This window comes from Pinus tabuliformis, chromosome 9, assembly GCF_031772625.1.
Source record: "Pinus tabuliformis cultivar Carrire ecotype Pingquan chromosome 9, CPIR1, whole genome shotgun sequence".
In the NCBI taxonomy this organism is placed as follows: domain Eukaryota; kingdom Viridiplantae; phylum Streptophyta; class Pinopsida; order Pinales; family Pinaceae; genus Pinus; species Pinus tabuliformis.
In genome coordinates, this window is record NC_142307.1 from 1,981,598,643 (window position 1) to 1,981,670,731 (window position 72,089).

Consider the following 72,089-nt stretch of genomic DNA (forward strand, 5'->3'; position numbering starts at 1 on the left):
TCTCTCCACCTCTATCTCTCTATGTCTTTGTTCTTTTCTCCATCTCTCTCTCTCTCTCTCCTCTAGCTTTGTTGCTATCTCCCTCCCTCTCTCTCTTGCCTCCTGTCCCCGCCCCCCTCCCCCTCTTAACTTTCATCCCGTTGTATCGTGTTTAGGAAAGTATCTATATTAAAAATACTCAATTGGTTGTAAAATACTAAACCTATATTTTAGATCAATCATGTCAAAAGAAAATGCTATAATGAAAAACTTAAAAGAAACATGCACTATATTTCCTCTATTATTGTTAGTCACTTTGCTTGCTCTCATTGCTTGAGTCCTTAATTAAGATTGATCTATATTGGTTCTTAATAATATTATTTATATTATATAAATTTCACATCTTTATATATAAAAGTATTCTAATTTTTAATTTTATTAAAACCTATTTAATTTTTATGGGAATATTTTTAGTAGTCGCGAGGATTTTGATTGTGACATAAGTTACTGTTTTTGGGCATGTGGTATTGATACGCTATGGTATTGCCCCATGGAATTGTAACAAAACCTATTTACAATTTAAAAAGATCCATGATAAAGTGGGGGTGAACATGATGGCACATGGTTGAGAATCTTGTCATATTGTTATAAAATATTTTAATTGTGAAATAAGTTACGATTTTTGGGCACGTTATGGTATCTGCCCATGGTATTGTAACAAAGCCTATTCACAAGTTCATAATATCAATGATAAAGTGGGGTGAATATCCATAGATAAGAATCTTGTCATATTGTTATAAAATATTTTTATTGTGAAATAAGTTATGTTTTTTGGGCATGTGGTATTGATAAACCATGACATTGGCCCATGATATTCTAACAAATCCTATTTACAAGTTAATAATATCTATGGTAAAGTGGGGGTGAATAACTATGGTTAAGGATCTTGTCATATTGTTATATATTTTTTTGATTGTGAAATAAGTTATGGGTTTTGGACATGTGCTACTGATAATACGGTATTGTAACAGAGCTTATTCACAAGTTAATAACAAAATCAAAATATAACAAATTGAATTTTATTATTTTTATTACTTTAACTTTTTATTATTAATTGAGCTAACATTTAAATGCTTACATTTATCTTCTTTATCACTTATAGCTTTATTTGTTATTGAGCTATTATTTAAAATTGTTCACATACTTATATTACACCTACACATCAACCCTATCGTAATTTCTTTATATTTATAATATATTAAAATAATAATTAAAAAATATTCAAAAAATAAATAAAATCACATTAAAATAAATTAATATTAGAACAAAATAAAATTAAAATATTATTATAATTTTATTTTTTGATAATTAAAATGAATGTTATTAATTATTATTAGTTAAAGTCAATTTATCATTATTATTTAAAAAACATCATCTAAAATTATTTATATAGATTTCCATTCTCACTGTATATTTTTGATTTTGAGTTTCATTCTTACTATATATTTTTGATTTTGAGTTTAATTTCCCCCTTTAAATAAGTTAGATTCCACATGAATACCATGGGTCAATACTATGGGCCATTTTTTCATAGAGTTATTTTTTACTTTCTTATTTTTATTTTATTTTATTTTGACCATGTTAAAATGTTTACATTTGGTTATATTAATCTTTTTATTTAATTTTAATTTTTATGTAATTTGACTTAGGAACATTATATTACAACATCTCTCCCATTACATTACAACATTTTATTTTAAAAGCCAGGCCTTCAAAGATAACATGAAAAGTTTTGCAAATAATCTATTTAGCTAGGGGTTGGTAAGAAGATGGGAGTGTTTATTGTGAGGCTTCATAGGAAAATGGGCGAATCCATCAACCAAATGAAGAAACAATCTCTATCATAGGCTATATTGAGAGGTTTATCGAGAAGATGGAGTGTTTATTGTGCGACTTCATAGGAAAATGACCCAATACATCAACCATATGAAAAATCAATCTTTCTCATAGACTATCTTGAGGGGTTTGTTGAGAAGATGGAGCGTTTATTTTGCGACTTCACAGGAAAATGGCCGAATACATCAACCAGATGAAGAAACAATCTTTCCCATAGACTATCTTGAGGGGTTTGTCGAGAAGATGGGAGCGTTTATTGTGAAACTTCACAAGAAAATGGTTGAATACATCAACTAGATGAAGAAGCAATTTGTCCCATAAACTATTTTTAGCCTTGTGGATGTTAAAATAATTTTCTTTCTTTCTTTCTAAATATAATTATTAATTTTATGTTTTTTATTTTATTTTTATTTTTAGTTTTATGTAGTTTGACCAAGTCAATATGTTTCCGGTACATTATAATATCTCCCTCATACTTTTTTCTTTTAGATTTAACTTAAAAAATGTTATAAAATAAAATTAAAATACAATATTTTGATTTTGAAATGAGTATTGATGATAAACCATGATATTTACCCATTGTATCGTAACAAAGTCTATTTATAAGTTAATACTATCCATGATAAAATGGGGTGAATATCCATGATTATAAATCTTCTTATGTCACAAGTTTATTGTAAGTATTAAGTTTTTATGTGTTTATTAATTAGATTTAAATATGTTTACATAATCATTATTTTACACATCTCCCCTATACCTTTTTGCTTTTACATTAAATTTAAAAAATGTTAAAAAATAAAATTAAAATAAAATATTTAAAAAATGTTGACATATAATCTTTCTTACATTACATCCAATTCTTACAAATCTCCCCCATATTGGTTTGAGTGTAGACTAATTCTTAAATTGTTACATCTAATAAAGATGTGTTCTTAGATTATTGGAAAGAAAGAAAATTATTTTAACATCCACGAGGCTAAAGATAGCCTATGGGAAATATTGATTCTTCATCTCGTTGATGTATTCGACCCTTTTCCTGTGAAGCCTCACAATAAATGTTCCTAGCTTCTCGACCAACCCCTCACTAAATAGATTATCCCAAGAGCCAGTTGCCAGAATATCTGCATATCTGCATATCTACATACTCTTTCCTCCCACACTTTTTTGGCCTTTTCCAGCACCCTGTTTCACAACGAAGTTGATGAGAACTAGTCCTTAACTTGGCAATAACAATTTTGGCTCTCCAATAAATATTGGACTCTATGTAGGCTTTTTGTTGATGGTTATGAGTGGGATTAAATACTTCAATATAGTACTTTTTCTTTCTCCCTATCTCCTTATCACAAGTATGCTTGTGGAACTTATCCATAACAAAATCTTTTATCTCTTTATTGTTTATGGGACACGTGTTCAAGCAAATAACCCATTTACTAAATCATTTGTTATTTTGATGCATCCAAGTCTTTTTTCTTTTGCACAATATGTCATTAAAGACAACCTCAGACCATCTGCCCTCTTCCATTTGCTCAATTTCTTTTAAATACCTTATGACTCGCACCATAGCAATTGCTTCAATAAGAGCAACCAATGTTTCACTTAACAAGATAGCATAAGGAACTATACTTTTAATTTGAATTTGTTTGTTATCAAACGCTTCTGAATTTTCTCAATTTGTTTCTACTGCATGTTGGATGTACTACTGGCCCAAAGTTCACAGTCATAGAGAATCACTAGAATCACTAGAAGCACAAAAAGAGTTTGAGTGGTTTTTCAGTCCCATAAATCTGCCTCTCTACACCTATTTTGAAAAACATAAAATGCTTTCCAACCACCCAAAGTTCTTTTCTTTCTACAACCATCCAAACTTAGATTTTGTTGAAGTCAATTTTGAGGTATTTGTAATCCGTAACTTCTTCCAAAATGTTGCCTTCAAAGTAGAACTTATGTTGGTCATGTTTTCTTTTTTTAGAGAAAACCACTATTTTCGTTTTGCTAATATTGACTTGCATCCCCACCCTTCTACAAAAATGCTCAAGGGATAGTAAGCGCTCTTGCAAACCAATAGTAGATTTAACAATCAGAATAAGGTTGTCTGCATACAAAAGAAGCCTTATAACAAACTTACCCAAATATATACCATCACCCCCTTGCGAACTTAACCACTCCTCAAGCTTGTCGATATATAAACAAAAAAGGGTAAGAGACAATGGACAACCTTGCTTGACCCCAATATCGCTTCTAAAACTTTTAGAAATGCCTGCTGAAGTTATAATTTTGACTTTCACCTCTTCATACATCCTATGCACAACTGCTCTCAAATGTTTAGGAACCCCAAGTTCCTCCATTATGTGCCAAAGCTTATCCCTAGGAACCGTGCGAACGCTTTTGTAAAATCAACAAAGCAACAAAATACTTCTTTCTTTTTCTCCCAAACTTTTTCAATGATGTGCCTTAAAGTTATACAATGATCAACTGTGGAATGTTTAGGTCTAAAACCTGCTTGCCTTTTAGCACGCCTATCTCTTTTTTCTGCCCACTTGCTGATTTCATTTTCTAGCATGCTTCCAAATAATTTTCCAAACAAAAAGTTTATCATTATGGTCCTATAATTGGATGGATTATTGACGTCAACACTCTTGAAAAGAGATATTACCAAATTAATTGTCCAAACTAAAATTAAAAATAAACACTTAAATAAAATAATAATAATTTAAAATTTCAATTTTAAAATATTTTTCAATTAAAATAATATCTAGAAAATCAATATCCTTTTTCATTATGAATATTTAATAATTAAATTACATTTTACTATTAAAATAAATATTAAATTTATATTATAATTATACAACAACATAAGTAAGCTTATTTACAAATCAAATTTATATTATAATTATATGAGTAAAAATACTTACAAATAGTTTCCCGAATATCATATAATTGAGAATATATAGTTGAGATTAGTGGTGCAATTGCTTTCATATTTATATGCATCTTCCTGCCCATTAAAAAGTATTAAGCCTAAAACTAAATAGCAAAGAAAATATGTTTAACAATTTATGTTAAAAAAGAAAAGAAAGAACATTTTGCTTTATCAAAAGTTAGAGACCAGAATCATGTGGCAAGCAAATGAACAGTTTTAGAAAAACAACTAAACATGAACAGTGTAGACATACAGTCCACGTCCAACAAATTCCATAAGCGCACAATCTATTCACTGAATCTCTCCATGGTTGGTATATTGTCGAGGTAAATCCACATGCACGCAGAGTCTACTTCAACGGAACGTATTCTCGCAGCTTCTTCTGCTTTCAAACTTTGCATCGAACCACTGAAAGCTGGTGTTCATTCGGCCCTGTTTGACACACCAAAGCTGTCTGTTTGGTCAGCATAACCCTGGTATGTATGTATTTCCAATTGACGGTATGCTAGTTGTATGATTCGATCATTGTATTCCATTCCCCAGAAAAACAGAGAAGATCTTATTTAAATTTTGATAGCCAACGAAATGCCTATTCATTTGTTATGCAATAATGCACATACATGAGGGTGCAATAAACGAGAGGTAAAGGCGCTTAAAACTTCGTTTAAGAGAAGCATTTTGTACTCTATTCATAGTGACCTGTTCAGGCCCTTCATATGACAAGTGGGTTTTCGTAGATTTTCTTAGGTTTTTATTGAATGCTAGGTTTGTCACGTGGGTTTGGTAGGGTTTAATTTTGGAATGTAGAGGGTTGGTGTTCGTTTGAGAACACATGGTTTGCCATAGTTGCTCACATGGCCGAGGAGATTGAGCAGTTTCAGTCACATGATGATGGGTATGTCATTGCAACCGTAGAACTTGCTACTGGTTAATTGGAATGCAGCTACGGCTAGGGACACAATTCAAACCCCGGGCTTTAGCCAATTGGGTTATTGTTGTTCAGTGAGGAAGGCAGTAGCATCTTAGGCCAACTGCTAAGGTTTAATTCCCCGGCTACACAAATAAAGCTATTGGGGCTAAGTGAAAGTCCTCGGTGATTTTGATGAAATAGTACTCCCCTGTTCGCGAAGCTTAGCTGATCGAAAATGCCCGCGATTCGTCATCAATTCTTCAATGGTGTCTCACATGTGAGAATGGGCCGCTTCTGGTGCATGACATATTTGGACTAACTGTAATGCTTCTGGAGTTTGAAGAAAGCACTTCCAAAGAAAAATTTAAGGCTTGATCGGTTTGACATTTGTGATTTCACAACAGGAATGTCTATGCATAGTTATATAAGACTTAAGTGATTGATCTGTCATTTTCCCTAATGGCATCAGTAGGTGCATTGATTCTTTATCTTGGTTTCTGCATGTTAAAATCTCAGGGATTCACAGTCAAGTAAAGCTATTCAATTATCACTCATAAGTGAGATTGGAACCGATAGGCTTTTCCTATTTTTGCTAATTGCTTGCATTTTTATTTGTTTTAAGTTTTTAACTGATGGGCTAGCTGCCGTGATATGACAATGGTATTAATTAATTAAAAACCACGTTTGCTATGGAAATATGATGTATATACGCACAAATGGAACTTAGTTGTCTTCACAACTTGCAATCTTATTCAATCGGCCTCTTTAGGTACTTTTATATTACAGATAACCCTTTTGTTTCATGTAAGAATGTTCAATGTTAAAGGATCGCAGATCTACGTGGATGCAGCATACTGTGCGGTACTTGAAATGGAAATTAGTGCATTAAACATCTTCCTATTGCCGGTGATACTGTCTATAGCAATTTCTAATTGTTGAAAGAACACCCAGAAACGAAGGTACCGGGGAAGCTTTTGTTAACATTTTTTGAAATGTGGTGTTGAAGATTAGAATGTGAAAGAACCAAAAAAATGTTGGTTTAACCACAATTTGAAATCAGGGTTCACTTCAGAACATTTAGCTAAATATTAAGCCTTCAAACAACACGCAAGCATGCCATAGGAAAGGAACACATGCGAAACAGTGTTGTCGCCATCTGGTTGGTTAAACTCTAGAGAAAATGTGTTAAAAGAAAATGTATCAAAAAATAAATTTTACCGTTAAAGTGTCTGAAGTAATGGAAACTCTTAACTCACAATCCATGCCCAACACCATATGTAGAATGCAAACTAATTTATTTTTTGGGATTAATTCAAAATAGGTCATTTGTGTAAGTGCGCAACACATCTGGAATTTAGAACATGGATGTTTGAATTAGTCAGGAAACAGGCTCACTATTAAATACGTGCAACATAAATGAGGCCAACCTACAGCTTAATCTAGAAATTTTAGGAGCAAGTAGATATTTGCATATTTTTAGTGTGTATTTGAAGGAGGCAATGTGTGGTGTGAGGAGTGATTTTCTTGTGAAATCGGTCCAAATTTTTTAAATCTATTTTTGGGTAAAGTAAGATAAATAGATTGCAAACAAAACATGGATAGTAGAAGCACAATGCAGATGGGAGCTACCAATCCAAACAATTGGAGTCATTATTTCAAGAACAATGAAAGATGCTTTTGTTCAAAGAGATGGCCAACCAATGGCCCCAAAATTCTGAAGCTACATTGAGTTAAAGTGTTATAGAAAAGCCTCTTTACTGCTAAAAGATTAAAAATATCATCCTTTGTCCCAGAACAACTAATCTCCCTTGTGAGGTCAGGAACCAAATAAGAATATAACTATCTTGTCTGAGCCAAGCCTTGTCAGTTGTATAACCACCTACCTTCTTGGATTTTCACTGCAGATAGATTATTCTGTTTAAGGAGTCCCCTGTTTTTTGTATATGAAAACCTGAAAGGGAAGTTCTATATTAATGTAGAGGTAAAAAATACAGCATGATTACAGATTCATCCACTGGGCCTTGTTGAATTTCATTGAAATTCTGCAACTTCTATGATGAACAATCTGAAACTAATTCTTTTGACCAAGACACAGAATTTCTCAACACTAAAAAACATCGGAATTAAACACAGAGATAAAGACACAATTACACAAGAGACACAATAATTTTCTTGGGAAACCCAACTGGGAAAACCCTCTCCTTGATGTGATATTTATTGACTGAGCAAATAGATCAAATACAAAGAACTCTGTCTCTTGAGAACAGATATGTTCTCCTGCTGATCTAGCCTAGTCTTGCTCTGGAAAAAAACTTGATCACAGCTCCTAAATCCTAGCACACTTGTGATCTCCTATTACTTAGGACACAATCTCTTTGCGCTCTCCGCAAACAAGGCTCTCTCACAACATGTGAGCTCTGTCTTGACTCTTGTCACACAAACCTTTGTGCATAAAACTTGTCTTATCCTTGTGCCTTCGTCCTTCTTTTATAGATTCGATCCATGCTAAATTAGGCTAGTTCAAATATAGAACTCGAGCTCTGATAGCGAGTTAATTGAGAGTGTTGCTCTCCTTCCAATCATCACTGGAGTTGTTATCTTGTGCCCTCTCCAATCAACACTGGAGATCTAACTCGCTCTTCCTTCAATCAAGAATGAAGACTAACTCGCTCTAACTGAACTGCTAATTGCCACCTTGTTTTGTAGTCAAACGGATGAAGACTCCACTTAACTAAAGCTCCAACACTACGCATGCTAACTTGATGATTACTCCAGTAAACTGGAAATAACTCATCATAACTGAAGTCTATCTCCTGAGGACAACTTGAGGTCTTCATTGGCTAAGGCACAAGCTAGAAGACCTTGCTCGCTACATTTCCAACACTTCCTCTTAGTGAGGAAGGTACTTCTAGAAGAACCTCTTCCGCTTGGATCTGTTTCCAACACTACCACGCTCTCCGCTGCTGCAACTGCTCCCTCTGAACTAGAAGGCTTCCCTGCTTCCTATTGTGGAATTTGATCTTAAGACCTATTCTTACCAATCATACTCCTATTCTCTGAGTCTATCACCTTAGTCATAAACGTCATGTACCCCGTGTACCTTTGTGGTTGCTTTCTCTGACTAAAGGTGTTACTGGAGATCCAAGTCTCTTATGATCCTCCCTAAAGAAATCGTTTGTCCACTTGGCTCGAACTCTCCCTATACTGGGAGCAATGTTTTAAAAACCGGCCGTTTCGAAACCGAAACGGCCGAGTTGAACCGAGTTGATGCTTGGAGGACTGACCCGGCCAAGGAAACGGTCCGGTAGACCGAGTCACACATGACTCAGCCGAGTCATGTGTGACTCGGTCTACCCGGCCGGTTCCGATATGACTCGGCCGAGTCACAAAGGAACGGCCAGGCATGCGTTAAACACATAAAAATAAACATTTTTTTGGTATTTTTTAATTGTTTAATGAAGTTTATGGATCCCAAACTGTTATAATAATATGCTAAATGTTTTTGGGGTCCATTTCCCCCTCCCAAACCCTATTTAAGACACCCAAGTGCTCTCATTCACTCACAACAGTCTTATGCATTTGAGTGAGAGTCTTCTTTGAGAATTAGTGAGCAGTTCTTGAGCTTGTTTTGGAGCAGCAGTGAGGAGTCTTGGAGGAGCATTGTAGCTGGAGTGAGGAGCTTCTTGGGCAGCCATTTGGAGCAGCATTGAGGAGCTGATTCTTGGAGCAAGCTTGAGGAGGCAGTTTGTGCCTGGAGGTATTTTTTTCCACCTCTATAAATTTGTTTTTGCTTAGTAAATTTTAGGTGCATATCAAGAAAGCTTAGAGAGTGTTTTTTGTCAAATAAATGAACATTGAATCATTGTTTTTTTTTTTTTTTTTTCATTTTCAGATTGTTTTCCTAGTCAAAAAATGGCACCTAGAGCAAGAGATCCTACTTGGGCATATGTTGAAATGGTTGATAGTCAAATGCATTGCAAATTTTGCCATAGGAAAATTAAGGAAGGTCCTGGGGGCATTAATAGGCTGAAACAACACTTGGCAGGGATTAGAGGCCAAATTACCCCATGTACCTCACCAGAAATTGGGGAGATTAGAAAGAATTTGTTGGCCAGCTTTGAGAAATTTAAAGAAGATAAGGCTAGGCATAAAGAGATACAGGCTGAAATTGGGAGGAAGAGGGAGATACAAAAAATGATGGCTACCAACCCCCACTATGATTTTGAGGGTTCTTCCTCTATCTCTCAAACTGAGGCATCCAACCCTTTCCGTTATGTTCCTCCCTCTTTTGGTTCTGTTCAAGATAAGGGAAAGGATAGAATGAATTTGAAAAAGGGTGATGTGACTATCAAAAGTTATTTCACTCCCTCCTCTCCATCAGATGCACATGGTCCTGAAGTTAGTAAAGGTCAAATTCAGCCCACTTTAGATGACCATTGGAAGAAAGAATTGAGGGAGACTGCTTGTGAGTACATAGCTAGATGGTGGTATGATGCTGATATCCCCTTTAATGCTGCTCGTTCACCATATTATGAGCCTATGTTTGATGCCATACATGCTGCTGGAAAAGGCTTCAAAGGCCCTACTATGCATGAGCTAAGGGGGTTTCATTTGCAGAAAGAAATTCAATCCATTAATGAGTATTTGCAAGAGTTCAGGGACTCATGGGCAAGAACAGGGTGTACCATCATGTCAGATGGATGGACTGATCAAAGAAACCGTACCATCATAAACTTTCTTGTCTTCTGCCCACAGGGAACCATGTTTTTAAAATCAGTTGATGCATCTGATAAGGTAAAAGATGGCCACTTGTTGTTTCAGCTATTGGATTAGGTTGTTCAGGAGGTGGGGGTGGCTAATGTTGTTCAAATCATCACAGATAATGCCTCTAACTATGTTCTTGCTGGTAAACTGTTAGAGGAGAAACACAAGACCATCTTTTGGACCCCATGCGCTGCACATTGCATAGACCTCATGCTTGAGGATATTGGAAAATTAGATTGGGTCAAAAACACTATAGATCATGCCAAAAGCATAACAAAATTTATCTACAATCATACACTGGTTTTGAGTCTCATGAGGAAACACACTGGAGGCAAGGATATTATTAGGCCTGCCATCACTAGATTTGCTACACATTTTTTGACATTGCAATCTATGCTTTCCCAACATAGAAACTTGCAAAAGATGTTTTCCAGTGATGAATGGAATCAAAGCAATTGGTCTAATAAACCAGAAGGCAAAGAATTGAAAAGGAAAGTCCATGAAGAAACTTTTTGGAGAAAGGCAACAGAGATTTTGAAGTTTGCTGAGCCACTAGTTAAGGTGTTGCGGTTGGTGGATGGGGAAAGGTTGGCTATGGGCTTCATTTATGAGGCTATGGATCAAGCAAAGGAGCAAATAAAGACAGCATACAAGGATAGAGTGGCAAAGTATGGGCCCATTTGGGCAATCATTGATGAAAGATGGAACAATCAACTCCATCGCCCTATACATGCAGCTGGGTATTTTTTGAACCCACGGTATCATTATAAAGCTAAGGAGTCAGGAGCTTTGAGGGGGGAGGTTAGAGATGGACTGGTTGATTGCATTGAACGCATGATCCCATCGGAGTCTGATCAGCTGGAGATACATCGACAGGTCACATCCTTCAGCAATGCATCAGGTACCTTTGGGAAGAACCTAGCAAAGATTGCAAGAGAAGCAGATGAGCCAGGTAAACAAAAATTTCAATTTTCAATTTCTTAATGGTTTTACTTTTTTTATTAAAGTTTGTTAAATCATTTATAATTTGAAAGTTAGATATAATTTGTAATTTTGTTGAGCTTCAACCTTCATCTAACTCATAATTCATTACACTCCTATGTTTTTTGCAGCACAATGGTGGGAGGCCTTTGGTGGCCAGTGCCCTGAATTGCAAAGGTTTGCAATTCGTATTTTGAGTCAAACTTGCAGTGCATCTGGGTGTGAGCGCAATTGGTCTGTCTTTGAGAGGATTCACACAAAGAAGAGAAACCGTTTGGATCAAAAACGGTTGAATGATCTAGTTTATGTCCAATACAACCTTCGGCTCAGACGAAACCAATTGCTGAACAAAAGACCTGATTCAGATCCCATTGTGTTGGAAGACATTGATCCAACATCAGATTGGGTAGTGGAGAGTCGTCCACCAGAGTTTGATCCTGATGAGGATCTTGATGTAGATATAGATATGGAGACATCAGTTGAACTTGAACATGTTGTTCAACTTCAGCCTATTCAGTTGAATGCAGATCCCAATCCACCAACCTCAGTCTCACAGCCAGCAAGGACTCCAGTTGTAGGTGCTTCCTCTGCTCAGCCACGACAGAAGCGCAGCCGCATATCTACTCTATCTCAGCTTGCATCTGCTGCACAGCCTGCTAGTGGTACTGGTACCACTTCTACAGTTGCAGTTGGAGACGATGATGATGAGGAGGAGCCATGGGGCCCCTTGTCTGACTCTGATGATGATGATCCAGAGATTGGTCGAGATGATCTTGGCTCCTCTGGCAGTAGCTACTAGCCAGTAGTACTAGTATTGCAGTCTGGTCACCATCACAGTTTACTTTTGTTGTAGAGGCCATTTCTAGCCTCCTTGGTTATTTGTATTTTGTTTTGAGTCTTTGATCATGTATGACAGTTGACTATGTATTGCCATTGGGTACCATTTTGATATAGTGGATTGGTTCATGAGCCTACTTTGATCATATGTTGTCTTCCATCTATATTATAATGCTGTGCGTTTGGAAACATGAATGAAAATCTTTAAACTTATGTTTAAAATCTTTAAAATTATGTTTTTTTTATAAAAAAAATAAATATTTAATGTATTTTTTACAACGACCGAGTCATTGAAATCGAGCCGGCCGAGTCATTACCGTTTCGGAGTCGGAGTTTTAAAACATTGACTGGGAGTCACTGACTGAGTGGCTGCCTCCACTTGCCTTGGGCTCTACTCCTTATCATCCTGTTGGTCGGCAGCTATGGCCACTGGCTACCACCCCTGGCTTCCTTCGGTCACGTGCCCTGCCCACGGTCCCTGCAACACCACCGATTGACTATCTCACACAACTCTTCCTTGCACAACTACTCTCATGCATCCACCCAACTGGCGGATATCAATGGTAGTTCTGCTGAGACCAATGTTATTAGAACCGGCCAGTCCGACCGGTTTGGGGGCAAAATTGGTCTGAACTGGAAAAGACTGGTAGGCCTACAGCCGCGCCGCCTGGGCATTAAAAAAAGCGTTTTTATCTTTATTTTTAATTTTTAATTTTTTATTATTTTTCCTAATTTTTGACGCTACTCTAGCCCCCTTAAAGCTATTTAAACACCCCCACCCCCTCTATTTCACTCACACTATTCATTTGAGTCTTGCAATTCTTGAACTGAGTTCGGTGAGGACAATTCAGAGAGTTTTTTGCAGGGTTATTTTGAGGGAGATTTTTTGCAGATTTGAAGCACTCATTGGAGTCTTGGAGAGTTGTTGGAGAGTGTGTTTGAGCGTATCCACTCTAAGAAGAAGAATCGTTTGGAGCAAAAACGGTTAGATGACATGGTTTTTGTTCAGTACAACCTTAGGTTGAGGCACAACCAATTGCATAATAAAACCCCTAAATCAAGCAACAATGTCTTGGGTGACTTTGTTCCAACACCAGAATGGGTTGTGGAGAGTCAAGCATCAACATTCGACAATGAAGACCTTTCTTGGTTGGACTTGGACCCAACTCCAGAGGATGTAGAGGTAGATATATTAGAAGCACCAATGGCAGCTTCAGGGCCAGGGGAATCAAGCCATAATCCCATTGCAGACTTGGATGCTACTCATTCTTCAAATGAGTATGAGGAGGATTATTAGGAATCAAATGATGATTGATGATTTGATCATTGATTTGTTGTAGTTGTAGCTTGTAGTATAATACTATGATCTATCATGTTATTTTGGACTATAAAGGCCTTTTAGAGCCTGCTTCTTGATGTTTGTAACATTTTTGGTTCATCAATGTTTTGCACTAAGTGCTATTTTGGTTATATGCACTATTACTTGCTATATAAATGAGAGATTTTGCATATTTGTGTATAAATGGTTTGGATTCATATGGATGCACATGAATATATATGTTTTTTCTTTAAAATATGAATATTTTATGTGTTTTTTTTTGTTTTTGTTGTTGTTGTTTTTTTTGGTTGTTCCTTTGTTTTTTCTATTTCTTTAATTGTTGTTTTTGTTTTTATTTTTATTTTATTTATTTTTATTCGGTTCCTGGTCCACAAGGTTTTCCGGTTTGATGAACAATTCGGTCTGATAACATTGGCTGAGATGATGTCTGTTGGTAGTTGTTGACGACCCTCACGGTCTTTCCTCAACCCGTGGCCCAACTGTTTCCCATGTTGGTTGAACTCTGCAATCTACTCAACGCTGGCTTCACCCTCCACTATCGTCGCATGGTCTCCATGGGCTCGGCTTGTCTCAGTGTTGACCATGATCATAGAGTCTCGACCATGTGCTACTGTTGTTGTCTGACAACCCACGGTCGTTGCCCATGACCCGGCCTAGCCCCTTTGCGGCCTATTCTCACACCTCAATCCACCGATCATGGAACTTCTACAGCTCTACACCTGGTGTTATCCAGTGTCTCTTGATCGCTGCTATCTGCTGTTGCAACCTTCACATAGGCTGCGCAAATCTTCCTCAATGGCTTTGTTGTTTGATTTACTCAACCCGTGGCTTGCGTTTATGACCGCTGCCTTTTTGTAACGACTGGCGGGCGACCCTTCTCGGCCGTGACAACCTTTTGCAGTCCACTCACGCCTCTGCTCCTTCATGATTGATTGACTTTGGTTGTCGATTGTTGTTGGACACGTAATCCACTAAGGGTTGGGTGGAGGAATGTGAAGAGTCATTGGAGCCCAAGAGACCACTTGGTATATGAAGACTGTTACCCACCATTTTGTGGGTAATATCCCTAGGAGAATTTTTTTCTCTAAGATGGTCCTCCGTTGGCAGCCAGCAGCCCCTTGCAGCGATCAACTAGCTCATTGTGCCATTTCTTTGCCACCTTCGCCAGCCATGTGCTCCCTCGCCCACCTGCCATGATCGTATGTTTGAAGGCGTGCCTCTTGAATCTAAAGGTATGGCTTGTCATTTTGAAATTGAGTTTTCTAGTTTGCTTATCATGGACACTTTTGGGCATGGATTAATGGGGGATTTGGCGGAAAGAATTGGCTAGGTCTGTGCTTCGGTCCCCTAGATCCCTTTAGGAATTAACCTTGGATTCTAGTCTTGTGGGATCTCTTTTAATGACCATTTTGTTTTAGGGACCACGGAAAACCTCGATTTTGGTTGTGTGCTCCTGCTCCCTTATCCGCTTATATTACCCTCTTTCCACTCGTGATTACCCCATCCATCATTTCTTCCACCTGGGTCGACATACCTCCATCCGGTCCACATAGGGTCAGCTCGCCCCTTCCCCTTGTCCACACCTTGGGTCATGGCTTGGAATGAAGCTCAGAGGTTGATGTAGCTAAAAGGAAAGTTAAAAGCATATATGGCCACATTCAACAGGAAAAGTACCACAAAATGCAAAATATGGTCGGGACAAAAACATTTAGCATGTGGACAAAAGACAATACATGAGCTCTACCCCATCATCATGGCCATCACCCTTGTTCCAATAGGTTCTATGAGCCTTCCTCATCATAAAGGAACCCATGATTGTCCCAACCCTTGGTGGGCGATGAACCACCCACCTTGAAGGGGGGAAATCACTTCTATATCGTATACATCATGCTCTAACCCATTGAGCCCCGAGCAGTTAATCAGAGAAAATCATAAAAAGGCAAAAGACATATAAAGAAGGGTGGAAAAATCAAGGCTGGGGCACCTCATGTACCACGATTGCTCTCTCCTACACATTATAAACCGAATTGTGGGCTTCCCTCTTATTAGCTACCCTTGTACCCCAATGTGTGGCCCAGGGCTACCCCTTCTCATTCCCTACTTCATTCACCTATCTGCCCCATGCCACCACGTTTTGATAGATGTACCTTGACTATATTATCCACTTTAGAAACAAAAACCACCTAATAAGGCACTTGGTTAACCCCATTAGGAGTTTAGCAGACATTGGCACATCTCGAAGCCCATCATGAAAGGGCAGGCCATTATGAAGTCATTGCCTGTGGTCCATGATTAGGTAAGCTCATTTACTCGATCTCTTTAATGACTTGTTGTACTAGAAGCCTAGGGGACGCATTGGATCTTATGCAGGATTGCAGATGGTTTCCATTTGGGGTTTGGGGTCCAAATCCTCCAGAGGGCTACAATGGCACATATAGGGTGTGCGTTGAGAGCCATGGGCCTCCACAGCAGCAGATTGCACTTCATGGATCCCCACAACCATTCAGAGATTGCTCGTGGTTCACTTATTGGACGAGGAGGATGCACTTGATCCATCATGCTCAGTTGGCCCCAGATCTACACCATACACTTGGCAGATGATCCAGGACTTCTACGATGATGTGGCATCTCCTACATTATCATCCTAACCCTTGAGGGCAACCTATAGGCATCTTCGATTTGTTTGGAGACCCATGAGGACACTTGTGTGCCCCCACAGTCATTTGGAGCACCACAGGTTATTATAAGGGGCCAACCCCTTGTCCACTGCTTTTGAGGGTCTTATTCTTCATTGTGGCACCCATGGACCTCATTAGGCCTCTTAGAGGGCCCTACGACATTTATAGATTATTATTTGACCTCTCGAGAAACTTACTTCTTCATTTGTGAGCTAGTTTGGTGGGCTTGTCACCAAAATGTTGTATTATTAACACATTATTTTGTTTTTGGGGCTTATGTAGGCCAAGGAGGCTAATTCAAACTTCTTAGATGTGTATAAATAGAAGTGAGGTGAGATCATTTCTCATCATTACTTTGGATTGGATCTCTCTTTTCTTTAGAAAATTTCGCACTTTTTACTGGAGGATGAATTGGAGCATTTATGGATGAATTTTGATGTATGGTTATTGGTCTATCTTCTCTTGGAGCTTCTTTATTATCATTTGTGAATGGTTGGATATACGCTACTACATGTAAGTACGAAATTTTGATACTATTCTTGTTACTTTTGTCATATATGCTGGATGGGATTTTCATTGTTCTAAGGCTAATTGTTGCATGCAAATTATTGCTTAATATTGTGGCATTGTCTCTATTATAATGTTCTCTCCATGTATTGGCCCATGTAGTATGAGCGAAATCTCCTAGAGGTAAAATTTGACCTTGACAAGCCATTCCTCTTGTGCATTTGAAATATAAAAGCTGCAAGATTGCTTTCACTTGACCTAGAGGGATTGTGAGGTAATTTTGAGGCCTCCTTGATTGGGAACCAAGAAATCTTACACATAATCAACATAGAATCCATTCTCCCAAGTATTAAGGCACTGATCTAGCAAGGGTGGTCACCAAAACTCCTATTCTTTCGTCTTCTCCCAAGTCTAGCCACATTGGGGAGCCTAGGGTATCAATTTCCTGCCAAGCTAACCACAAATAAATTTCGATCTCCTAGGGTCTCCTGCGCTAGCCTTTCTTCTAGGCCTCCTCCAAATTTGAAGACATTCCGATGATGGAATTGGGAGAAAAGCCAAGCCCTAGCTTCGAGACCAAACTTTGCCCTGCCATCCCCAAGGTTAGCACTTCTCAAGGTCAAAGCAACATCTTTGAGTAATTATATTTTCTTTGACTCTCTCTCCACCTTGCCTAGGGTAAGAATATCATTGGTTGCTACATTCCTTCCTCATACCCTAGACTAGGTCCACTTGGCCCCGTGTGGTCCCACTCCTTTGAAAGATCATTTTTCAAGAACCATTCGTGATACTAATTTTCACAAGGATTTTAGGGATTGGGAAACTCCTTCGCAAGTTTTATCCCATAAACCTAGCCCCCAAAATCCTCTTCCTTTCCTTAGAAGCACAGAGTACCTTGCTTAGAAAGCAAGCAAGCTCCATCCTTCAAAACCTTCTCAGAAAGGGTCTAGGACGTAGGTCACTCATATCCATTGACTTATCATTCATTGGTGACTCCATACATATCGGGTCTCCTCCCATTGGTGAAAGTCTGTAAATAGAAGGGAGCCTTAGTTGAGGTGACAGTGGGCTAAGACTCCATTTGTTTCCCTTGGCCTAACATTTGCCCTTTAGGTCCCCTGCTAGTTTGAGCGGTAACAAAGACCAAGGGTCACAAGGAAATGCATAAATATGTAAATCTTTGTGAATAAATGCAGTCTCACAATTTATCTTATTTGTGTCTATCATTTCTGTGAGTTTAACATGGTATGAGAGCGGGCTAACTCTGGCCCTGCTCATGTTTGAGACACTCGTTTCTGTGGTCTCTCTGTGCATGTCAGTTTTGCCAGTCAATTGTGCCTCCCTGGACTCTGCACCTAAGCACTTTGCCATGCTGCACGTTACCGTTGCCTCACAAATTATTCTGACATGTTAGTGTTTTTTGTTTCTCTGCTTAGTTATGTCCTCTTCTCTCCATAGTTGTAGTTAGATGGCCACACATGGTTTTTTGATTATGGCCCATGCTTCTCCTGTCACTTCATTAAGCTTGTATTGTTCTCTATACAAAAATGATCTCTGCCATTGCAAAAGTGCGGTTTTGCCACTCTCGCCACTACTCTGCGCTCTCATAAATGTCTCTACCATTCGTAGTCAGTTACACCTACCTCGTTGCCAATTTGAGGTTCACTCCCAAGCAATGTTTTAAAAACCGGCCGTTTCGAAACCAAAACGGCCGAGTTGAACCGAGTTGATGCTTGGAGGACTGACCCGACCAAGGAAACGGTCCGGTAGACCGAGTCATTCAATGACTCGGCCGAGTCATGTGTGACTCGGTCTACCCGGCCAGTTCCGATATGACTCGACCGAGTCACAAAGGAATGGCTAGGCACGCGTTAAACACATAAAAATAAACATTTTTTGGTATTTTTTAATTGTTTAATGAAGTTTATGGATCCCAAACTGTTATAATAATATGCTAAATGTTTTTGGGGTCCATTTCCCCCTCCCAAACCCTATTTAAGACACCCAAATGCTCTCATTCACTCACAACAGTCTTATGCGTTTGAGTGAGAGTCTTCTTTGAGAATTAGTGAGCAGTTCTTGAGCTTGTTTTGGAGCAGCAGTGAGGAGTCTTGGAGGAGCATTGTAGCTGGAGTGAGGAGCTTCTTGGGCAGCCATTTGGAGCAGCATTGAGGAGCTGATTCTTGGAGCAAGCTTGAGGAGGCAGTTTGTGCCTGGAGGTATTTTTTTCCACCTCTATAAATTTGTTTTTGCTTAGTAAATTTTAGGTGCATATCAAGAAAGCTTAGAGAGTGTTTTTTGTCAAATAAATGAACATTGAATCAATGTTTTTTTTTTTTTCATTTTCAGATTGTTTTCCTAGTAAAAAAATGGCACCTAGAGCAAGAGATCCTACTTGGGCATATGTTGAAATGGTTGATAGTCAAATGCATTGCAAATTTTGCCATAGGAAAATTAAGGAAGGTCCTGGGGGCATTAATAGGCTGAAACAACACTTGGCAGGGATTAGAGGCCAAATTACCCCATGTACCTCACCAGAAATTGGGGAGATTAGAAAGAATTTGTTGGTCAGCTTTGAGAAATTTAAAGAAGATAAGGCTAGGCAAAAAGAGATATAGGCTGAAATTGGGAGGAAGAGGGAGATACAAAAAATGATGGCTACCAACCCCCACTATGATTTTGAGGGTTCTTCCTCTATCCCTCAAACTGAGGCATCCAACCCTTTCCGTTATGTTCCTCCCTCTTTTGGTTCTGTTCAAGATAAGGGAAAGGGTAGAATGAATTTGAAAAAGGGTGATGTGACTATCAAAAGTTATTTCACTCCCTCCTCTCCATCAGATGCACATGGTCCTGAAGTTAGTAAAGGTCAAATTCAGCTCACTTTAGATGACCATTGGAAGAAAGAATTGAGGGAGACTGCTTGTGAGTACATAGCTAGATGGTGGTATGATGCTGATATCCCCTTTAATGCTGCTCGTTCACCATATTATGAGCCTATGTTTGATGCCATACATGCTGCTGGAAAAGGATTCAAAGGCCCTACTATGCATGAGCTAAGGGGGTTTCGTTTGCAGAAAGAAATTCAATCCATTAATGAGTATTTGCAAGAGTTCAGGGACTCATGGGCAAGAACAGGGTGTACCATCATGTCAGATGGATGGACTGATCAAAGAAACCGTACCATCATAAACTTTCTTGTCTTCTGCCCACAGGGAACCATGTTTTTAAAATCAGTTGATGCATCTGATAAGGTAAAAGATGGCCACTTGTTGTTTCAGCTATTGGATCAGGTTGTTCAGGAGGTGGGGGTGGCTAATGTTGTTTAAATCATCACAGATAATGCCTCTAGCTATGTTCTTGCTGGTAAACTGTTAGAGGAGAAACACAAGACCATCTTTTGGACCCCATGCGCTGCACATTGCATAGACCTCATGCTTGAGGATATTGGATACATTGGGTCAAAAACACTATAGATCATGCCAAAAGCATAACAAAATTTATCTACAATCATACACTGGTTTTGAGTCTCATGAGGAAACACACTGGAGGCAAGGATATTATTAGGCCTGCCATCACTAGATTTGCTACACATTTTTTGACATTGCAATCTATGCTTTCCCAACATAGAAACTTGCAAAAGATGTTTTCCAGTGATGAATGGAATCAAAGCAATTGGTCTAATAAACCAGAAGGCAAAGAATTGAAAAGGAAAGTCCATGAAGAAACTTTTTGGAGAAAGGCAGCAGAGATTGTGAAGCTTGCTGAGCCACTAGTTAAGGTGTTGCGGTTGGTGGATGGGGAAAGGTTGGCTATGGGCTTCATTTATGAGGCTATGGATCAAGCAAAGGAGCAAATAAAGACAGCATACAAGGATAGAGTGGCAAAGTATGGGCCCATTTGGGCAATCATTGATGAAAGATGGAACAATCAACTCCATCGCCCTATACATGCAGCTGGGTATTTTTTGAACCCACGGTATCATTATAAAGCTAAGGAGTCAGGAGCTTTGAGGGGGGAGGTCAGAGATGGACTGGTTGATTGCATTAAACGCATGATCCCATCGGATTCTGATCAACTGGAGATACATCGATAGGTCACATCCTTCAGCAATGCATCAGGTACCTTTGGGAAGAACCTAGCAAAGATTGCAAGAGAAGCAGATGAGCCAGGTAAACAAAAATTTCAATTTTCAATTCCTTAATGGTTTTACTTTTTTTATTAAAGTTTGTTAAATCATTTATAATTTGAAAGTTAGATATAATTTGTAATTTTGTTGAGCTTCAGCCTTCATCTAACTCATAATTCATTACACTCCTATGTTTTTTGCAGCACAATGGTGGGAGGCCTTTGGTGGCCAGTGCCCTGAATTGCAAAGGTTTGCAATTCGTATTTTGAGTCAAACTTGCAGTGCATCTGGGTGTGAGCGCAATTGGTCTGTCTTTGAGAGGATTCACACAAAGAAGAGAAACCGTTTGGATCAAAAACGGTTGAATGATCTAGTTTATGTCCAATACAACCTTCGGCTCAGACGAAACCAATTGCTGAACAAAAGACCTGATTCAGATCCCATTGTGTTGGAAGACATTGATCCAACATCAGATTGGGTAGTGGAGAGTCGTCCACCAGAGTTTGATCCTGATGAGGATCTTGATGTAGATATAGATATGGAGACATTAGTTTAACTTGAACATGTTGTTCAACTTCAGCCTGTTCAGTTGAATGCAGATCCCAATCCACCAGCCTCAGTCTCACAGCCAGCAAGGACTCCAGTTGTAGGTGCTTCCTCTGCTCAGCCACGACAGAAGCGCAGCTGCATATCTACTCTATCTCAGCTTGCATCTGCTGCACAGCTTGCTAGTGGTACTGGTACCACTTCTACAGTTGCAGTTGGAGACGATGATGATGAGGAGGAGCCATGGGGCCCCTTGTCTGACTCTGATGATGATGATCCAGAGATTGGTCGAGATGATCTTGGCTCCTCTGGCAGTAGCTACTAGCCAGTAGTACTAGTATTGCAGTCTGGTCACCATCACAGTTTACTTTTGTTGTAGAGGCCATTTCCAGCCTCCTTGGTTATTTGTATTTTGTTTTGAGTCTTTGATCATGTATGACAGTTGACTATGTATTGCCATTGGGTACCATTTTGATATAGTGGATTGGTTCATGAGCCTACTTTGATCATATGTTGTCTTCCATCTATATTATAATGCTGTGTGTTTGGAAACATGAATGGAAATCTTTAAAATTATGTTTAAAATCTTTAAAATTATGTTTTTTTATAAAAAAAATAAATATTTAATGTATTTTTTACAATGACCGAGTCATTGAAATCGAGCCGGCCGAGTCATTACCGTTTTGGAGTCGGAGTCGGAGTCGATCCTTCGCCGAGTCGGAGTCGGAGTCGATCCTTCGCCGAGTCGGAGTCGGAGTTTTAAAACATTGCTCCCAAGCAATCGTGTCTCAAACATTTGGCATATGAACTATGTCTTTGTCCATTGTAACCATGCGAATGCTCTTGTAGCGTTTGGCAGAACTACACTCCACGACTTGGAGTCACTGTCATTGTGTTGTATACGACGTACGTCGAAGGATGCGTTGTAACGCTGCATTGGATGTTTGAGCCATTGGTTTCGCTATCTTACACGAGAATACGTTGCTTGAACATTTAAGTGGACAACTATTTGATCCATAAACCTGTGCTTTTTATGGCGGAGTTGCATCGTTGGCACAAGTGAGCCACCTCGTACAATCCACTTTAAAGAAGATAAATGCAGGATGCACTTTCAATGGCTCTGATCTGAAATAAAATCGAGGGAAGATGAAAAGTTTCAAGATATTTCTGTTGAAGATGATATAGGTTCGAACTTCAATAAATTAGAAATATAGAATGACGCTCGTGTATGACCTACTTTCATGTCTTTAATTGCTCTAATGACCAAGGACTTAATGGAAATGGAAGGATTATGTATGCTCTCGTTTTGTTAGGTGTTTCATCCAAAGAAATTGCTGACTTTCTAAAGTCTGGGGCTTTGGTTGAACTTAAAAGCATTTCCTATGTTGTTTGTTGTTGTCGTATTCCAACTGTTCAACACAAATAATTCAACATTTGAATCTTATGAGCTTAATGCACTGGTTACAAAAACAGAAAAGAAAAGATCAGAGGATGTGATTTCGTCACTACGCAAAGCTCAATGACATTCTCAATACAACTATAACAATGTCAAGCAATGTAGCAATGGATGGAACGGTACCCTAATAAACATCACCAGGTTGAAGATATATGAATATTTCAAGTAACTATGTTATGCTTGCACTTTTTTATAAAGCACAAATAAAAGACTAGATAATAAACACGTGATTGCTTCTAAATTGAGGACCTTGGTTTGAAGCCTCTTTTGTTGTGACCTTGAAGAACAAGATACCAATTCTGTTTTTTTTTTTGTGGTTCAACCTTAGAGTGGACTTTATGTTGTTGGTAACAGTAATGGGATTGTTCTTCTCTTGAGTGGATTTCCCTCTTATCATTGGGCAAATTTAATTTTGAAGAATATTGTATTGCTAGCTATCTCTATTTACAAGTACATTTTTGGTAATTTGCTGATTTGAGTTGCTTAAATAATGGCGAAAATTCATGGATTACTAGAGTTAGTAAGCACTTTAGTGTTATCTATTATTGAAGACATAGTTAAACTCAGCAGAGACACTCTCTGTGACATTCAGACTTGTCTGCAAAATACGCAAGAAAACATTGAATTTTTGCATCTTGAGTCACAATTACAGCGAGATGAGCTACAACAAGCGTAAGCAACATTTTGAACTTGTTTTTGTTTAGAACAATCCTCTCTTTGAGATTGAGACGAAATCCAATAAGCTACCAGAAACTAATCAAGTCATTCAAAGAGCAGAGTTGCATGTAGATGCAGAAATCTAGCCTACACTTACCAAGCCCATCATCAGACCTTAGGAAGAGCTTGTTGACAACAAACATAAAACAGGTCTTGGATATGACAAGGAGGTGTTCTTTCATACTCCAGATTATTCAAAACCCATCAAATTTTAAAGTGCTGGATTTCTTCATGACAGTTCTTCTTCACCTGTTCCTGCTCTTCCTCCACAACAACTTATTGTTAAATGCCAACAATGTAATTGAGTTGTCCATGTGAAAGATCATTGTTTTGATTTTCTTCTGTGTGAGCATTGTGGTCAGCATACTCGTCACTCAAACAAATGCTTTAGAATCAAGTCTCCCACAAGAATGAAGTTTCACCTTGGATGGATCGATTCTTGGCAATGGGCTTCAACAACCAAGAAGGTATTTTGGTTATATGGCATAACTTCTTCTAGATTATTAAAAAGTCTTGCAGTTGAGTTTTCTTCATCTCACCTTGCATTTGATAGGGGGGAATTGATGGTCTTCTACAAGCTTCAAAGAGAAATCAAGCGAGCCTGAGCCACAACTTGAACCTGCTTCTTGAGCCTACATCCAGAGACAACCATACCCAGATTCAGATTGTAGCCAGAGACAGAGAAGTCCCTAAACATGCCTTTGGTTGGTGGTCTTCCTTAAACCACTGTAGGTTGAGATCTTCCTTTTCAAGTTGAGGTTCTCCCTTTTTCTGTAGGTTGAGACCTCCCTTTCCAGGTTGATGGTCTCCCTTTTCAAAGCATTAGGGACACTTCCTCTAGCAAAAGACTTCAACATCTTTCCAGATTTGGAAGAATTCCGGGAATCACACTAAGTGTTCTAGGTTGAGACCCAAATGGTCTCCCTTTCTAAGACAATAGGGAGCACTTCCTCTAGCAGAAGACTTGAACTTCTTGCCCGATTTGGAAGAGTTCCAGTAACTGCACTAAGAGTTCTAGTGTTGGTGGTCATCCCTAAACCACCGTCGGTTGAGACCTCGAGTTCTCCCACCTTATACCATCATCTTAGAGACACATTTAGCCTATTGTTGTCACTCATTGTTGTGTTTTTTTATTAGAGTTTTGTTCTTGGACCCGTATATACCCCTCTCGTTCAAGGAGGGAAATGTTGGACATGTAATCTGCTAAGGGTTGGGTGGAGGAATGTGAAGAGTCATTGGAGTCCAAGAGACCACTTGGTATATGAAGACCAAGGGTCACAAGGAAATGCATAAATATGTAAATCTTTGTGAATAAATGCAATCTCACGATTTATCTTATTGGTGTCTATCACTTCTGTGAGTTTAACATGGTATCAGAGTGGGCAAATTCTGGTCCTGCTCAAGTTTGAGCCACTGGTTTTTGTGGTCTCTTTGTGCATGTCAATTCTGACAGTTAATTGTGCCTCCTCAGACTCTGCACCTAAGCACTTTGCCATGCTGCACGTTACTGTTGCCTCACAAATTATTCTGCCCTATTAGTGTTTTTTGTTTCTCTACTTAGTTATGTTCTTTGCTCCCCATAGTCGTAATTAGATGGTCACACATGGTTATTTGATTATGGGCCCTGCTTCTCCTATCACATCATTCAACTTGTAACATTCTCTGTACAGAAACGATCTCTGCCATTGCAAAAGTGCAGTTCTACCACTCTGGGCACTACTCTGCCCTCTCATAAACGTCTTTTCCATTCGTAGTCAATTACACCTACCTCCTTGCCAATTTGAGCTCCGCTCCCAAGCAATTGTGTCTCAAACATTTGGCCTATGAACTATGTTTTTGTCCATTGTAACCATGTGAACACTCTTGTAGCGTTTGGCAGAACTCGACTCCATGGCTTGGAGTTACTGTCATTGTGTTGTATACGTGGAAGGATGCATTGTAAGGCTATGTTGGATGTTTGAGCCATTGATTTCATTGTCTTGCATGAGAATACACTACCTGAACCAAGTGGGCAACTATTTGATCCATAAACCTGTGCTTTTTGATGGCAGAGTTGCATTGTTGGCACAAGTGAGCCACCTCATACAATCCACTTTAAAGAAGATAAATGCAGGATGCACTTTCAATGGCTCTGATCTGAAATAAAATCGAGGGAAGATGAAAAATTTCAAGATTCTTTTGTTGAAGATGATACAGGTTCGAACTTCAATAAATTGGAAATATAGAATGATGCTTGTGTATGACCTACTTTCATGTCTTTAATTGCTCTAATGACTAAGGACTTAATGGAAATGGAAGGATTATGTATGATCTCATTTTGTTAGAGATTTCATCCAAAGAAATTGCCGGCTTTCTGAAGTCTGGGGCTCTGGTTGAACTTAAAAGTGTTTCCTATGTTGTTTGTTGTTGTCGTATTCCAACTGTTCAACACAAATAATTCAACATTTGAATCTTATGAGCTTAATACATTGGTTACAAAAACAAAAAAGAAAAGATCAAAGGATGTGATTTTGTCACTGCGCAGAGCTCAACGACATTCTCAATACAAGTATAACAATGTCAAGCAATGTAGCAATGAATGGAACGGTACCCTAAAAAACGTCACCAGGTTGAAGATTTATGAATATTTCAAGTAATTATGTTTTGCTTGCAATTTTTGATAAATAAATTGAAGTACCAAGCACAAATAAAAGGCTATACAACAAGCACGTGATTGCTTCTAATTTGAGGACCTTGATTCGAAGCCACTTTTGTTGTGACCTTGAAGGACATGATACTAATTATGTTTTTTTTTGTGGTTCAACCTTAGAGTGAACTTTATGTTGTTGGTAACATTGTTTCCTGCTCTTTGAATTCGAGTGGAGTCTTCAAACAATGATGGGATTGTCCTTCTCTTAAGTGGATTTCGCTCTTATCATTGGGCAAATTTAATTTTGAAGAATACTGTATTGCTAGCTATCCGTCTTTACAAGTACATTTTTGGTCATTTGTTGATTTGAGTTGCTTAAATAATGGCGAAAATTCATGGACTATTAGAGTTAGTAAGCACTTTAATGCTATCTATTGTTGAAGACATAGTCAAACTTAGAAATGACACTCTCTGTGACATTTAGACTTGTCTGCAAAATGCACAAGAAAACATTGAATTTTTGCAGCTCGAGTCACAATTATAGCGAGATGAGCTACAACAACATAAGCAACATTCTGAACTTGTTTTTGTTCAGAACAATCCTCTCTTTGAGATTGAGACAAAATCCCATCAGCTGCCAAAAACTAATCAAGTCATTGAAAGAGCAGATTTGCATGTAGATGCAGAAATTCAACCTACACTTCCCAAGCCCATCATCAGACCTTGGGAAGAGCTTGTCGACAACAAGCATAAAACAGGTCTTGGATATGACAAGGAGGTGTCCTTTCATACTCCAGATTATTCAAAACCCATCAAATTTTAGAGTGCTAGATTTCTTCATGACAATTCATCTTCATCTATTCCTGCTCTTCCTCCACAACAATTGATTGTTAAATGCCAACACTATAATCGAGTTGGCCATGTGAAAGATCATTGTTTTGATCTTCATCCGTGTGAGCATTGTGGTCAGCATACTCATCACTAAAACGGATGCTTCAGAATCAAGCCTCCTACAGGAATGAAGATTCACCTTGGATGGATCGCTTCTTGGCAATGGGCTTCAACAACCAAGAAGATATTTTGGTCATATGGCAGAATTTCTTCTAGAGTATTAAAAAGTCTTGCAGTTCAATTTTCTTTATCTTCTCACCTTGTATCTGACAGGGGCGAATTCATGGTCTTCTACAAGCTTCAAAGAGAAATCAAGCGAGCTTGAGCCCCAACCTAAACTTGCTTCCTGAGCCTACAACCAGAGATAGCCACACCCAGATTCAGAGTTGTAGCCAGAGAGAGAGAAGCCCCTAAGCATGCCTTTGGTTGGTGGCCTTTCTTAAACCACCGCAAGTTGAGATCTCCCTTTTCAGGTTGAGTTTCTCCCTTTTTCTGCAAGTTGAGACCTCCCTTTCTAGGTTGAGGTTCTCCCTTTTTCTGCAGGTTGAGACCTCCCTTTCCAGGTTGATGGTCTCCTTTTTCAAAGCATTAGGGACACTTCCTCTAGTAGAAGACTTTAACTTCTTGCCAGATTTGGAAGAGTTCCGAGAATGGCATTAAGCATTCCAGGTTGAGACCCAAATGATCTCCCTTTCCAAGACAGTAGGGAGCACTTCCTCTGGCAGAAGACTTCAACTTCTTGCCAGATTTGGAAGAGTTCCAGGCATTGCACTAAGCGTTCCAGTGTTGGTGGTCATCATTAAACCATCACCAATTAAGACCTCGAGTTCTCCCACATTATACCATCAACTCAGAGAGCACATTTAGCCTATTTGTGTCATGCATTGTTGTATTTTTATATTAGAGCTCTCTTCTTGGACTCATATATACCCCTTCAGATTAACGGGGGAAATGTTGGACACATAATTGCTAAGGGTTGGGTGGAGGAATGTGAAGAGTCATTGGAGTCCAAGAGACCACTTGGTATACGAAGACCAAGGGTCACAAGGAAATGCATAAATATGTCAATCTTTGTGAATAAATGCAATCTCATGATTTATCTTATTTGTGTCTATCATTTGTGTTGTTTTAATAGTTGTTATTACCTTGCACTTGATTGACAACCTGCTCTCAACTATCTCACTTTGCACCTTTGATCCTATACTTGTGGCCTTGGCTGATCTGTGTTCACAACGTTGATTTGTCAACCTTGGCTAGCACGAAATCTCAGTTACCCTTTAGACTAGCTGCTGAATCTCCTTGTTGGATCACATCCATGACTGGTGGCTCTTTGCTATCTAGCAACTGGGTTGGCGGATAGCGGATTGACTGTGACCTCTGTTTCCTTGGCCCGCTATGTCGGCCACTTCATCGAGAACACTTGACCTTTTACCTATTGTTTCGAGCCACGACCTTCAACCTTGCAGAATTGAACGAACCCACAAACATCCCACGGTGGTGTCCCATGTAGCTAGTTGGTCCACTATTTCCTCCTTTGCAGCACCGAGCCGAGCTAGTTGTTTTTCTTGTCGGCCGTCGGTTGTAGCTTCTGGTGGCTAGTGGGTCGTCAGGCCTATCAACCACCACCATGGCCCCCACACTTTTTTTATTTTTTCTTTATAAAAAACAACCCTTTTTCTTTACGTTTTTTTCCTGATCCTTTCCTTTTTTCTTTTCATGAAAAAGAAGTGTTTGTAAAAATTTCTTCTCAGCCCAAAAAAACTTCACTTCAAAACTCTAGCACAAGCGTTACTAACTGATTTGCGCTCTTTAGTAACTAGTCAATATTGTTGGAAAATGTAACTAGGTTCGGTCTTCATTATTGTACTTGAGTCAAATGTAATATATTTGTCAAAAGAAAAGCAAAATGAATTTTTATTATTTTTGAATTGACTTATTAAAGCATGGGTTTCATGCTTTGGTCAAATGCATAGGTCAAGCCTCCATTGTAGGCTTTAGGTTGTTGTCTAAGTCAAGCTGAAGACTCCTCCATCAAGTCAGTCTCCTTATTGTTGAAAGAATTCTCTTCTAGTCGGCCTCAAAATCATATATCAGCATGTCGGCTCAATTCAGTGACGTTGCTCTTCGAAAGTGTCATGTCGGCCCATTAATGATGGACGAATCACTATATATACCCAGCTGAGCTTTTCGCATTTCATCATCTGAGTAGCTCGCACTTTCAGAGTAAGTTTCGGTGGTATCTGTGGAACAGTTCGATGATCTAAGGACAGAAGTTCGGACAACAATTTCAGAGAAAACATTTTCGGTGATGAAACAGGAGCTCAGATTTCACAAGAGAATTGCGTTGATATCAGAGATGATGTTTGGTAACACTACATGGAAGAGCTTTGATATTTTCGGTGTTTACACAGCTCCCACAGTTCGGTTCTTTGTTACCACAGTTAGACTCCACAGAAATCTCCATTTCAGTGACTCGGTGCTACTTACAGTCTCACAGTTTGGGTATTACTACAGTTCAGTCCCACTACAGTGATTAAGTTTCGTTGACATCACAGTGAGAAGGTTCCACAATAAGAAGACCTCAGTGGTTCTGCAGTAATGATGTTTCGGTGTGGCAAGTATCCAATGCTAACACAGTGATATGAACCTCGATATGCAAACACAGTGAAAGGAGTAAGACTTGAGGGAGGTAGTCTCGAGTCTAGTTTGTAAGGGTCTTGGTCATCTCATCTTGAATCTACTGAAGGAAGAATTTGTGACCGAGTTTTCCCCCCGAGGGGGGTTTTGCCCTGGCAGTGTGCCTATATCTTGCGTTCTCTTCTTTTGTTGCTTGGCATTAATCTTGATGATAAGAAAAGATAATTAAGAGATCTAATGCTAATGATGAAGACATCACAAGTTAATGTCATAATAATGGAAAATCGTTTACCTGCCAACTATATGGATTTTCCAACATGGTATCAGAGCTATGGTCATGGTCATGGCAGTTTGAAGAAGGGCAATGTTGGGCTAATGAAACTAATATTACAGTGAGCATATTAAAGAATGAAGGAGAAATAAGTCATATCATTTCTGAGAATGAGCTTGTAAAATTTCAGTGAATACACAGTACATCAAAGGAGTGACTTCACTATAAATTGTATATAACAGTGAAAACAAGAGAGACAATTTCGGTGATGGCATAGCCTTAACATTTTCGGTAAAGGCAGTCTTAACACTTTTGGTAAAAGGCTCAATCTCAGCACTTCTTGAAGGCACAACTTCACTATATATATGAGGGTAAGCTCTTCGCATTACAGGCAACACAGAAGTTCGGTCATCCCTGAAATATAGTTCGGATTACACAGTAAGGTAATGCGGATTAAGGTTTTGTGCTACCACAGTCTTGGTGCCTCAACAATAAGAACAATCATCAATAGATCTCGGTATAACTACAGTGATACAGATTTGGTATCACAACAGTGAGAAAGTTTTCATCACAGTAAGAAGATCTCGGTACCTAACACAGTCTCGATGCAGTCTCTATCTCGACCACAGTGATGAGGCTTCGGGGAGAAAGTTTTTGCTGTCAACACAGTGAGAAAGTCTTGATGCATAACAATGATATTACAAGGATAAGGACTTCACATCACATACACAGAAATTCAATCAAGGCACTTCAGAATTTCGGTGATATTACAAGGTGACTTGGTACTACTTCAGTATCACAGTTTAGGTACCATTCCAGTTCAAGTGCCACTACAATGACCTCAGTTCAGAACCATCGCAATGACTTCAGTTTGGTAGTAACAGCAGTTCGGTGCTCTTGATAAGGTCTCGATTCTGTTACTATGATAAGGTCAAGACATTCAATCTTCCACTCGTTAAAGAAATAGAATTTGGCACAACATCTTGTGGAGATATCTCAAGGATCCGAATACAAGCTCAAGGGATCAGCTTAAGGTAAATCAAGTAAGTATTGTCAAATTACACATGCAAGTCTAATAAGGGGTATGTAGTCACAAGGTAAGTATATACATAAACTTTTAGATAATTCTTCTTTATAGCTAGTCTAGGTACTAGTTCAGTATCACAGTTTAGATACCATTCCAGTTCAAGTGCCACTACAATGACCTCAGTTCAGAACCATCACAATGACTTCAGTTTGGTAGTAACAGCAGTTCGGTGCTCTTGATAAGGTCTCGATTGTGTTACTATGATAAGGTCAAGACAGTCAATCTTTCACTCGTTAAAGAAATAGAATTTGGCACAACATCCTGTGGAGATATATCAAGGATCCGAATACAAGCTCAAGGGATCAGCTTAAGGTAAATCAAGCAAGTAATGTCAAATTACACATGCAAATCTAATAAGAGGTATGTAGTCACAAGGTAAGTATATACATAAACTTTTAGATAATTCTTGTTTATAGCTAGTCTAGGATAAGTAATGTATTCTCTAGATAAAATATTAGAACCTTAGTCCTCTTTCTCTAGGATTTACATGTAATCTAGGATGTCAAATAAAAGGCCTGACTGATGTTTGAAAGAATGAACAAGTCATCATAAGATTCCCTCCTCCATGATTATAGATCTAACTTCAGAATTTAAATTACGACCTTGGTATCACATGTTGCGTTTGTAAGTATGTAATACAGGTATAAGAGATGATGGCTTAATACAAAAGAACACTTCAAGAAATCCTTATCAGGTTTACCAGTGAAACATCTCCAGGTATGTCTCAAACTATACTCCGTACAAGATTCTCTTGATCATCTTATTCTTGAAGTTTACCTTACATTACTAACATCGTTATGCCTAGCTGTTTTGAATCATAATGATTCTTGTTTAGGTTGATTCATCTCTCGATAAACCTAAGCCCCCCTTATATTCTTAATTGATTTTATAGAACCCTAGACAGGTTCTTTGGAAAACCTTAACCTAAGGGTATGCTGACAATATGTGAAACCCTAGCCTGTTTAGGGTTATTGTGAAATGCTATTTGAAGTTTTTATTGATGATGTCATGTTTGGGATTTCGGTATGATCATGAAATCTTAACTTGTTAGGGTTGAATGATGTTTGTCTAATATCCCGAACCTTTGAAATTTTCGAATAGTAGGGTTCTCTATATTATGAAACCCTAGATCTTTAGGGTTTGGTTGGGTCTATGAGCAAAACTCTTGTTATGTATATAGAGTCCTAGGAATGAAACCGTAGGTATGTGTCCATTGAAACCCTAACCTAGTCTAGGACGGTATATGTCTAACATTACCTGACATATGACGTGCTTATGATAATGCTAATGAATTCCTAGATATATGTGTTAACTTAAGTGTTAATGGTCATGAGTCCTAGGATTTGGAAACAAGCCCTAGTCAAAGTTTGATGGTCTAGGATGTTGTTTGAAAAATCTAGGGTTTAGAAACTAAACCCTAGTAGTAGTTAAATTCTCTAGTATGTATAACCATCTGGAATTTATGAATCTATATAGTGATTGTTGAGAATTTGAAGATGGAAATCTAGGGTTTACATCAAACCCTAGTAGATGCTAGTCATGATGTTGATTAAGCTGTGATTGATTGTTGAAGCTCGTGTATGAAATCCTAATGAGGAGTCTAACATATGAATTCTAAGAGTTGTTAGATTCATTGATTTGATTTGTTTCTAGTGTTTGAACTTGTCATTGAAAGAATATTGAAACCCTAGATATAATGAGTTTGACATCTTATGAATGTGATTTAGGCAAGAAGTTGAAGTATTGAAGTATAGTCTCTCGCTAATTATGTTTATAAAGTCTAAATGCTTCCGTTGTTATAAGATTTTGATATGGCTAACTTCATGCTTCTATAATTTTGGTTGTACTTGCTATCTAAGTTGTGCAAGTACATCATCTTCAAGTTGGTGAAGATGATCGTAAGTAAAGTTGATGTGATAAGCATGATATATGAATGACTCTGATGAGAAGGATGAAAGCCATGAAAGATTCTCCGATGACAAATAGAAGAAGATGATCTCCCTGAGCTAAGAGGGAACCTAGATAGAAGAAATCTCCCTGAGTTAAGAGGGAGTCTGGATAAAGGAAATCTCCTTGGTTGAGAGGGAGAGCATAGCTTTGATTGGAGGATGAAGGATATGCTGCTGCATGTGAAGTAGGAAAGGAAAGTGTATGATTAGGAATCTTCTGTCAAAGATTTGATTGATAGTCCTACTATGAAAAGTTGAGAAGCAACATCAAGTTGTCTGGAAGACCCTGGAGGTTTGTATTTGATTATGTACATGTGAAAATATATTATTGATTGGGGTTGTGTTTGTATAGGTAAATCTCTCGAAGGTTTTTGATAGCATGTTGGTTACCGATCAGTTTGATCAAGAGAGATTTGTTGTCCTTGATCTACTGGATCAAGGGATGTTGAGGCTTTGTGAGTGAAGCATTGCCTGGGAGGAAATCTGGCCGACACTTTGTGTTGTTGTCCAGGTCTCGAAGTTGGAAAGGTGGTGTTGGTCATTGAGCTCTGACACGCACCTGGATTTTTGGGTTGATGGTTAGCAAGTAAGCTTGATGTTACCTAGAGAGGCTAAAAGCTTGAGTCCATCTTAGTCCCACTCGGATAGATTGCCCTGGGCAGGAATCTAGTTCATGGCGTTGCAGTGCCTAAATTGTTGAGAGACCAATGGATAGATTGCCCTGGTCAGGAATCTAGTCCATGGCATTGCAGTGCCTAAACTTCTTCATAGATGATGTGGTTTGAGATCTTCCATCTACCTATTTGATTATATGTAAATATGAATACCTTCCTAGTTAAGAGGGAGTGTTGGAAAATGTAACTAGGTTCGGTCTTCATTATTGTACTTGAGTCAAATGTAATATATTTTTCAAAAGAAAAGCAAAAAGATTTTTTATTATTTTTGAATTGACTTATTAAAGCATGGGTTTCATGCTTGGGTCAAATGCATGGGTCAAGCCTCCATTGTAGGCTTTAGGTTATTGTCTAAGTCAAGTTGAAGACTCCTTAGTCAAGTCAAGTATCCTTACTGTTGAAAGGATTCTCTTTTAATCGGCCTCAAAATCATATATTAGCATGTCGGCTCAATTTAGTGACATTGCTCTTGAAAAGTGTCATGTCGACCCATTAATGATGGATGAACCTCTATATATACCCATCTGAGCTTTTCACATTTCATCATCTGAGTAGCTCACACATTTTCAGAGCAAGTTTCAGTGGGCTCTGTGGAACAGTTCGATGATCTAAGGATAGAAGTTCAGACAACAATTACAAAGAAAACATTTTCGATGATGAAATAGGAGCTTGGATTTCACAAGAGAATTGTGTTGATATTAGAGATGATGTTTGGTAACAGTACATTGAAGAGCTTTGATGATTTCGGCGTTTACACAGCTCCCACAGTTCGGTTCTATGCCTCCCACAGTTCGGTGATATGTTACCACAATTAGACTCCACATAAATCTCCATTTTAGTGACTCGGTGCTACTTACAGTCTCACAGTTTGGGTACTACTACAGTTCAGTCCCACTATAGTGATTAAGTTTTGTTGACATCACAGTGAAAAGGTTCCACAATAAGAAGACCTCAGTGGTTCTGCAGTATTGTTGTTTCAGTGTGGAAAGTATCCAATGCTAACACAGTGATATGAACCTCAGTATGCAAACACAGTGAAAGGAGGAAGACTTGATGGAGGTAGTCTCGAGTCTAGTTTGTAAGGGTCTTGGTCGTCTCATCTTGAATCTACTGAAGGAAGAATTTGTGATTGAGTTTTCCCCTCGAGGGGGGTTTTGCCCTAGCAATGTGCCTATATCTTGTGTTCGCTGCTTTTGTTGCTTGGCATTAATCTTGATCAATGTTTTAAGACTCCGACTCCGACTCCGACTCGGCCGAGGATCGACTCCGACTCCGACTCCGAAACGGTAATGACTCGGCCGGCTCGATTTCAATGACTCGGTCGTTGTAAAAAATACATTAAATATTTTTTTTTTTTATAAAAAAACATAATTTTAAAGATTTTAAACATAATTTTAAAGATTTTCATTCATGTTTCCAAACACACAGCATTATAATATAGATGGAAGAAAACATATGATCAAAGTAGGCTTATGAACCAATCCATTATATCAAAATGGTACCCAATGGCAATACATAGTCAACTGTCATACATGATCGAAGACTCAAAACAAAAAACACATAACCAAGGAGGCTAGAAATGGCCTCTACAACAAAAGTAAACTGTGACGGTGACCAGACTCCAGTACTAGTACTACAGTACTACTGGCTAGTAGCTACTGTCAGAGGAGCCAAGATCATGTTGATCAATCTCTGGATCATCATCATCAGAGTCGGACGGGGGGCCCCATGGCTCCTCATCATCATCATCATCCCCAACTGCAACTGTAGAAGTGGTACCATTAGCAGGCTGTGCAACAGCAGATGCAAGCTGAGATAGAGTAGATATGCGGCTGCGCTTCTGTCGTGGCTGAGCAGAGGAAGCACCTACAACTGGAGTCCTTGCTGGCTGTGAGACTGAGGCTGGTGGATTGGGATCTGCATTCAACTGAACAGGCTGAAGTTGAACAACATGTTCAAGTTCAACTGATGTCTCCATATCTAAATCTAAATCAAGATCCTCATCAGGATCAAACTTTGCTGGACAACTCTCCACTACCCAATCTGATGTTGGATCAATGTCTTCCAACACAATGGGATCTGAATCAGGTCTTTTGTTCAGCAAATGGTTTCGTCTGAGCCGAAGGTTGTATTGGACATAAACTAGATCATTTAACCATTTTTGATCCAAACGGTTTCTCTTCTTTGTGTGAATCCTCTCAAAGACAGCCCAATTGCGCTCACACCCAGATGCACTGCAAGTTTGACTCAAAATACGAATTGCAAACCTTTGCAATTCAGGACAATGGCCACCAAAGGCCTCCCACCATTGTGCTGCAAAAAACATAGGAGTGTAATGAGTTAGCTCAACAAAATTACAAATTATATCTAACTTTCAAATTATAAACGATTTAACAAACTTAAAAAAAAAGAAGTAAAACTATTAAGAATTTGAAAATTGAAATTTTTGTTTACCTGGCTCATCTGCTTCTCTTGCAATCTTTGCTAGGTTCTTCCCAAAGGTACCTGCTGCATTGCTGAAGATATTGGCCTGTCGGTGTATCTCTCGCTGATCAGACTCCAATTGGATCATGCGTTCAATGCAATCAACCAGTCCATCTCTGACCTCCCCCTTCAAAGCTCCTGACTCCTTAGCTTTATAATGATACCGTGGGTTCAAAAAATACCCAGATGCATGTATAGGGCGATGGAGTTGATTGTTCCATCTTTCATCAATGATTGCCCAAATGGGCCCATACTTTGCCACTCTATCCTTGTATACTGTCTTTATTTGCTCCTTTGCTTGATCCATAGCCTCATAAATGAAGCCCATAGCCAACCTTTCCCCATCCACCAACCGCAACACCTTAACTAGTGGCTGAGCAAGCTTCACAATCTCTGCTGCCTTTCTCCAAAAAGTTTCTTCATGGAATTTCCTTTTCAATTCTTTGCCTTCTGGTTTGTTAGACCAATTACTTTGATTCCATTCATCACTGGAAAACATCTTTTGCAAGTTTCTATGTTGGGAAAGCATAGATTGCAATGTCAAAAAATGTGTAGCAAATCTAGTGATGGCAGGCCTAATAATATCCTTGCCCCCAGTGTGTTTCCTCATGAGGTGAAACCAATGTATGCTTGTAGATAAATTTTGTTATGCTTTTGGCATGATCTATAGTGTTTTTGACCCAATCTAATTTTCCAATATCCTCAAGCATGAGGTCTATGCAATGTGCAGCGCATGGGGTCCAAAAGATGGTCTTGTGTTTTTCCTCTAACAGTTTACCAGCAAGAACATAGTTAGAGGCATTATCTGTGATGATTTGAACAACATTAGCCACCCCCACCTCCTCAACAACCTGATCCAATAGCTGAAACAACAAGTGGCCATCTTTTATCTTATTAGATGCATCAACTGATTTTAAAAACATGGTTCCCTGTGGGCAGAAGACAAGAAAGTTTATGATGGTACGGTTTCTTTGATCAGTCCATCCATCTGACATGATGGTACACCTTGTTCTTGCCCATGAGTCCCTGAACTCTTGCAAATACTCATTAATGGATTGAATTTCTTTCTGCAAACGAAACCCCCTTAGCTCATGCATAGTAGGGCCTTTGAAGCCTTTTCCAGCAGCATGTATGGCATCAAACATAGGCTCATAATATGATGAACGAGCAGCATTAAAGGGGATATCAGCATCATACCACCATCTAGCTATGTACTCACAAGCAGTCTCCCTCAATTCTTTCTTCCAATGGTCATCTAAAGTGGGCTGCATTTGAGCTTTACTAACTTCAGGACCATGTGCATTTGATGGAGAGGAGGGAGTGAAATAACTTTTGATAGTCACATCACCCTTTTTCAAAATCATTCTACCCTTTCCCTTATCTTGAACAGAACCAAAAGAGGGAGGAATATATCGGAAAGGGTTGGATGTATCAGTTTGAGGGATAGAGGAAGAACCCTCAAAATCATAGTGGGGGTTGGTAGCCATCATTTTTTGTATCTCCCTCTTCCTCCCAATTTCAGCCTGTATGTCTCTTTGCCTAGCCTTATCTTCTTTAAATTTCTCAAAGCTGGCCAACAAATTCTTTCTAATCTCTCCAATTTCTGGTGAGGTACATGGGGTAATTTGGCTTCTAATCCCTGCCAAGTGTTGTTTCAGCCTATTAATGCCCCCAGGACCTTCCTTAATTTTCCTATGGCAAAATTTGCGTTGCATTTGACTATCAACCATTTCAACATATGCCCAAGCAGGATCTCTTGCTCTAGGTGCCATTTTTTGACTAGGAAATGAAAGCAAACAATCTGAAAATGAAAAAAAAAAAACATTGATTCAATGTTCATTTATTTGACAAAAAACACTCTCTAAGCTTTCTAGATATGCACCTAAAATTTACTAAGCAAAAACAGATTTATAGAGGTGGAAAAAAATACCTCCAGGCACAAACTGCCTCCTCAAGCTTGCTCCAAGAATCAGCTCCTCAATGCTGCTCCAAATGGCTGCCCAAGAAGCTCCTCACTCCAGCTACAATGCTCCTCCAAGACTCTTCACTGCTGCTCCAAAACAAGCTCAAGAACTGCTCACTAACTCTCAAAGAAGACTCTCACTCAAATGCATAAGATTGATGTGAGTGAATAAGAGCACTTGGGTGTGTTAAATAGGGTTTGGGAGGGGGAAATGGACCCCAAAAATCATTTAGAAAATTCATATAACTGCTTGGAGTTCAAACTAACCAAAAAACAATTTAAAAATCCATTAAAATTTTATTAAATCGTAGTTTGACGTGATGCTGGGCGTTTTTTTGTGACTTGGCCGAGTCATAACAGAAACAACCGAGTTGCCCGAGTCACCCATGACTCGGTCGAGTCATTCAATGACTCGGCCTGAGTCATGGGTGACTCGGCCAACTGAACCGTTTCCATGGCCGGGTCATAACTTGGGCCAATAACTCGGATCAACCAGGCCGTTTCGGTTTCGAAACGACCGTTTCTTAAAACAATGATCTTGATGATAAGAAAAGTTAATTTAGAGATCTAATTCTAATAATGAAAACATCACAAGTTAATTTCATAATAATGGAAAATCGTTTAACTGCCAACTATATGGATGTTCCAACAAATCTGGTGCTAGTCTTTATGCTGATCTCTGCTCTGATACCATGTTGGATTTCCTTGAAATTCTGCACAGTATGGAAAATTGGTTAATTGCCAACTATATGGATGTTCCAACAAATCTGGTGCCAGTCTTTATGCTGATCTCTGCTCTGATACCATGTTGGATTTCCTTGAAATTCTGCAAGTTCTATGATGAACAATTTGAAACTAATTCTTTTCACCAAGATACAATTTCTCAACACTAAAAAACGACAAAATTAAACACAAAGATAAAGTATTAAAGACACAATTACACAAGAGACAATAATTTTCTTGGGAAACCCAACTGGGAAAACCCTCTCCTTGATGTGGTATTTATTGACTGAGCAAATAGATCAAATACAAAGAAATCTGTCTCTTGAGACCAAAGATGTTCTCCTGCTGGTCTAGCCTACACTTGCCTTGGAAAAAAACTTGACCACAACTCCTAAGTCCTACCGTACTTATGATCTCCTATTACTTAAGAGACAAGCTCTCTGAGTCTCTGCGTTCTCCACAAACAAGGCTCTCACACAACACGTGAGCTTTGTCTTGTCACACAAACCTTTGTGCATAAAACTTGTCTAATCCTTGTGCCTTTGTCCTTCTTTTATAGATTCGATCCATGCTAAATTAGGCTAGTTCAAATATAGAACTCGAGCTCTGATAGCAAGTTAATTGAGAGTGTTACTAGCTCTCCTTCTAATCATCACTGGAGTTGTTAACTCATGCTCTCTCCTGTTGAAAAGTAGTGAAGGAATGGATTCCTTGATCTGTGCCTTGATTCAAGGAATCGATTTGGAGATCTTCTTAGTCATGTACGAGTTCCAGTGATGAGGACGAGTTCAAGAAGCAGTTTGACTAGTGTGAGTTTGTGGAGGATGAGTTATCTGTCCTCTAGTGTGAGTTAAATTGGGAATTGAGTGAACAAGTGGAGTTAGCCTCCTAAATTTTAGGAGGATCTAGTTAACTAAGTGTGTTGACTTTTGTTAACTAGAAAAGCTCCAGTTCAACTCCTAATTTAGAAAACTCACTAACAATAGCCTAATTGAAAAGCTTATAAGGAGATCGAAGGCACATAATTCATCGTCAATTCTTGAGCACGAGTTTGTGAGCAAGAGAGCTTGTGGAGGAACAAGCCAAGTGTTCCTTGTGCGAATTATTGAGGAGGGCAATTTCTCTTTGGAGTGCGCATAGAAATAGGGGAAATCCCTATTTAATAGGAGCTCAGCTAGCGCTAGGAAATAAGAGATTATTTCCTAAGGTTTTGTGCTGGAAAATCAGAGCCTCTAGTGCGTATAGGAGGAAGTAGGTCAGCTATCAGGCAGAGGTTTCAGGCCTAGGACAGGCAAGAAAATTATTGTATTTTCAGATTGGAACCAGCTTGTATGTGTATCAGATCTATTGCTCAGTTTTCCTTTATAAATTTCTGAAGCAAGCAAGGGTTTTCCTGGTTTGGGTTCCCTAGAAATTGTGTGTTTTTTGCGTGAATGTGTGCAATTATTTCTGTTCTATTCCTCTGCAATTAGAGTAGAGAAATTCTGTGTTTGTGTGAAATGAAATCTCTATTTCAGATTGTTCATAACCGCAGATCAGAATTTCGTGGAAATTCTACATCTCCAATCAACACTGGAGATCTAACTTTCTTTTTCAATCAAGACTGAAGACTAACTCACTCTAACTGAACTTCTAATTGCCACCTTGTTCTGTAGTCAAACTGATGAAGACTCCACTTAACTAAAGCTCCAACTCTATGCATGTTAACTTGATGATTATTCTAGTAAACTAGAAATAACTCATCACAACTGAAGTCCATCTCCTGGGGACAACTCAAGGTCTTCACTGGCTAAGGCACAAGCTAAAAGACCTTGCTTGCTACATTTTCAACATGATATATCTTTATGAGTCTCTTTCTCTGAATGTTGTCACAAAACATCAGATCTACCATAACAAAGCAGTGTTTATTTAATACCATTGTAACCAAAATGGACACTACTGCTACACTAAGTATTAATAATAAATGTCATAAAAAACAAAGGGTTGGTGGCTTCTGCACAAGTTGGACGCACCTGCAATTCCTAAAAGTTGGAGGAAGACATCTCCAAGTTGGTACTGGAATGAGTAATGATATTTCATTGTTTGATAATAGATTGATCAATTACATTAGAGGGGAAAAACACATATTAGTACAAAAGGCTTAAAACCCTCAATTGGGGCCCAAGTTACCGTTATCCAGTAATCAGTCTCTTATTTAACTAATTAATTCTAAAGACACTAATAATCTATTTGAGGCCTCATCTAACATAAGTGGCTTTGTAACAAACAGTATTACGAAACCATGAGATTACTTACAAAATTGCTTAGGTGCGTGAATTTATCTTCATACTCATAGTAAATATGTTGTGTTTAGGGACACAAAATGCTCTTCCCCTTGGAAAGATTTGGGGAGACGAAACAGTAGCTTGACCATGTGCCTTCTTCTTTCTATGCTTCGTCCTTTGCTTGAATATGAAAATAAGTTTATTCTCAAATGGATATAATCTTCAAGGATAAACCTATTTATGAACTCAATAAGCTGATTTATTGTACTTAGCTCACTAGTGGATTCATGAAACAGAGGAAGAAACTCATCGAAGAGAAGTTGGGAGATCATATCTGCCTCTTGTAACTTCTCTCTGAACGAAGATTCGTCATACAGAGGAGTAGATTATACAAAGAAAAGTTCGAAATAGTTATCATCAAATGACCGAAACATATCTGCATGCCATTCTTCAGAAGCATCTTCTATTTCCAAACTTGCATCTTTACATTTTCTATATTCTTTTTGTATAGCAATTGAAAGAATATATCAATCATCACATGGCTGAAACATGTCTGCATAACATTCTTCGGAATCATCTTCTAATTTTAAACATGCATCTTTACATTTTCATATTCTCTTTCTATAGCAATTGAAAGAATAAATCTATCACATATATCCATCATTTTTTTTTCACACTTCCGTACTAGCCTTATTTGAACATGCCTTGCTCTTATTTTTTGGCATATTTTTCAAGCAAGGGTTTGATGCAAAAATAGAAGATAATTTCCATTATATTTGCTTTTTTAAACGCAAATCTGAAGCTAAGATTTTATGTGCATATATATTTGAGTTAGCTTTTCAACAGCAAGATATGACAGAATTTGTGATGATTTTCCCCTTTATAGTGGGGGTTGCTGCCAATGAACAACAAAATTCATAGCTTTTAACTTTTATTCTTCTTCATAAATCCCTTATAGGACCTGTTGATGGAAAGAACTCTGAATCTACTTTCCAACATATAAATGACAACTCAATGAGACTCTCGTATAAGGGCCAAGAAGTTAGAACCCTCAAACACTTGGGTGCAACACTGAATAGTGAATAGACAGCGAAACAAAATCAAAGATTGCAGAAAATAAAAAGTGGGGTCCAGGTACCTTTGGAGGCTTGTTGTGTGGAATCAGAGATAAGACTGTCATGATGATGAATTATGTCACTTTTATTTCTCACTTTGCTCCAACTTGAGTGTAGACATCATGCCTTTCTAAGTACTTTCTGTTGAATGAAGCAGAAAAAGTGCCTTGTGGATGGTTATCCCATTGTGATTCCATTCTTTCTATTTGTCTTGATGGAGAAATGAATCAATAAGGTGTGGAAATTATATTATAAGGCCAACAAGGAATGATTTCTGCTGGTTGATGGTGAATAACTTAAATGAAGTGTTTTGCTACCTATTTATATATGATTACTGTACATGCTTGGGAGTTTTTCTTGTTTGTAAACCTTTAATTCTAGATTTGTGGTGTGCTTGGGATCACTGTTGGACTCCTTTGGGCTCTGCAGAGAAATATGCAACAATTGCAGTGTGAATGCTATGTCTTTTTTAATTGCAGGGAAAACATATGAGGTTGATTTGCATTCCTTGGTGTATTTTGTCCACTTTTGATCAGACTTTTCTTTAAGATTTCCCCTCATCCCATAATTTGCGGGGATGCTATTTTTAATTGTAATATTATTTTTTCCTGAAGTTAAAATCAACATAAAAGTATAGAAGAAGGACTACACTTATAGCCTACCCATGCATAATCATATGCATCCAGGAATCAAAATTTTGAACTTTAGGCATGCATGCATAGTCATTCATCCAGCAATCAAAATTTTGAACTTTATGTTCCCCTGTGTCCAACATTGCAACATTATTTTTTGTAGCTTTGGTTGTATTTCTACTCAATGATGCCCAGACAGTTTTGCTATTTTTTTATTACTTTGATGTGCATTGTATCCGTTTTGCCATCCAACAGTGTTTGGTGTATTTGGTTCAGTGTTGAAAATATTGGTATCGGCAAAATATCAGCAAGGGTCCAGAAAATATCTTATTGGCAATATCGGCAAATATCGGCAAGCATAAAAAATGCATAATATATTCATTTTTTTTTTCAGATTTTTAAACATATAAAGCAATAACAACATGAAATAAACACATTGGCACATAAATATGATGAAAGCACTGATATATATGATGTCAAATAGAAATGATACATGAAAGACAATACCAAATCCTGCTGATCCCTGATAATTGTCCATTCAAGGACTCAAATGTGGAGAACCAATACAAAATAACATCACATATATAAAAGTATCTCATCATTATGAGTTATATGTAGCATAACAAATAAAACTAGCAGCTATCTATCTGAAATCACTGCCCTTTCCCCTTTTTACGGGAAAACATGATGGGCTGTTTGCCAGGCCTGCCCCTAGTAGTAGAAGGCCCTGACCCTGCCTCTCTACCTAATGTCAAATAATGAGTGCTAGGTATGGGGCCGTGCTTTCCTATATCTATAGCAGATGGTGTTGATGCTGATGCTCCCACAATGTCCTCCTCCTCCTCCTTCTCCTGCTCCTCTTCCACTGTTCTAATGGATCATCTGGCTCTAACCATGAAGGTGACTCCTCCAAGATGGGCTCCTCAGACTCCACCCTCCACTGAGACAATACATCAATATTGCCTAAGGAAATGGCATTTGGATCCATTGGTGATTCTATTTGCCTCACTTGAAGTCGGATGTTGTAATGTACATACACTAAATTATTGAGGCGTGCGAACTCCAACCTGTAAGAGTGTCAAAAAAACTAATGAGTCTTGAGTCTTGACTCTTGACACTTGAAGGTCATCAATTAAAAATTAAAAATTACAATAAGTGTAATTGCTCAACTGAAGGCTGGAGCTCAAAGTTATACTGGAATACTTATATCACTCATTACTTGGATTCGTTCACCGTCTTCATACGAAATAGAATAGCTAATTTGAATCTGCAAGTTGTCCCCTTCCCTCGATAAATCTAGGGAAAACGGTGTTGTCATATTCGACCCATCAGGTATTCCATGTTCTACGTTAGAATATCCAAAAATGGAATTTCCTATGTAGCTTACCCCTTAGACCTTTTCGAAGAAGGTTCTGTTACTAACTTGTTCACTTCCATTGTAGGTAATGTATTTGGATTCAAGGCCTTACGGGCTCTACGTTTGGAAGATTTGCGGATTCCCCCTTCTTATTCCAAAACTTTTCAGGGTCCACCTCATGGTATCCAAGTTGAAAGGGGTGTCTCCGTATGTAGATATACATCTAGATAGAATAGATTTAGATAGATGGATATGGAGACATGGATATTGACATCTTGCCAGGAACCAGATTTGAACTGGTGGCACGAGGATTTTCAGTCCTCTGCTCTACCAACTGAACTATCCCGGCTCTTCCCTGTGGATCATCCTGGTACAGGGTTTTAACTTGTGTCAACTAAAAAGAAGTAAAAAGGTATTTTCTGTTGTGTTTTTTTGCGTGTATTTTCTCAAATACACTCCAATTGCACTAACACCCTGAAGAGCTATATGTTTGACTCAAGATTCCTATGGCCAATTTCTGCAAATTTGGTGCCCTTGCACCATAGCGTCACCACCAAATATCTACAACAAAATAAAGAAATAAAAAATTCAAAAACTTGAAACATAATTAAACTTTCAAATAAAAGTTACATAATTGAATTTAAAAAAAATAGAATTATAAGTAAGGAAATTCTAAATTGAAACTTTTAATTTCTAATGAGTGATGACTTGTCACTTACGTGGCATGAAGAGGGTCCTTTCCCTAATAGCATCATCAAAGCCAACTAGGCCAACAGAATCCCGATAACACTGTTTTTCGCGATTGATTTTGCTACGAAGCTCAGGATCAGGTACCATCCTATGAATACAGGAATGGAGCCCTTCCATCACCTCGCCATCAAAATCAAAGTTGCATTTGTATGAAAATGCGGGGTTGAGGAAGAGTGCTGCTGCATGAATGGGTCGATGAAGCATCCCTGTCCACCGACTATCAATGACATCCCATAACATCATCTGCCTGTCAAGGCCAACAGAACCCTTGTCTGCATAATAAGAATGAATGGCCTCCTTGGCCCTATCCATGCCCTCATACAAATAAGCCATTGCAGGCTTCTCCCCATCTACCAATCTGAGAACCTTTACTATAGGTTCACTAACTGAGCATGCGTCTTCTACTCCACGCCAAAACGTCTCAGAGTACACCATTTTTGCAATGGCTTTCCTGTCCTGTCTCCTGCTGTATCTACAATTACGCCAGTCATCAGACACAAAAATTTGCTTCAACTTGAACTGACATCGAAGCAAACATTGAAGAGTAATAAAGTTTGTGGCAAAACGTGTGATCGCAGGACGCCGCAACTCCTTGTTTCTAGTGAACCTCCTCATGAGGCTAAGAATAAAAGCATGGTTATAAATAAACTTGGGGACGCTCTTAGCCATATCAACCGCCTCCTTGATGAAGGAGAGTTTCCCTATATCCTCAAGCAACAAATCGAGACAATGTGCTGCACACGGAGTCCAGAACAATGTGTGATGCCTCTCCATAAGCATCTTGCCGACAGACACATAATTAGCTGCATTTTCTGTTATGACTTGCACCACATTCTGCACACGAATCTCCCGAATGAACCCATCTAGCAACTCACATATCGTTGTTGCATCTTTGATATGTTCTGATGCATCCAATGATTTAATAAACATGGTACCTTTAGGACAATGTACCAAGAAATTTAGAAGGGTCCTAGCCTTCCTATCTGTCCAACCATCAAACATCACTATGCATCCAGTAACTTCCCATGTTTTTTTCAACTCCGCCAATCTAGAGTTGATGTCCTGCTTTTCTGCTTGAAGAATTGGCCCCCGCAACTCCTTATATGTAGTACTTTTGTACCCTAGGCCCACAACAACGATAGCATCACACATTGGTTGCCAAAATGGATTGGTTTTGGTGATGCTGAGAGGTAAGTCGCTCCAGAAAATACACCTCCCCATGACTCTATCTTCTTCTTGCTTCTCCTTTTTTTTAACAAACGATTTTATGCTAGGTTGTGATCCATGTCCTGTTCCTGGAACAAAAAATGATGACCTCGCACTAGCAGTAGTAGGTGATGATGTGCCAGCTATGGAGCCCCTCCCACTACCCTCAACATCAAAATCAGGAGAAGATATCCCGAAAGATCTACTTGCATGTTTAGCCTTGTTTCTTTTTGTCTCTTCCTTCTTTTTGTCTTTTTCATCAATTGCCTTGAGCTTTTTGTATAAGCTCCGGACTAGAAACTGTACAAATCCCAACATCATGTCCACTGAGTCTAGCCAGATGGTATTTCAGTCTTGTAACCCCTCCTGTCACCCTGGTTCCACACAATTTGCATGTAAGATATGCCTGATTTGTCCCACCATCAGGGTTATGATACTCCCAAAATGGGTCCAAGGCTTTTGGCATATTTGAATTTTGTAGTGGGCTAACTCAAACTTGGGGCACCAATTTTTTTTTTGGAATTAATAACTTAATAAGTAATAACCACATCATTTTACAAAATAGTGTTTTTGCTACATTATTTGCAATTTTGCAATGTGAATTCAATGAAAAACCATAAATGACAATAAGAGAGTGTATTTGAAAGTTTAAAAAAAAATTGGAGTTTGCTCTCCAAATATGGAGAAAATTTAAAACCCTTGCATTTGCTCATGGGCATGAAAATCTTTTCAAATGGAAAAAAAAACAAGCAAAATGATTGTAGGCAAATAGGCAAGCAAGAACAATCCTAAAACTAACAAAACATTCATTAACATAGGGGTTTATTTGAACATACCTGTTAATGGAAGAAATGAAATTGTCTCATTGTTCTTCAAGCTTAGATCAACAAAATCTTCGTTGTTGGTGGCGATAATAGCTATTCAAAGCTCAAACCCTCCTTGGCAACAAGCACATAGCTCTCCCCTTCCTTCTCCAGCAATCAGGAATGAAAATGATTGAAAAAAAACAAAATCGGACTTTTATAGCCGTGCGGAATTTTTTGACTGTTGCTGGGCGATTTTTTGCATCGTCGCGCGATATTTTGTCGATATATCGCCGATATCTCGGAAATATCGCGATATTTTCGGGAGCCAAAAATATCGCGATATTTTCTCGGCGATATTTCGGCTCGCCAAAAATATGTCGATATTTACGAAAATCGCCGATATTTCGGCGATATTATATACACTGATTTGGTTCAATCTAGTGATGATGTGACATGTCTTATGTCAATGGAAACCACTTAGTTGGGGGTTTGTTTTAGCCATGGCCATCCATGAAAGTTGAGGGAGAGGATGAGAATGTCTGTTATGAAAAGTCGCCACAAATTGATTTCATCCTTGCATGTACCAGGTGATGCATGTCTTCAAGTTAGAGAAAATTTATTTCATTCAAATATATTGTATGAAATGCACAGTTGTAAGAGCACTTTAGTCTTTAGAGCAACTTAAAATGTTAGGTCTGGACTATGAATGCTAAGATATCTTCTAATACCAGAATATTCTAGTTATTAACATAATACTCTTAGCAATAAGCTAAGAATAGACACAAGCACAGGGAAAGAAAGAAGTGTATGTCATGGAAGTAGAAGAATTTCAACAATGTCTAAAAGGAAAATTGAGGTGGGCTACAACACTCTATATCTGAACACATAATTTTGCAGTTGTGTGTGGGATTACAAAGAATGAAGGGAACGAAAGAAAGAAATTATGTCAATATCCACGAGAACAAAAATAAGTCGGTGGGAAATAAAAGTACATTAAGTAACAATGGTATTGAGGGAGTGCCTAGAACATCTCCAAAAACAAGAAACAAGAAAGATCAAATTCAAATACTTGATAGGGATGGGACCTAGACCCTGTAATAAAATCAGAAACTCTATAAGAAGGAACATCCTCTTTGCAAGAGAAGTTGCTTCACAAGTGGCAAGACCCTAGCCAGTGTCAAAATTAGAGAAGGTGTTAGCATCTTAGTCAATCATTGTGAATGCCTTAGTTAATGCCAAGCCTAAACCTAAGAAACCGGATTCGCTCAAAACCACTGTCGTGTCCCGAATCCCACGGATCTGACACGATTTGTTGGGACACGTGTCCTCCAAGCGTGTCCGACATGTGGGATTCGATGGACACGTGAATCCTCTGAGCATGTCCCAATTTCGGGACACGTGTCCCCTAGAAATGCATGCCGTGCGGCCCATAAAGCTCGGTTTTGGCTCAATTCACCCTCATTATTTTGTCTCTTGTTGTGGGTGTGTGGGAGCGACTAGCAAAGGGTTTGGGAGCATTTTAGAGGTGATTCAAGCAACAGGTAAGTGCATTTTGCTTCTATTTTTTTGCATTTTTATTACAGCAGTTTGCATGTGCATATTTTTACAAGTTTGTGCATTTTTTCTTTATTTTTTTTACAGCATTCATGGCTCAATCAAGGGGAGCAGGGAAGAGGCAAAGGAAGGGGAAGAATGTCTCCATTGGTGATGCCCCTCTTGTTCCAATTTCATCAGGGTTTGTAAGTGTTCCCTCTATTGGAAGTGGGGTTGCAACAACAACTTCAAATGTTGAGGGAAGAATTAATTTAGAAAGACAACAGACTCAAGAAAACAAATATCCCTTGTGGAAATATGTCACAAGAGATCAAGGGCCAGGCAACAAGTTGAAGGGAGGAGGCAATGTTGCTTGGAAATGCAACTATTGCAACAATCATTTCAAGAGCACTTATTACCGTGTGAAAGGTCATTTGTTGGCTTTACTAGGTCGTGGAATTGGAGCATGTACACAGATGTATTTACCTAAGAGGAAAGAAATGGAAAAAGAGGCCAATGTTGGTGTGGCAAGGGTGGCTGCATCATCTAAAAAAAACAAGAATGATGATCCCCTTCCATTCTTGAGAAAAGATAGCAACAAATTTCCATTTGAGAGTTTTGGTGGGGATGTGGGTCAAGCAGTAAAAAGAAAGGTAGTGGCACTTGGTCCAATGGACAAGATTTTTCAGAAAGAGAAACGAGAAGAGCTTGATCTCACCATTGCATTCTTTTTCTATCAGAACTTCATATCCTTTAATGTTGCACGCTCACCTTTATTTATTGAGATGTGCTGAGCTCTAACTCAAGGGGCTCCATCAGGGTATGTGCCTCCTGGGTCAGAGAAGCTTAGAACCACATTGTTGACTAAGGCAAAGAAAGAGGTGGACAAAATGCTTGAGCCTATTAAATTAGCATGGCCAACATCTGGGGTTAGTATTGTTTCTGATGGATGGACAGATCTAGCACGCCACCCACTCATCAACTTCATGGTGTCTTCCTTGAATGGACCAGTTTTCTTGAAATCAGTGGATGCACTTGGACAATACAAAGATGCACAATATATGGGTGAGTTGTTCATTAAAGTTATTGAAGATGTAGGTGTTGATTCTTGTGTGCAAATCATTACAGATAATGCATCTGTTTGCAAGGTTGTTGGCATGATTGTGGAAGCTAAATATCCACAAGTATTTTGGACACCTTGCATTGTCCATTCTTTGAATTTAACACTTAAATCTATTGCTTCTGATGTGCTTTGGATTGGAAGTATTATTGAGGATGCACGACATATCCGTAACTTTGTACAAAATCATACAAATGCCTTCACAATCTTCAAGGAGTACACCAATCTATCATTGTTGAAGATTGCAAATACACGGTTTGCCTCTTCATTCATCATGTTGAAGAGGTTGAGGGAGGTCAAGACTGCTCTTAGGGCCATGGTTATTTAAGAATTTTGGTCTTTTTGGAGAAAGATAGATCAAGCAGCCTCAAAAAGAGTGAAGGACACAGTGTTAGATGATGCTTGGTGGGAGAGGTTAGATCTACTTATTAAGATCATGGACCCTATCATTGCTTTGCTACGATTTGTAGATATAGACCAACCCATCCTATGAGAGGTTTATGGGGATGGGATTCCATGATTGAGTCTGTGAGGACCATTATTTTACAGAGTGAGTGCCCCAAGTATGAGACATCATCAGAAGCCTTCTTCACCACCATATGGGATATTCTTGTCAGCAAATGGAACAAGAATTGCATAGCTTTGCATTGTATGTCTCACTCATTGAACCCAAAATACTACAACCATGAGTCTCTGAACGTTGGACCTTCCTATAGATTCCCTCCTCACATGGATGGTGAAATTTCACAGGGGAGGAAGGATGCATTGAGGTGGAATTTTCAGAATAGAGCATCCCTTGATGAGGTGGAGGATGCCTTTGCAGAGTTTTCCACTGGCACTGGTCGATTTGCAAGATATGATGTGATTAGAGACAGGGGGGGCTAAGAAGCCCTATTCTTGGTGGGCAACTCATGGGGCAACAAGCCCTCCTCTACAGCAGTTACCCATGAGGCTCCTCTCTTAGGTGACTTCATCCTCTTGTTGCTAGAGGAATTGGAGTATATATGGGAATTTGTATAGTGTCAAGAAGAGTAGGCTTGAGCAGTTCAGGGCAGAGACAATGGTGTATGTGCACACCAACCTTCGTCTTATTTGCAAGCAGAGGGATGATTGGTTGAAGGGAAAGACAAAGATGTGGGATGTCTTTCCTGATGATATGGGTTTGGACAGAAATTAAGAGAATTAAAAATGACTTCAATGATCAGAATCGAGGTAAATTTATTTGCCAAATAGAAGAATTCAGTGAAGTTGATGCTTAAACCATCACTTCAGAAGATAAGTTGATAAGCACTACATCCATCAATAAAGTTTTGGTCCCTATTTCTCAAAGTGGTGACTATTAGATAACCATAGCAATGATAAAATCAAAGTTAAAATGATTTCATTAGAAGATAACAAGCAGGGACGAAGTATCAATCACTCCATCAGGATGTCTATGGCAATTTTTAGGAAACTGAGGCAGTTTTCATTAGAGTTCCTATATCATCAGGTGAATTACATGATTAAAATCCACGTCGCATATACAACATCCTTTTGCTTGAGAAACTTTGTTACCCATCTTCATAATGAATAAAGGTATTTGTGTACCGGACTTAGAATATGATCTGTTGTTGGCTTGTGCATCTTAATGAGGGGTGAAATGTAATGAACACTATTGATATAACTAATAACATATCTAAATATATTTTAAACAAAGATGCTAACACTGGTGTCCTTTCATACTCATGACATCTGCGAATCTTGCATAAATATATAATGATGAAAAAACATCTTGCATGAAAGCAGCCTTAACATTTCATATCTGCTAATCTACAATAACCTTATCCTGTAGATTCAGCTGTTTATATCTTCCTTGTTGGTCTTATTGTGCTAATGACTCTACGATGTTTGGAGTAGAGATCCAAGATTTTAGAGGGGCTTGATTAATTGATGTTGAGAGAACTCAGCAATTTCCATAATTTCACTATATGATATAAATAATTCCCTCCATCAGTGTTCTTACATATCTATATCAATATTTTTTTAACGAAAAATGCACTTTAATGAACTTGGTAATTCTTAAAATGTTTAATTCCTGTTTGCAAGGTTCTGTTATGGGTCTGCGTGTTATGAACCTTGTGAGTGATTGAAGTAATTCTCAACTTCGTGTATTGTTTTAATTATGGTTTCTTATACATGAAGCAAAGTATTTAATTTAGAAGTTTAAACGGCTTTTTAAGTCTTGTGAAAAAGGGAAAGTATTATCATTGCAAGCATTCATGACAGTTAGCCTGAAACTGCATTTTTCTACATTTTGCATTCTCCGTGGCACTATCCGTTTGTATAAAAAAATTACATAAATCCCCTTAATAAACAAGTTAAGAAAGAATTCCGAGTGGCAGATCTGGTATTGTAGAAACTTTGTTTAGTGAAGGTGCTATAAAGTTTTCTGCATCATAGGTGTCTACGCATACAAATTCTTCATTGGATTCTCATGTAGAATTATTTGGTAGTGTGCAAGGAAACTCTAAATCTTGGGCAGCATGTTTTCTGATTTAAGTAAACTAGTGGCATTTGTTTTCTTTGTTTGTGTTTGTGAAATAAAATGAGACAGAGATCTGGTGAGACTGGATCTCCAAAGTATGCATCAGGGCTTTTGGGGTATTTTAGTATATTTTGGAATTATAATCTGATTTTAAGCCTTCTATGTGGCTCTGGGAACTTGAATTAACTCTTTCATCTCCTTTATACCCTTGTATTGAAGTTTATGCTTATTTAGTGCCACTTAAATTCATCCATTTATTGATTTCATTCATCCAGATTGCGAAAATGAGTGAACCATTTAAAGTTCAGATCAGCTCAGATCTAATTCGCAGGCTTGTTGGTGAGGGGGATCAAAAACCTGTCATTAAACCTAAAGTTAAACCAAAGGTTGTTAGATCAGATCGTCCAAGCAATCAGGCCCCAAGGGTTGATCCCAAGCCCTCTGAGGAGACTGGAGGATGGAAGCCAGGATTGCCCTCTCTGCTTCCTCTAGGGGTCTTTCCTCCTGTTGCTGACGAGTTGGATCCTATTCGTAAAGTTCTTGATGAGGGCGAAAGAGTTGTAGACAAACTGCAGAAGGAAGAGGCCAGATTATTGGAGGCAGTTAAGCGCAATGCAAAGGAGCTCCATGAGAAAGAGTACAGGATGCCAGAGCAGAAGGCTATGCCCTGCTTAAAGGCAAAAGATACTTGTGTACAGTGTTACAAGGATCACCCAAAGGATCCACTACAATGTGCTGAAGCTGTAAAAGCCTTTTTGGATTGTGCAAGGCAAGTTCAGCAGCAGCAGTTTGTTGCTTCTGGATGATGATAATTTATTGAAACATTGGTTAACAATTTTTTTTACTACCGATTCATATTTTTCTGCATATAATTGTAGATTGATGAACAATTTATTTGAGCATGTTTTGGCCGAGCATAATTTGTCGCCAAACAAAAATGAGTTAAAAAAACCGCCTGGTGAGTGAAGTGATTGAGTCGGAGCTATTTTCCCATAGAGCTTTTTCAAGTGTCGTGATGCACTGGTAATAACGTCTGTCACGGTTATATAAACAATTAATCTAATAGCTCTCTTTGAGATTAACTGTTTTTGGCTACTGTTTATATTGTTGATCTTTTTGTCATTTTTTAAAGCTGTTCAAATCATGGTTTGATGTTTTATAATTTCGGTACAAGTTATTGTAAACTGATACATCTCCTATATGGCTGTCAAGTACACATGAAACTAGACCTGATTGAAAATTAATAAAATTATTGTCAGCAATATGGTCCTTTAAATTATTAATATGAGTATTTAATAAATATAACTAATATATTTGCTAAGCTTTATTTGAGGAAGACATATAGGTTGAACAAACTATAAACGTGATTTCCTTCCTCCTGAAGGCTCTCCCATTGTTTGACCTCCATTATACCTTATACCTGTGAAACTACCTATATATTGTAGGCAGCGTAGCTTACCAATGCTCGTGATTCCTCGTGAACTCTGCATGGTGCTCAATAAAGCTATTGAGCATAGTCACATGTGGATTGGATACTTCTATTCCCCATGCCATACCCCTACTCACCATATTTGCATTTTAATGACCAACATTAAGCATCATAAACTTTTCATTTTGTTGGTTGAATATCACATTTTTCTCATCCAACGAATAAGATGAAAAAACAGTAAATTAATTATTGACTTATTACATGGTGCTTAATATTTAAGCATTTTAGTGATCATCTTTTCAAAGGAAATTTAATATACTTGCATTCTCATAATCCCAAATGTTTTACACCCTTTGTTTGGTACCCATTTCTTCACCCAGACATTTCCATGCAACAGCCATATCAAGAAGGTTTCTCAAAAGATGTGGTTGTCTTGGAAGAATGGATAATTGCTTACACTTTCCAGGGTTTTTAGTGGCATGTAAGCCCATAGCAGAAATGGAAGATGGCAAGGTTAGGGTTTTAGTGGCATGTAAGCCCATAGCAGAAATGGAAGATGGCAAGGTTAGGGTTTTAGTGGCGTGTAAGCCCATAGCAGAATTGGAAGATGGCAAGGTTGCGGTTATAACAATTTGGTATTCTAAAAGATTTCCACAATTGGCTGTCCAAATTGCCTTAGCACTTAGTGAAGTGAATTGAATCTACATTACTGCAGGATGTGCATCACGACCATTATGGCCAATTGAATTTTTGTTTGTTTTCCAATAATGTTTTCTAAATTCTTGTTTGTTTCTAAAAATGTTTTTTAGATATTTTGTCATGAGGTATTAAACGGGGAATATTGTTATTGATGATTCAACCAAATTTGCCAATGGCTATAACATCCTCTCTGATTGATACATATGTGTATTGTTTATGTATCCAAGATATTAGTTTCACAGATTGTTTTGTTTACCCTCATATATTTGATAGTTATTGATATGTGATTATGTTTATGTAAGAAGTTTCTCAGCAGTGATGAGGACCATGATGTCACAATCTAGAAAACCAACACATGATATGTTTGAGCTTAAAGCACGCACAATGAGGGTTGCATTTATAACTTTCACCACGCACAATGAGGGTTGCATTTATAACTTTCACCACTTTATTTCTATTTAGTTCAAATAGTGAATACATATAAATAGATGGAACAACTTTTTGTTTTGAAGTCACAATATTTTTTTAATTAATTCAAAGAAGGGTATTAAAGATTAGGGATACCAATCATCAGGTTGAAAATTTGCTTCAAGCAACATTTTTTGATATGAACCCAAGGGGGATTAAATGTATATGATATAACCCAAAGGGGTTGCATATATGGGGTTAAATGTGCATGTAATGTGTAAATGTATATGTAATAAAATCTACCTAGTAATGTATACATTTAACGCCATATATATCCCATTTCGAGTCATATCATCCTTTGATTACAGGCCCTGCACCATAAAAGAGAGTCTTTGTTCGACCTTGGTGTTAGGTTCAAGGGACATTTATTTTACGAAATAAACTTGGCATTAGCACCCAACCTCATCCCTTTTTTGACATGTCATGCAAATTGGCGTAGAATGTAGCAAGAAAAAGATTCTAGGGAACAATTTAATACTTTGCCACCCTCGCTAGTGAATGAATGTTCCATTTGCACCATTTAGCCTTTTTAAAATGACCAATAAGAAGAAAGTTGGGGTTTGTAGGAAGGTGTACATCTTCTGAAAAATAAATATTACCTCTTGCTTGGAAAAAAATGATATATCCTAATGCGATGAATCCGGAAGATAATCTACACAATCATGAAGCTCGCAGAAACCTCAAAGACAAAATGATATATCCTTGACAAAAGACATAAGTTATATAATGCTTCTTTTCAATGTTGCAATTTGTGTCCCATTGTTTGTTAAGGACAAGTTTTCACTAGAGTAAATGCATTTTAGAAGTCGTGTCTTGCATGATCTTAGTGCTCTCAACATCAATTTAACCATTTGTGCATGTTATCACTTGTTTTGATGTTAACATTCCTATAACTAAGTTAACTAGAAAGAGAGAAGAAGAGGTGCAAACAACTCTAAAGGAATTTGCAAGTCGTTGGGTACATTCATCTAAACGCTTTCCAACTGAATCTACTTTTCACCATAAGTGGCTTCAAAAGAATTCAAAATATTTGGATTCCTTTTATTAAACAAATTTCAACTAAATCTACTTTTAACCATTCATCTTTCTTTTCTACTCATGACATTGAAATTAAGTTTTGTTCATATCACCAAGGGAATTCACTAAGTAAGATATATAGAAAAACGGTTACAATCCATTAAGATGCTTAGAAGAAATAATACACTAAAACAAATTAAAACTGCTTTCAATATTTTTTCATCACATCCTTTGCCTTGCAACTTGATCGAGGCGTCTCACAAGTTAGAGAATGCAAAAAAATAAATGAAACCTTTCAAACTAGGTTATTGCTATGAAAAATATTATATTCCACATTTCTAATGTTAAATTTGATATGTTTTGTTCTTCCTCAATTCAATAGGATTTTAATTTTTTTTTGGTTATTGTTGTTCTCTATGTTTTGATTTTCTTTACCAATCCATGTGTGTTGCCATTAAACATATTTTGGTTAGTAACATACCTTGCCAAGTTTCCTCGCACTTCCACAATTTGTCCCTCATTTTGGTTATAGTAATGTAGCATGGCGACTGATTCATCATCATCTTTGGGTGTTCAGCCCCATATGTTTCCTTATCCTTAGGGACGTAGGCACTATAAGGGATGTCCCCATTTGATAGGGGACATCCTTAGGGATGTCCTCGAATTACCATGGACATTTCCCCTTGAAATTGGAGATATCTAGGAGACATCCCTTTATGGTTTTGAGGGTTGTTGGACATCCACACACAAATTAAGACCCTTGTGGCATCAATTATCAAAAATTATATTTGCTTGATGATTTGTCATTCATGCCATTTAAATCGTGATAAATATTATTTATTTAGTGTGTTTGAGGACTCCATAGTATGTATTTGTACTCCAAGAATATTATTAGAAATTATAATTCATGTTTAATATGTCCTTGCAAGGTGCACCTCTATGGTTATGGTGTTAGTGCACTCAAACATGGTCTATTTGATTTATTATTTGAAAATTCTTTTGTTTTTTTGTTTTTGTTTTTGGTGTGTGTGGTGTTTTATCTTGTTTTATAAATAAAACCCCTCTAACTGTTAATAAGTGCAATATATATAGGATTTTAATACTAAAATTGTGCCACAAATGTTTCCTTTATATGTAAAAAAAATAAGGAAACAAGGGCTAGGGCTGGCAAAAACACCATATGCATAGACCTTATCACATTTTCCATAACATTGAAAAACAACATATAAATCACATGTATTTAATTGTATTTGAACATATTGAATTTGTATTGTAATAAGCATTGCATATGGAGCGATTACTTAAGGAGTGGATGACGTTATTTTACTTTTAAGGGTATTCTCTATATTCTTGAGTTCATCTATTATGTTGGTTCATTTGATATCTTTCGAAGTATTATCCTATTATAGTTCATTGTGAATCAAGATTATAACAAATAGTAATACAACATTAATTTGGGCAAGTGGGTGATAAAATTTCCACAAATGTCCTTAGACACAATTTCTATTAATTAGAAAAAATCTTACACGAGGCGGGAGAGGCATAGCATATATATAACCTCTCCAGCGTTGTATCAACATGTCCTGTGCTCTTGATTGAGTACTCAATGATATTCACCATGACAAGGTTGTAGCAATGGCTACCTATCACTTATGAAATACAACAATTCTAGAATTCACTTTATTATTCTGGAATAACTTTATTTATTTAGCAAAACTAATAATCTAATTATTTAAATGAACTTTAGGATTAAGTGGTTAATATTGGGCGATTTATTATTATTATTATTAATTGGGCAGAGGGTGGGGAGGTTTTACAAATCTGGGAATCTTTTTTATCTAAAGTGTGTTGGGAACAACTTTTTATTGATGTAGTAGATTGCATCTAGATTGGTGCCATTATAAACATAATTCAATGTCATTCTTGAATTGGGTTCATAATAGAGATTCTAAGAAATATTGAGGAAGTTGTGACCATTTTAAATCATAGCATCAAAATCTTGCAGAACCAAACTACAATTGGAACATGGTTTTATTACCACTTTTGATGACTTGTAGATCAATGCAATATGTCATTATAAAATGGGGTCATAATAGTGTTTTTGAGCAATATTAAAGAATTTACAAAGTTTTTATATCACAACATTCATTCACTAATAAAAACATATTACAATTAGAACATAATTTTATTAGTGTGGCCAAATGCCTTTAGAGTTATCCCACAACATGATTTGATATAATTTCTGGATTGGGTTATCGCAACATTTTTTAGTAGTATCAAGTAAGCTACTACCATTTTAAAGTTGTCCTTAAAAGCCCTACTCACACAAAAGAGATTCATTGAAAAGAAAGCTAATTCTTCAAAACTGTAGTTCTATTTATGGGTTTCACAGGTAAATGTATTTCATGGGAAATTTAATGGTCCTAGAATTGAATAATATGTAAATGGTATTAAGCCAATATCACTCACTAGAATTACATTCTATACTTTAATCTAAGAGTTGACATTGCCACATGTTGGAAGATGTTTGACCCTTGGGAGATGTTACAAATTTTAGAAAAAGAATTAAAAAAAGTATTTTCCAACATATGGTCTCTAAAAAATGTATTTATAGATAGGTGGTCACATGCAATGAAAAAGGATAAAGAGACCAATAGGGGCTCATTTTCATTTGAAAAAATCTTGTCCCAAGGTCATGGATGCCATAAGTGGGAGAAGGCCATTATTTCCATAAATTGCAATAATGTGTATAATATCATCAATTTTGACTTTGTTAAAATATTGTAGGTCCATGCAAGGCATGCCAAGAACACATCGTGGAGGGCAAAAATGCTCATATTTTTGAGGATTTGAAGATTCCCATGGATAAATATGTTTTGTTACCATTATGGATGATGTGGATACTATTCTTGGATATCCTTGGATGGAATATTTTTGGTAAAGTTAATATTAATGTGTAAGAAATTGATAATGTTTTCATACAAAGAAAATAAAATCACATTCCAAGATGTTTCTCTTTTTAAAAGGCAAGGTCTTAAGATGGAATGTGAAGAAATCATTGTGGGAAAACCGTTTGAGGAACCAATTTGTTGAAGAGTTCATGGACAGATCAAAAAGGGAAAAATGTCCATAGAGGCATTAGAAAAAGAGCGCCATGGAGAACTTCAAGAAAGGCATGAAAGGAAGAGCATGAGAAAAACTTCATATAGCACCATAAATTAGAGGAATGAGTTAAAGAAAGAAGAACAAATAACACAATGAAGAGAAACAATATTCATTGAAGCAAGATGGCAAGCATCAATAAAACTTGTACAGATCTATGTGAAACTAGAAAAAACACCCAAACTAGAAAAGACACCCAAAAATTGTAAATGGCAGAGTAAAAGTAATGAGTGGGGATATCAAATTAGGGTAGCGACAATAGGAACCAATGGAGATACCATAGTCAATCTAGCATGAAAGAAACTACTACCCATGTCATTAGGTTGGATTGACGATCATGATTGGTGCCAATGGAATGCATTACTTAAAATGTCATATTATTGAGTTACACATCTTTTGAGGACAAAACATGTAAGGATGCGGAAGGGGGATAATAAATGTAATGTGACTATACTAATTGAGTAGGATCTACTGTTGATTTCTGGTAGCATCGGATGTGCTCTAAGCCTCAAATTTTGCAGGGAGGCTTAGACACATATATTCCAGCAATACCCATAAATCATAATGGGAAATTCCACCCGAAGACAGTTTTATTAAAATAATTAATTATTTTTAATGGGTCCCTAAGTCTAAACTTAGGAAATTAAAATAATTAATGGGTATTGTGGGTGAAACTTCTAGAAGAAGACGAGAATCAAACAAAAATAATCTTAGCCATTGATTAACTTCTAATCTGGCTTGTCAAATGTCAATGAGAAGATTATTTAAGGAGGCTTGAGGGTCATTTGGAAGACACACAGAGAGTTGATTAATCAAATATAATTGTTGAAGCTAAAGGCAACTCAATGATTTTGTAGTGATCATGCAGAGAGGGGCAGAGAGAGTTTTGGCTAGAGGATCTTCTCCAGAGCCAAGAATACTCTGCACCGAGGCAGAGAGACACATTGAGGAGGCAACGCAGTTGGCAAAGAGGGTGACGCAGAGCCAGGAAAGGCTCACATGGGACCCACACAGAGCAGTGCAGAAGCCTTCTACACAGAGGTCCGAAATTTGTTGAGGAGGTTGACATTATGAGTCGGGAGGGCAGGAGTCAGTTCCTGAGAGAAAATCGATTCCCAGTAGAGGTTACGCAGTGCCTTATGTGGCTGTTGATATTATTAAAATAATTTATTATTAAATAATTAAGGAATTAAAATAGGAATTAAAATATAAAATAAAAGAGTTAGATTTGAATTGGAATTACTTTAAAAGGGTAAAGTAATTAAATTAGTAAAAATTGGAAAAAAAAAAAATAGGAGGTCAAATAATTGAAAAAAAATAAAATAAAATTAAAAAATTATACAAATATGTAAAACTAGGTCAAAAATGAAATTGTTAATGAGTTAATTAAATAACTAAGTATTAAGAATAAGAAAACATAATCAGAATAAGGAGGTCAAATTTTGACCTCCTTATGTCTCCATAAACAGAAGTGAGATTCTGTGTATGTACATATATAGAATACACTAGAATCTTGCTTATGTGAATACTCATTTACAAAAAGCTTTAGTAAATGTGTATTCATGGAAGCTAAATTCTATATACTCAAATATTGTAATTAAAATTGTTAATTACCATAATAAGTTTATTTTTTCTAATATTTTATGATTAAATTTTTTAGTATTTATAATATTTTTGTGTTATATAATTAAAAATATATCATATCAAATAAGGCAAAAATTTGATGTTGATGTAAGCTTTTGATGTTTTGATGAATTGTGTGTGATATGTGCGTCATGAGCATAAAACAAATTGATGTGAGGAGTGTGAGACCAATATAAATAGATGAAAGGATTTGAATTTAGCCCTTAAGATAAAGGGAATGACGTGTTCATATTATTAAAATAATTTATTATTAAATAATTAATCATAAGGGGAATGATGTGAGAGTTAATATTATTAAAATAATTTACTATTAAATAATTAAGGGAATATGAATTAAAATATAAAATAAAAGAGTTAGATTTGAATGAGAATTATTTTAAAAGGGTAAAGTAATTAAATTAGTAAAAATTGGATTTTTTTTTTTTATAAAAATGAATGTAATACTAGGTCAAATAATTGAAAAAAATATAAAATAAAATTAAATAAAATTAAAAATTTATATAAATATGTAAAACTAGGTCAAAAATAAAATTGTTAATAGGTTAATTAATTAACTAAGTATTAAGAATAAGAAAACATAATTAAAATAAGGAAGTCAAATTTTCACTGAGAATTAAATTGGTTGAATAAAACTTAAATTGGAAATAACTTCTAATATTTATGAGAGATTTTTCGGGGTAAATCACATGATATTTCATCTGTTGACGCGTTTCGAATCAACTAGTGTGGTTTGAAGAATGCATTGCATGTTAAATAGTCCCAGTAGAACCTCGAATGACTATAATCCTTGACTAGGCAACGACTATATTGACTAACGGCTATATAACACTAAGGATAGTTAGACGAACCAGGGGTAAAAAATAAGTTAATTTCATAGCTAGTTAGTTATATTATTATTAAACTAAAAGTCAAAGGGACAAATAATTATCTTAGGGGTATATATATATATATATATATATATATATATATATATATATATAATTGATCCGGATTTAGACAAGAACGCAATAAATTACAGAGATAACCATTAATACAGAGATGAGATAACCATAAATACTGAGATGCAGCGGAAATAATACTTCATTTCATTACTGTAAAGTACGGAAATATGCTTACAAACAGAAATGGAAAGAAACCAGCTAGGGCAATGGTAGCTTATCTCTGAGAAGAGATGTGGCGGCTACATGCCTCTGAACTGTTCCGAACTGTGTTTACAATGAGGCTCAAAGGCCTATTTATTATTGAGAAACAATGGAAAACCCTTCACATTCCAAAACCTAACCCTAGAAGATGAAACGCCAAATTGTGGGCCCCGTTTTGGAGTGAGTTGGACAGCCAACTTCCCGGGGTCGCGAATTGGTCGTATTATCTCCGTTTGACGCGCATGATAGCCCGTTGGAAAGATCTCTCCGAGGACTACGAAAAAAAAGATGATTTTTATCAGAAAAATCGATGGCGGGTGGATTTCCCAAAAAACGTCGTTTAGGGCCTCAAAACGGCTTCGGAAGTTTAGGACCCGAAAAACTGCTAAAAATAGTAAATTGTGCTATAATTAAGGAAACTGAAAAGCTGAAAGAGACAGTTGTGGGGGTCCAAATGGGATAGGTGGGTGACCACCAACATCCACCTGGATCATTCCTCCCCCCTTAGGAAGCAATGGTCCCCATTGCGTTGAGTTCCTCCTTGAGATGAGGAAGCTTCTGCTGAGCTGGGTCTCTAGTGAGCTGTTCTGCAATCTCTGATGTGTCCAGAAATGGTGGGAAGCATGGTCGGCGATGGTCCACATTGAACAATCGGTGCAAGCGAAGGAATGGAGGAATGTTGTGCTTCAAAGCATTGTTTCCCACAACCTTGTTACTGGTGTAAGGACCATGTCGAAGCGGTCTGAGTTTCTGATGGGTTCTGGTAAGGCGTTCTCTCTGCAGATGTAACCAAACTTTTTCGCCCACCTGAAATTTGTGTGGTACCCCTTTGGGTAAGGAGAAGTTTTTCCTGTGTTCTGTCATGACTGTATCCCTATGTTGCTGCTGCTGCGTGGAGGAACCCTTTGCAGGGGTCATGGATGTAGCAACGATCTTCCCCTTACTTTGGGAGCGAACCAGACAGAAAATAAATTTCCTAGTCTGTGAGAGGAGCTTGTTGCCTTTCTTAGTAGTGATCAAAGAGGTGGTGATAGGTGGAGCTACCTCTGGTATCCTATATAATGAATTATCCAAAGAAATAATGACAGCGCGAGGCCTTGAATCATACACAGCATGTCGCCTCCACAAATATGGCTGGCCTAATAGTACATCACAAACATCCAGAGGTGTAACATCACACAATACCTCGTCTGTGAAGGGCTTGATGCTGTAGGGAAGGCGGCACTGCTGGTGAACTTTGAGATCTCGTCCTTCGTGAAGCCAACCGATACTGTACGGCTGTGGGTGTGGTGTAGTTGGTAGGCCCAACCGCTTCACGACCTCTGTTGAAATGAGGTTCTTTTGGCTGCCACTGTCGACAATGAATTGCAGCGACGAACCCTTCACCCACATCTGTGAGTGGAAAAGACGTTCCCCCTCCTCTGGATCTTCGGGCTCATTTTTCTGGATCTTGGCAGTAGCAACAGTGGCGCTGTGATCCGCATCAATGATCTGCTTCCCTTTGTCATTCCCCTTGTCGGGTTCTGACTCAGAGTCAGAACATGCATCTGATTCGGAAGCCTTCAACTCGGCCACCAGCGACTGCTTGGTCCGACACTCACTTGTGTTATGAGTGGGACTCTTGTGAAACTCACACCACTTTCCTGTGTCCTTCTTCGGCTTCGTGGTGTTGTTCTTTTCTTGCAGCTTAGAGGGGTTGTCTTGGGTCACCCCGCCTTGGCTTTGTCCTTTGGGCTTCGGATTTGCAGATTCAAAGTCTCGCTTCTTCTGTTTGAACTTTTGCTCGATTTTGACAGCGTATCGGTATGCTGTGCCGAGTGAGGAGATGTTCAAGAACTCCATCTCTTCCTGGATGTATCTGTGTAGGCAACCGCGGTATTTGAGTACCAGATGCAGCTCAGAATCTTTGATACCCAACTGTGTGCGAAGGGTATGAAAAATATTTGTGAACTCTGGTACATCTTGGTCTCGTCCCTGCCGCAGTGTGGTCCATTTGATGTATTTGTCCTCATAGCTTCCGACAGGGTAGTACTGCTCCTTGATAGCATCCTGGAAGTCATTCCAAGTGGGTGCGGCTGAAAATAGTGAGCCTGTACTTTCATCCTTCTGCTCGCAGTAGGTTTCCCACCAGTCCTTGACATGGGGGGCTGCTTTGAGAAGCGCGAAAACAATCTTTTCCCGACTTGAAAATTCGTGAACAGAAAAATACCCATCTAGCAGATTTAACCATTTATCTACGACATCTGCGTCTATTTGACCCTCGAAGATTGGGATTTCAAAATTAACTTGTACCTTAAACGACGTGGCGTTTCCAGAGTAGTTGTTGGAAGCCGATGCGTCGCCTCTGGGTAGCCGCTGAAGGATCTGCGCAAAGCTATCCATCATCGCGTTCCTTTGCCGCTCGAGCGCTTCTTCGAGCAAGATTTTGATAGGATCTCCTGCTCCCTCGTCTTTCTTCTCATCCGCCATGGGAGGCCGTCAGGATTTGCGAGGGTGGTCTTGCAAAGGTTCGACCAGTTCAAGCCCTAACTCCTTATATCCCGACCTCGTTGGGGACATGCAAAGAAAAACAGAGAGAAAGCAGACCGCTCTGATACCACTGATCCGGATTTAGACAGGAACGCAATAAATTACAGAGATAACCATTAATACAGAGATGAGATAACCATAAATACTAAGATGCAACGGAAATAATACTTCATTTCATTACTATAAAGTATGGAAATATGCTTACAAACAGAAATGGAAAGAAACCAGCTAGGGCGATGGTAGCTTATCTATGAGAAGAGATGTGGCGGCTACATGCCTCTGAACTGTTCCGAACTGTGTTTACAATGAGGCTCGAAGGCCTATTTATTATTGAGAAACAATGGAAAACCCTTCACATTCCAAAACCTAACCCTAGAAGATGAAACGCCAAATTGTGGGCCCCGTTTTGGGGTGAGTTGGACAGCCAACTTCCCGGGGTCGCGAATTGGTCGTATTATCTCTGTTTGACGCGCATGATAGCCCGTTGGAAAGATCTCTCCGAGGACTGCGACAGAAAAGACGATTTTTATCAGAAAAATCGCTGAAAGGTGGATTTCCCAAAAAACGTCGTTTAGGGCCTCAAAACGGCTCCGGAAGTTTAGGACCCGAAAAACTGCTAAAAATAGTAAATTGTGCTATAATTAAGGAAACTAAAAAGCTGAAAGAGACAGTTGTGGGGGTCCAAATGGGATAGGTGGGTGGCCACCAACATCCACCTGGATCAATAATAAATTTAAAAGATTATTAAGTAGATACTTAGTTATAAAAAGTATTAACTATTTAATATAAATATATATATATATATATAATATAAATATTAGAATAAGTCAAGTGTTAGAAAAAATAAGATTTTAAATATTCATATTTAATTAATTGTCACATTAATCTAGAGGTATTAACTAATTTAATTGTTTATATGAATTTACCTGAAGGTATTTACAATTTTATGAAATATATATATATATATATATATATATATATATATATATAATTCTTTTATTAATATATATCATTCGTACATATATATATAAATTTATTAAGATAATAGTTAGTATAAACAAAACTATAATGACAGACTAAGTCAAGTGTTGGAAAGAAAATAGTATAATTAATCGTTTTTCTTAATTGTTAGAATTAACATACGATTAAATTGAAAAAAAAAAAGCAAAAAAAGCCAAAGGGCACGAACAAGCCAAAAAATGAGGGAGGGGAGGAAGGGAAGAAAACGACTAGGAAGAGAGTGCTGGGACCAACAACTACTAATCTTTGAGCCATCTTCTCTATTGAGATTGCTCGGCCTTTTTCAATCTCAAGGGCTTTCCTAAATTTCCGATGATGGAATTGTGAAACTCTAGCAATCACACTAGCCTCCTCAATACACACATGATGCTTGGTTCTTTCCGCATGTTCAGCTAAAGCGGAAGACCTGGTTCTCCTGTGTTTAAGGTCAGTTGCATGCTCACTAATCCTTTGATTAATGGAGTGACCAGTCTCACCAATATAGGGGGTCCCACAGGAACAAGGGATAATATATACCCCTTTCATATCCATAGGGTCGATAGGATCCTTCACTGATCTGAGGGACTTATGAATGGTGTTAAGGGGCCTAAAGGTCGCAGGGACATTATGCTTTTTAAGAATCCTTGCAATCTTATCAGTGGTCCCCTGAACATACGGAAGATGGACACCTGGAATCCGCTCCTTCGGTTCTCTTTTAGTTAGTGAATTCTTGGCAGCTTTGAGGAAAGCTTTCTGACCCAACAATCTACTATAACCATTCTCGACAAAGACATCGAGGAGATGGGATTTCTCCCTCTCGAAGCTCTTTTCATCAGAGATCAGAAATTTGATATGGATCATAGAAGCCTCAATTCAACAACTTCTAATATGTTAAATAATTGACTAAAATAATTAGTGGATAAAACTATTTTTTAATTGGAATAAATAATTGAGAGATAAAATTAGGGGATAGGGAATAAAGAAAAGATAAATAAATAGAGTTTTAAACATTTTTAAGAAGTTAGAATTAGATGGGAAGGAAGAATAATTAAAGAATAAGAATAATAAAGATAATAATTTCTTAAAATACTTGTAATAAAATATATTAAAAATTAAAAATTTATATATATATTTTTTATAAATATTCATATAAAAATAAATAAAATAATTTGCTTGAAAATTTCCATAGTTATTCATGTTAATAATATTTTCTAAAAACACTATGTAAAGAATAAGTCTATCCACAATTTTATTGTAAAAAATATTATCAAAATTATATAAATATATATATCAAATTTGATTATTTATATAAAAGAATAACATTTTATTATTTTAAATAATATTAAATAAAAGTATTAAAATTAATAAACAAAAATTTAAGAAATTAAATTTAAATTCTGTTGACACCTAATCCTCAACGGATGGGTGAACTGGACAGTCATCAAGAAGATGAACTGATCCGTCAGACTTATGTATATAAATGAAAGTTAGCTAATGAATAAAGCAGTCAGTTTTTCTTCCGCTCATTTAATTCTGGAGTTACCCTGGCCTGACATGGTATCAGAGCGCAGGTCCCAGATGGGATTCCTTGTAACTCCTCTTCCTGAAACGTCTGCCTGGCTATAACGCCTTTGTCTGCATAAACATTAGTCTCTCTGCGCATATAGCGCTGCCACTGCTGAAGACTGCGCCCTCTGTCCTGACATTCTCTGCCCTGACATTATCTGCGCATCAGTTTTGATTTCCCTGAGCGTTCTCCTTCTGTCCTGACGTTCTCTGTCCTTTGCATGAATGCTGAGACTTCATTGGTATCATCGTTTGTATCTCCGACTATCAGAGAGAACTCGTTTTCCTTCTTTGGTGCTCCCTTATTCTGTATCTGTGGCGGAAGCATTGTATGGAGTTGGCAAAGGAACTATGAATGGGCGTAATCGACGAGTTAGAAACAAACACTTTAACGCTGGTTTTATGCTGCCTGAGCGTTTGAATATACGGTGTGTATTACGCAGTTTTATGCTGCCTGAGCGTTTGAATATACGGTGTGTATCAAGCTCATTCACGCTCCATTCATTCACGTTTGAATATACGGTGTGTATCAAGCTCATTCACGCTCCATTCATTCACGTTTGAATATACGGTGTGTATCAAGCTCATTCACGCTCCATTCATTCACGTTTGAATATACGGTGTGTATCAAGCTCATTCATTTACGCTCCATTCATTCACGTTTGAATATACGGTGTGTATCAAGCTCATTCACACTCCATTCATTCATTTACGCTCCATTCATTCACGCTCTCTTTCAATTCTATTAAATTCCATTGTATTACTCTTGGGCAAGCGGTTATCTCAAAGAGCTTTTGAATATTATTGATTGTTTGTCGATTTGGTGAGGGAAGTGTAAAGACTATTGACTTATGCAACGATTACGATTCTTCGGCTTCTCATCATCACTCGCAGTTCAAGGCATCGAGTATTGATCTCTGCATATGTAATCTTTGATTACCTTGGTAATCAAAATTTGAAAAGGTCATTTATTTTCCATGACATTGCTCGGAGATGGAATGTGAAGTTTCACGAATACGCATGAAACTGATAATGCAAGCCCTACTTTGATTGCATGCATAATTTTCCGCGGATCATCTTTGCCCAACTGCAAAATTTCCTTGGCGAATTTTCTTAAAATTAGCTTCAATGTCGGGATTTTGTTCAGTCTTCTAAAGACATTCAATTTTTCAGTAGATTCTGTTGCACAGTTCTCTGGTCTGTTCATTGCAATGTTGATGTTGTAGTCAGCCGACCTTTGATCTGCCATTGACAAACAGGAAGGACATGGTAGCAGAGGATTTAAATAGGCAGCACATTTAAATAGGCAGTTGCACAGTTTTTTATAATGCTGTATTGAAGCATAAAGTGATATAATATTTCAATGAAATTCTGATGCATTCTGTCACACATTAGAGGGATTTGTAGAAAATATAGTGCATAAGGCTGTAAGGAAGTTTTCTTTTTTCAAGCAGAAGTATTTTTTTTACAGAATGCATTCAATCATTTCTATGGTAGGAATAGTTCTCACTGGCAAGGAGAACTATTCTGAATGGTCCCGGATGGTAAAACACACCCTCATCTACAATGAGTTGTGGAAGGGAGTGTGTGTCGGTGAAGAAGACAAAGACCCTGTGCAGCCTACATCAGATAAAGAACTTGTCATTTGGGAAAACAAGAACAGCAAAGCCTATGCATTGATCGCAGCATCTGTAAATGAAGAAGTAAGTCGTCATATTTCATCCTATTCCACTGCCTTTGAAGCTTTACAAAAGCTGAAAGAACTCTATGATTCACATTCTGCACTAGAAGTTGATGTTTAAATAAAACCAAAAAACTAATATTTATATAAAACAAAATCGGAAGCTATATATATCTAAAATGTTGTAACATGTAGTATTTTTCTGCTACACTAACCACAAAAATAATTATATTGAAAAAGAAAAAAAAACACTAATATTTCCCATATTCTCATTTTTATCAGATAATAAATATTAAAGGATTATATGATCATCCAGATTTAACTTTAATAAAATAATAAATAAAAATATTAAATTATTATACTAATGGAGATTTATTGTTTATGTGAATTCTACTATCCAACCTCCTCATTGTGGTGTGAAGTTACAAAAAAGTAAAATCAAAAAATCATTTTTCATGCTTTCCAGATTCTTTATAAAATTTTGTGAAATTAGAAATTGGGCACCCATGAAATATTATTGGAGAGTATTGGATTAAAAGGAGATAGTTCTACGGTGTGGAATGATTGAGAATTATTATATGTTCTCCTCTCATTACAATATTTTGAAAATGAGAAAATGTCTGTGAGAAAAGAAAGACCATGGTATCAAATTTTATGAAATATGTATTGATTTTTGTTTTATAATATAAATTTTAATATTTTTGTTTGATTGAAAAATAATATATGAAAAATTATTATTTAAAAAAAATGGAGAAATTTATAAATAAGAATATTTTCTCCTGATATGAAAATCTAAGCATCACCTTTCTATTGAGAAACATTGCAAGTATTTTTAATTGTACCAGACCTGACCAAAACATATAATTATTAATCCTTTTAACGATATAAGAAACGCTAAACCAAAACAACGATAGCCTGAAGTTTCTTGAACAAAGTTGGGTCACATAATAGGGAGGGCATAGAGTGCTGGCCACTATGCCTATACGAGAGCTTGCCTAAAAAAATATTGAAAAAATAGTGTGTCATCTAAATCTTTTTAAGCATGTGGTTGATTTTTATTCTTTCCCCAAAACTTACCTTTGATTTCAAAATTTGCAACAATAAAGCAAGATCTATAAATTTAAAATCCAAATTTGAAATTTGAGTACCGTCACGTCAATATATACATGGAAGATGGGTACATATTCAAAGAAAGCATTTTGAAATTTAAAGGGAAACTATTCCAATAGTATATATGGATGGATAGCATGGGAATATCTCATTAGTATATTGGGGCATATGTGTAATATCATATGGACATATCCATATAATTAATATTATAGGTAGATATGTATATATAATTGCAGTAGAGAGTAGAAAGAGGGCAATGTCTGATTAAGAAAAAATACCACATGAGGAATAAGATTAAACATCATCAATTTGGTCTTGTTAGCAGTATAAACATTGATGCTGATTCAGAATTCCCTCCACTCTACTCGCATATTCGTGATAGAGGACCTATAGTTCGGAAAATATTAGTCCACAATAAATAAATAAAATAAATAAATAAATAAATAAAAAAAAAAAACATCTTTTACATTTCCCCCATTTGCAAAAATCCTAATCCACTTTGCTACCAATTGGTTATATGCAGTTATATACCACTGGCATCACTCGTTACCATGGAAAGTATTTCAAATTAAAAAATGGGCGTGGAAGGAGGGGAAGACGGAAAGTTTTTTGAAATTTCAAAATGGGCATTGAATCAATAAAGACAAAGTAAAGACAATGAAGATGCAGCATTGATGTCATGTCTTTTCAATTAGCATTGTGTACTTTACGTCTCCATGGGTATTAAATTTGTGGGGTCTAACTCATAACCAAGAGTAGACGACATATGGTTGACAGAACCAAGTCTGATTGAGGCTATCAGGAAATGCTACCGGAAAATTATGAGAGTGTGTATGCCCATATGATACCTATGGCCATGCAGTAAGCCACTTAGTGGTTGGTCTTTAATCTTTGTTGTGCAAGTCCGCTAGTACAGCTCGAGAGGACAAGCCAAGAGGATCAATATTTTCCCCTAACTGCTCCTTTCATCCATAGTACCGTTGGAAGGACACCAAGCAATTGCTACAAAAGGCTTGAAAAATACTTTCTAGCACCTCCACCTTTGAGTGCAATGTCATGACCAAGAGGCCACCGCCAGCTACTCATGGCTATCAAATCATGAACTTGAACCTATCAGAGATGTATCAGGAAAGCTAGCATTGGGAACCGTTCCTCCAAAATCATTTGCTGCTATCTCCTCCCCTCGAATGTAGGTATTCATTGTCTTGCTAAACAAGACATTCCAAGCATACAACTGAAGCTTTGATAGATTTGACAAGCGCGTCGTGACCTAATTTTGATAGGTTTGAGCCGCTCCCTTTATTTCTCCTCGTGGTTTTATGGTTTTCTCAAAACTCCTCTCATACAAGTATTAGCTAGCTTTAGCAAATGAGAGCATATTGTTGCTGGAACTATGTATAAATGAATGATATTTTAATGTCTATGAGACTAAAAATAATCTCTGGGATCACCATTCTTCCTGATTTTCGCCTTTTGTAATTCAATCCTTTTCTTACTAAAAATGATGATGAGTTGACCTAACCTTCTAATAGTCCCCTCACTGAAAAGACAATGCCAAGGAACTGATGCTAACATATTGCCATAATTGTCTCTGATGTCTCTAAAAGCATCACATTCCAAATGATTATACTAAGAGTGGTGAATCAATATAATGGTCAATTTAAAAATTTAAAACAATTCAAACTAGATAAACATCAATTACACAAGCAGCACATGGGAACACCTAATTTACATGGAAATCCTTAAGGGAGAAAGCCACAAAACTTATTTATATGAATATTCTTGTAGGCACCAACCTATTATTACATCAACTCTGTAGCACCAACTAAATGAGACACCAATCCCCTGATTTATAGGCACCAACCTAAAGGAGACACTAATCCCCTGATTTCCTTATGATCTCAAATAATTTTGGGTCATGTTTTGCTTTGTTTTTCACAATTCTGCACACTATGCTAACTCCAATATTCACAACTTTGCATACTCCTTTCTGCTATTTACTTTACAGTTCTGCCACTTCACTTTGTTGATCATAGGATTGACTAGTTGCATAGATTAAACATTGCTCCTCTCACTTGTTGCAACATCGGTTTTCACTTCAGCACTCAACGTTATTATGTGCACCTCAACTAGCATTTTTCTACTTAACCATATACTTTCCTCATCCTAATCACCTCAGGCAACATTAAATCTTCTTCACAGAATACAAACCTCATTATGCACCTTATTATTTAGATATTGCTCTTCTTGCTAGCTGCAACACTATGTCTCTCTAATAACTGTGCTCTACTTCACCGATAGGATCCCTGCATTCTAAACACCTTTCCCAAAATTCATGCTTTGACTTCTTCCTATTTGACACTAAAGAATTT

General features: G+C 37.6%; 1 protein-coding gene across 1 annotated transcript; it reads left to right on the top strand.

The window, feature by feature from the left end:
- Window positions 1-4,956: 4,956 nt before the first annotated feature.
- LOC149156954 (uncharacterized) lies at window positions 4,957-53,359 on the top strand. The gene is made up of 2 exons (XM_089438898.1): window positions 4,957-5,271; window positions 52,547-53,359. The coding sequence occupies exon 2, from the start codon at window positions 52,556-52,558 to the stop codon at window positions 53,075-53,077; it is 522 nt and encodes a 173-aa protein (XP_089295024.1). The 5' UTR covers window positions 4,957-5,271; window positions 52,547-52,555; the 3' UTR covers window positions 53,078-53,359.
- Window positions 53,360-72,089: the final 18,730 nt, after the last annotated feature.

Coding starts and splice junctions, on each gene's coding strand:
- LOC149156954 (XM_089438898.1), top strand. CDS start 52,556: ATGAGTGAACCATTTAAAGTTCAGATCAGCTCAGATCTAATTCGCAGG.